The sequence below is a fragment of the Mobula hypostoma genome, chromosome 19, assembly GCF_963921235.1.
Source record: "Mobula hypostoma chromosome 19, sMobHyp1.1, whole genome shotgun sequence".
In the NCBI taxonomy this organism is placed as follows: Eukaryota; Metazoa; Chordata; class Chondrichthyes; order Myliobatiformes; family Myliobatidae; genus Mobula; species Mobula hypostoma.
Genome location: NC_086115.1, coordinates 20,661,662 through 20,733,444, shown reverse-complemented (window position 1 = coordinate 20,733,444; position 71,783 = coordinate 20,661,662). Strand labels below are relative to the sequence as shown.

Below are 71,783 nucleotides of genomic sequence, written 5' to 3'. Positions count from 1 at the left end.
CATGTATTGAGGTCACCGAGCAACCTTCTGGGATCTGCAATTCAGTATGTAGGAGGCAGAGGTTAGATTGAAATTGTGTGTCTGCAATTGGGCCTGCAGCATCAAAGAAGCAACCAAGCCAGACCAGAGCCCAGTCTTGCTGTCTCATATTCTAGAATCTGGTTCTAGAGTGTGGGATAAGAATTGGATAAAGTTAGAAATCATTAATTGGAATTTTAGAATTAAAACATCTTAACCTATTGCAGATCACATCAAACTAATGCTGAGACTGGCCTCTAACCAATGCCAAATGCATTGCTGCCAAGTATTTAATGTCATCTTGTGGGCAGGTCTGATGAAGATATCAAAAAATTCCTTCTGAAGTGAAAACAAAATGCTGGAAACATCCAGGAAGTCGAGCAGTGTTGGTGGAAGGAGATGTACAGTAGTGTTGTTTCCAATCTCAGGCGCTTCATTGGAGCCTTCACCTGACACCAGCTGCACTGCTTTCAGTCAGGTAATAAGACCAGTCTAGCATTCATTAGCCTATACCTGTCCAGCATCCTTTCACACTTATCACTACTTAAAGCTACTAACATTACAGGTATGCAAGGCGGAAATTCACTGACCTCTTATTTATTTTAGCGATACAGCGTAGAGTAGGTCCTTGCGGCTCTTTGAGCCACGCTCCCGCAGCAACCCCTGACAAATCTAATCCTGGGCCCATTTACAATGACCAGTTAAGCTACCTGGTACATCTTTGGACTGTGGGATAAACCTGCAAAGGAGATTTACAAGGATGTTGCCTGGATTGGAGAGTGTGCCTTATGAGAATAGGTTGCGTGAACTTGACCTTTGTAAACACAAAATAATCTGCAGATGCTGGGGTCAAAGCAACACTCACAACACGCTGGAGGAACTCAGCAGGTCAGGCAGCATCCGTGGAAAAGATCAGCCGATGTTTCGAGCCGGAACCCTTCGTGTGAACTTGACCTTTTCTCCTTGGATTGACGAAGGATTAGAGATGTGTAAAATGATGAGAGGTATTGATCTTGTGGATAGCCAGAGACTTTTTCCCAGGGCTGAAATGACTAGCACGGGAGCATAGTTTTAAGGTGCTTCGAAGTAGGTACAAGGGGGATGTCAGAGGTAAGTTTTTCCACACAGTGATGGGTGCATGGAATGCACAGCTGGCAATCGTGGTTGAGACGGATACAATAGGGTCTTTTTAAGAGATTCTTGGGTACATGGAGCTTAGAAAAATAGAGAGCTCTGTGGTAGGGAAATTCTAGGCAGTTTCTCGAGTAGGTTACATGGTTGGCACAATATTGTGGGCCGAAGTGCCTGTAATGTGCTGTAGATTTCTGTTTCTGTTAAACTGCAGTAGCTGGCGGAAACCCCATGCATTACATGAGGTGAGCAGACAGAAACTCCTACAGAATAGCACTGGAGTTGAACTCCAAATGCCAGAATGCCCCAAGTTTGAATAATGTTTTGCTAACTACTGCACTACTGTGGGCACCCCCCCCCCAAAAAAAAAACAGTATTTCATGGTGGGATCAAAAATCACCAACAGGTTCACACTTGTGAAATACCAAGCAAACTCCAAAGAAATTCTATGCTGCCAGTGTTTGTGGATGGTATTTTAACGCCTCTTTTTGGGATTTGACTTCCTGCTTTCTCATTCCATCGATATATTCCTCCGGCAACGATGTAATATCATTTATAGTTCCATGTTTTCATGCTGTCATTAAATGTTATATACTGTTCCTTGGTCACATTCCCAGCAAAGATGCATCTAAATAATGCAGTCAACATCCAACATCAAGATTCTGATGAAAGAACGAAGTGTAAGCATTAGATTCTGATGAAGGGTCAAAGCATAAACACAAGAGATGTTACAGATGCTGGAAATCTTGAAGAACAAGATTGTTGAAGAAGATGCCCACAGTAGCATCTTGTATGCAGATAGAGTACTGCTATGGCCAACAGAGTCCATAATCAATTGTGGTTTCCTCCTCCTCAAATTTATTAGCAGCTGATGTAACAAACACCCACTATCACTTCTCTTCATTGTCACTTGATTGAGTGCTTTTCATCTTTAACTTTCTACAAGCTGGGTAGGTGATGGCTGATGGAAAAGATAGGGAAACTTTGTCACTTGATCTTACACCAATAGCCACCAGCTCAGAAACCTGCACAAGATGTTCTGTTGGCTGTGTGTGTAAAGGTAAGAATAAGAGGCGATATGTGGTCCTTCTGCCAACACCCCATAATGAGGTCACACATAGGTACCAGCTTGGACAGAAATTGGCAGTAGAATAGGACGATAGTGAGGTGCCATCATTATAAAAACATTAGTCCAATAAGTCCAGCAAGTGGGTAAATACATATGAGAAGAATTCAAAGCTGAATTGCATCAATTTTAACGAAAGAAATCTTAACTAGTAAGGGAGGTGAATTGAAAAGAACTATGATGTTATACAATCACTGAGACCTGGTTGAAGGATGGGCAACTAAGTATGTTGGGGTATGGATTTTCAGGTGAGATGTAGAGGAGGAGGTGGCATTATATTATTTGTTAAGATGTTCATTACTAACTATTGAGTGAGGATAGGTCATTCCTCAAACAAGGGCAGATGGATAAAGATTAGGAGCAAACAGGGTGTTGTCACTTTGCTGGAGTGTACAGTGAATAAGTTTTAGTACTAGGAATTTTAATTTCCCAGTTGTTAATTAGGATTGCCTTACCATGAAAGGGTTAGTAGGGGTGGAATTTTTGAGGTCTGTCCAAGAGAGCTTTTTAAGACGAGGTAAATTGACCAATGAGGAAAGCAGCTTTGCTGGATCTTGGGGAATGTGGCCAAACAGATGGAATGGCAGTGAAAGAGCATTGTCAACAAAGTGGCCAGCTCAGTACTTTTCAAAACGATTATGATGAAAAGATAGGTATGGACCAGGAATAAAGGTCTTAAACTGGGGGGAGGCCAATAGTAAAATAAGGCAGAACTTGGCAAGGATGGACTGGGAGCATCTACGCCGTGAGAAACATTCAAAGGAGAAGTAGTAAAAGTCCAAGGCCAACATGTTCCTGTAAGGGTAAACAATCCAAATGCTGGCAAATGGGACTATCTTAGATGGGGCACCTTTGTCGGCATGGACCACTTGTGTAGAAGACTCTGTTCCCATGCTGTTTCACTTTATGAACTAGTTGGTCATATGGCCTGGAATGACAACTTAGAATCTGTACCTGTGATGTTAAATGACAATTAATTTAAAAGCGGAAGTTAGGAATAAGGCAACACACATAAAAATTGCTGGTGAACGCAGCAGGCCAGGCAGCATCTATAGGAAGAGGTACAGATGACATTTTGGGCCGAGACCCTTTGTGAGGACTAACTGAAAGAAGAGATGGTAAGTGATTTGAAAGTGGGAGGGGTAGGGATGAAGCTAAGAGCTGGAAAGTTGATTGGCAAAAGGGATATGAGAGGATCATGGTATGGGAGGCCTAGGGAGAAAGAAAGGGGGAGGGGGGAATCCCAGAGGATGAGCAAGGAGTATAGTGAGAGGGACAGAGAGAGAGAAAAATATGTACAAACGTTTGTATACATAATAATAAATAACGGATGGGGTACGAAGGGGAGCTGGGGCATTAGCGGAAGTTAGAGAAGTCAATATTCATGCCATCAGGTTGGAGGCTACCCAGACGGAATATAAGGTGTTGTTCCTCCAACCTGAGTGTGGCTTCATCTTGACAGAAAAGGAGGCCGTGGATAGACATGTCAGAATGGGAATGGGACCTGGAATTAAAGTGTGTGGCCACTAGGAGATCCTGCTTTCTCTAGCGGACAGAGCATAGGTGTTCAACGAAACGGTCTCCCAGTCTGCGTCCGGTCTCGCCAATATATAGAAGGCCACATTGGGAGCACCGGACGAAGTATATCACCCCAGCCAACCCACAGGTGAAGTGTCGCCTCACCTGGAAGGACTGTCTGGGGCCCTGAATGGTGGTGAGGGAGGAAGTGTAAGGGCATGTGTAGCACTTATTCTGCTTACAAGGATAAGTGCCGGCAGGGAGATCAGTGGGAAGGGATGGGAGGGACGAATGGACAAGGGAGTCGTGTAGGGAGCGATCCCTGCGGAAAGCAGAGGAGGGGAGGGAAAGATGTGCTTAGTGGTGGGATCCCAATGGAGGTGGCGGAAGTTACAGAGAATTATATGTTGGACCCGGAGGCTGGTGAGGTGATAGGTGAGGACAAGGGGAACCCTATTCCTAGTGGGGTGGCGGGAGGATGGGGTGAGAGTAGATGTGTGTGAATTGGGAGAGATGCGTTTGAGAGCAGAGTTGTTGGTGGAGGAAAGGAAGCCCCTTTCTTTAAAAAAGGACATCTCCTTCGTCCCGGAATGAAAAGCCTCATCCTGAGAGCAGATATTCCACGTCCCATTCCCATTCTGACATGTCTATCCACGGCCTCCTCTACTGTAAAGATGAAGCCACACTCAGGTTGGAGGAACAACACCTTATATTCTGTCTGGGTAGCCTCCAACCTGCTGGCATGAACATTGACTTCTCTAACTTCCATTGATGCTCCACCTCCCCTTCGTATCCCATCTGTTATTTATTTATTATTATTATATATTTTTATTTCTCTCTCTTTTTCTCCCTCTCCCTATACTCCTTGCCCACCCTCTGGCTTTCCCCCTCCTCCTTTCTCCCTAGGCCTCCCGTACCATGATCTTCTCATATCCCCTTTGCCAATCAACTTTCCAGCTCTTAGCTCCATCCCTCCCCTCCTGTCTTCTCCTATCATTTCGGATCTCCCCCTCCCACTTTCAAATCTCTTACTGGCCTTTCTTTCAGTTAGTCTTCACGAAGGGTCTCGGCCCAAAATGTCAACTGTACCTCTTCCTAGAGATGCTGCCTGGCCTGCTGCGTTCACCAGCAACTTTTATGTGTGTTGCTTGAAATTCCACTATCTGCAGATTTCCTCATGTTTGAGTTAGGAATAAGGATTTGTTTTGTTTCACACAAGTGATGTGGGCATCATTGGCAGGTTAACATTTAATGACCATTCTTAGTTGCTCCTGAAGATTGCTTTCTTAGCATCTGCATTCTACATGAAGGTATTTTAGTTCTGTTTGGTCGTGAGCTACAATATTGTAACCTCAAAAAAATGCTGCTGTATTTCCAAGCTGTTGCTTTCTTTTTGCCTCCTAAATTATGGATTTGACAGAATCCAATAGGATAGATAACTCCAAAGAGTTGGTGCACATTGTGTACTCGAGGTGTGAGGGTCCTTATCCAAAAGAGTTTGTGATGATTGCAAATTGGAACTGCACCCATCAAAGCCATTGGAACCAAATGTCAGGAAGTGAATACATTTGATAGATGGTATTCGAGTCTAGAGATGGTGCTGAAGTGCAGAGTTGAGTTTCTCCCAGTTTGTGGGATGCTGATAAACCATCCGTATACTCCACCTTTGCAATAACCTGGGAAGAAGATTGGCATTTTCAATACAAGACTGGCAGTGCCTGATTTAAAGTCCCAAACATCAAGGAGGTTCAACTTTATATTAGATTATTAGATTATGAGGACATGCAGTCCTCTTTTATTGTACAGCAATTTAGTAATGCATGCATTAAGAAATCATTAAGAAATGATACAATGTTTCTCCAGAACGATATCACAGAAACACATGACAAACCAACTGAAAAACTGATAAAAACCACACACTGATAACATAGTTACAACAGTGCAAAGCAATATTGTAATTTGATAAGAACAGACCATGCCACGGTAAAAGTCTCAAAGTCTCATCATCTCACGCAGACGGTGAACCTCCAGCGCTGCAAACTTGCCGATGCAGCATCCTGGAAGCATCCGACCACAGTCCGACTCAGAGTCCGTCCGAGAACTCCGAGCCTCCGACCAGCCCTCCGACACCGAGCACTTCGACCCCGGCCCCGGCAACAGGCAATAGGCAATAGGCAAAGCTGAGGATTTGGGGCCTTCCCCTCCGGAGATTCTCGATCGCACAGTAGCAGCGGCAGCGAAGCAGGCATTTCAGAAGTTTCTCCAGATTTTCCTTCGTGCTTCTCACAGCTGTCTCCATCAAATCCGGATTGTGCACGGCCCCTAGTTAACACATACGATAGCATTCGGAATGGCCACGCTCACTGTGTCGTGCCGCCATCTTCTCCTCCCTCCTCATATTTGCCATATGCATTTAATAACTTTAATTATAAAGAATTATATGAAAATAAAGTTGGAGGTTAAAATGCCAATATGAAATAAAATATGCATAAATATCAGCCATGTATTTACAATGTAAACATCATTACAAAAACTGATTTAAAGTGCAGTGTGGTGATGGGGGTAATACATGGGGTGGGGGCTAACTAGAATAATCCATTAACTGCCTGGCGGAAGAAACTTTTAAGATGGTGTGAAGTTTTTGTTGTAATAATTCTATTACGCTTTCCAGAAGGGAGCTTTTGGAAAAGGCAGCTTGCGGGATGGGTAGTGTCCACAATGATTTTTTTCTGCTCACTTCTTTATCCCAGGTCATGCAGAGATGGTATAGACAGTAGCCAGTGACCTTCTCTATGCTGACTTGTTTGCTGTAGTTTTGGTGTATTGAGAGGACGCTGCACCAAACCTGGCCAGTTAATAGCAGCAGCATGATGAAGAAAGCCAAGAGCCTTTCTCATGGTATATAATGATGATAATGAACACTTCCTAAATCCCTGTGGTCAGGGTTTAAAACCTCCTTGCCATGTAAAGTCATCAATAATTGGTCTGTTTTGAAACTGAAAAGGTGCTTATAAGTACCCAAAGAATATTCATGTTGGTATCAAATTTGTGCAGTAGCTCTGAAACACCGGGTTTGGAACCTTCAATTATTCCATTTCGAACATGTTGTGTTGTCGAGAAGGTCAATGTGATTATCCTGGGAAGCAGGTTTAGGCGCCGCGGTAGCCTAACACTTACTGCGACACTATTACAGCTCGGACTGTCAGCATTCGGAGTTCATTCTGGCGTCCTTCATAAGGACTCCTCCCCGTGGAATGTGTGTGTTTTCTCCGGGTCCTCTGGTTCCCTCCCACGGTCCAAAGACGTACCGGATGTTTCAAATAGTCATTGTAAATTGTCCCATAATTAGTAAATCGGATCTGTCGGGGGTTGCAGGGCGGTGCAGCTCAGAGGGCCGTGAAGCGGTTACTTTAAAATAAACCGAAACCGCTTAGACACTAAAGCAGCGGGGTTGACACTGCATGACGCGCTCCTCAAATAACAAAGTTCGAAATCAAAGAAAATACGTTCGATCCTTTATTAACAAATCAGCAAAACGAGCTGTCTTGTAACGATATAAAAAATAATGAAACTAAAACGAACAATATACCGAAATACGCAGTCTAAGCGTATTCAAACAACGTTAGCGAACTTGGCGTGTTTAAACGTTAGCAGTTTTAAACGTACAAAGCCAAGCGGGCAAAAAAAATTCCCGCAACCCCCACCTACTCCATGCTCTAACCAGACTATAACCAACTACAAACAAAACCATGAATACATACTGAAACTATACCATACACATCTAGCACGCCCCAACCCACGTGATAAGTTACCCACAGCAACGCGCATCACAAAATAAGATACAGACAGAAAATAGATACATGGTTCTTACAGGCCGAAAGGGCCATCCAGCGCTGTACCTCAACAAAATAAAAATAAATATTGATTATTGCTCTGTTTTCTATGCAAAGAACACACAAAACTCAAAAGTAATTTCACCATCCACCAAGTTGACCTGAACGCAAATGCAGGGGAATAAATTTTAAGAGCACTTAGCAGTTATTAAAGCCATCCCTGTAGCTCTTAAAAGTCCATATGCTTTGTAGCTGCCAACAGTCATAAAATCCATTCCATATAAGAATCTGATATGTTTTACAGCCTTTTTAGACAAAGTACAGAAGGAAGTTATACTCTCCATAGGGGTCTGAAAGTTCTCTGGGTGGATTGTGAAGTTGGAATAGGGGTGATCGTGGTGATCTGCACCAGGTGCACAGAGCTGCTGCTCCTCAGAGAACGTATAAAGGAACTAAAGCTACAGCTCCATGACCTTCGGGTCATATGGGAGAACAAGAAGGTGATAGATGGGAGCTACAGGGAGGGAGTCACCTCTAGATTGCAGGAGGCAGGTAACCAGGTGGCATAGAACATAGAAATTTCCAGCACATTACAGGCCCTTCGGCCCACAATGTTGTGCCGACCATGTAACCTACTCTAGAAACTGCCTAGAATTTCCCTAGCGCATAGCCCTCTACCTTTCTAAACTCCACGTACCTGTCTTAGAGGCTCTTAAAAGACCCAATTGTATCCGCCTCCCCCACTGCCACCAGCAGTGCATTCCACACACACACCACTTTCTGTGTGAGAAACTTAACCCTGACATCCCCTTGGTACCCATTTCCAAGCACCTTAAAACTATGCCCCCTTGTTAGCCATTTCAGCTCTGGGAAAAAGCCTCCGGCTATCCATATGATCAATGCCTCTCATCATCTTATACACCTCTGCCAGGTCACCTCTCATGCTCCGTTGCTCCAAGGAGAAAAGGCTAAGTTCACTCAACCTATTCTCATAAGGCACTCCCTCCAATCCAGGCAACATCCTTGTAAATCTCCTCTGCACTCTCTCTATAGTGTCCACATCCTTCCTGTAGTGAGGTGACCAGAACTGAACACAGTACTCCAAGTGAGGTCTGACCAAGGTCTTATATAGCCATAACATTACCTCATGGCTCTTGAACTCAGTCCCATGGTTGATGAATGCCAACACACCATACACCTTAACACTGTCAACCTGCACAGCAGCTTTGAGTGTCCTGTGTCCACCTCAAGCTCTCTCTGATCCTCCACACTGCCAAGGAACTTACTGTTAATACTACATTGTCTTCATATTTGACCTACCAAAATGAACCACTTCACACTTACCTGGGTTGAAGTCCATCTGCCATTAATCAGCCCAGTTCTGCATCCTATCGATGTCCCGCTATAACCTCTGACAACCCTCCAGACGATCCACAACACCCCCAACCTTTGAGTCATCAGTAAACTTACTAACCCAGCCTTCTACTTCTTCATCTAGGTCATTTATAAAAATCACGAAGAGTAGGGCTCCCAGACCAGAACCCTGCGGAACACCAGTGGTCACTGACCTCCATGTAGAATACCAACCATCTACAACCACCCTTTGCCTTCTGTGGTTAAGCCAATTCTAAATCCACAAAGCAAGGTCTCCTTGGATCCCATGCCTCCTTACTTTCTGAAGAAGCCTTGCAAGGGGAACCTTATCAAATGCCTTACTGACTGTCAGAAGGAAATGGGCAGCCGGTGCTGAGTTCCCCTGAGGCTGTTCCCCTCAATAATAGGTATACCCCTTTGGATATTGCTGAGTGAGACAACCTACCAAAGAGGAGCCGTAGTGACCAGGTCTCTGGCACTGAGTCTGGTGCTGGGGCTCAGAAGAGAAGAGCGGTGAAGAGGACTGCAGTGGTGATAGGAGATTCCATAGTCAGATGAACAGAGGCGAGGTTCTCTGGGAGTGATAGAGACATGTTGTGTCCCAGGTGCCAGGGTCAAGTATGTCTGGGATCAGGTCCACAAGAGGAAGGATGAGCAGCTAGAAGTCCTGATACATATTGGCACCAATAACATACAGTCCCTACAGAAAGTATTCACCTCCTCCCCCCCCCCAGAAGTTTTCATGTTTTATTGTTTTACAACATTGAAACACAGTGGATTTAATTTGGCTTTTATGACACTGATCAACAGAAAAGACTGTTTCATGTCGAAGTGAAAACAAATTTCTATAAATTGGTCCAAATTTATTACAATTATTAAACAAAATAATTGATTGCATAATTATTCTCCTCCTACAAGTCAGTATTTAGTAAATGCACCTTTGGCAGCAATTACAGCCTTTAGTCCATGTGGATAGGACTCTAGCAGCTTTGCACATCTGGACTCTGCAATTTTCCCCATTGTTCTTTACAAAACTACTCAAGCTCTGTCAGGTTGCACAGGGATCATGAGTGAACAGCCCTTTTCAAGTCCAGCCACAAATTCTCAATTGGATTGAGGTCTGGACTCTGACTTGGCCACTCCACAACATTAACTGTGTTTTTTAAGCCTTTCCTGTGTAGCTTTGGCTTTATGCTTGGGGTAATTGTCTTGCTAGAAAACAAATTTTTCCCAATTCGCAGTTCTCTTGCAGATTGCATCAGGTTTTCCTCCAGGATTTCCCTGTATTTTGCTGCATTCATTTTAACCTCCATCTTCACAAGCCTTCCAGGGCCTGCTGCAGTGAAGCATTCCCACAGTATGATAGGGATGGTGTGCTTTTGATGATGTGCATAGCATTTAATCTGACTCGGTTTTGGTTTCAACAGACCATAGAACCTTCTTCTAGCTAACATCAGAGTCTCCCAAATGCCTTTTGGCAAACTCTAGCCAAGATTTCATGTGAGTATTTTTCAACATTGGCTTTCTCTTTTCCACTCTCCCATAAAGCTGTGACTGATGAAGCACCTGGGCAATAGTTGTTGTGCATGCACTCTCCCCCATCTCAGAGATTGGGGGAAGGGGGAGACAGATTGGGGGAATCGGTAATGGACCCAAATACAAGATACAGACACTGAAGTACAAGGAACAGTACTTAACTAGAACAGGGACGTGATAGGATTCAGACCAGGAGCAGGGACAAGAATGCAGACTTGGGCTAGGGAAAGCAGGACCAGGACTAGAAAGAATGGACTAGGAGGCAAGGCTTCAACCCCGAGACTGGACAAGGACCCAGAACCTGGGTCTTGCCTTGGGCTCGGACCCCAGAACCAGGCAAGGACATGACATGGCTTCAGGACAGGACGTGGCTGGGGTCCAGAGGCCGGAGCTTGGAGACAAGACAAGGCTTGGACTCTGAGCCCAAGACTGGACAAGGACCCAGAACCTGGGTCTTGCCCTGGGCTCAGACCTCAGAACCAGGCAAGGACATGACATGGCTTCAGGCTGGGGTCTTGGGTCTTCAGCATGGCTGCAGGCTAGGGTCTTCAGGCCTGGGTTCATGGAGCTTGGCTTGGGATCCTCGAGGCCTGGAGCTTGGCTTGGGATCCTCATCTTGAAATGCAGAGGCTGATAACGCAGAAGCTGGAGCTGAGACACCGACTGGGAACTGAACATCAACATAGAGCCGGGACTTGTCCTTCGAAAAGCCGGGACTCATCATTAACACAACACCAACATGAGACGGGACAGTACATAGACATAGAGCCAGGACTTACACTTAGATAAGCCAGGACTCAACCTCTCCACACCAAGGTGGGACAGGTCCACCTGTTGAGTAACAGCAGAACAGCCTGACTTACCCCACAGAGGCAAGGACAAGACAAGACAAGACATGACATCCCCCCCCCCCCGGGCAACAGCAGAACAGCCTGACTTACCCTACAGAGGCAAGGACAAAAGACAAACACCAGAGAACAACAGACATTTCCATCTCTCCTCCAGGGTTGCTCCAAGTCACAGTTACAGCCAGCAACCTCTACTGGCTACAGAAACAGCCAGATCCCTACCCATCTCAGAGTGGCACAAAGACTACTCCAACAAGTGGCAACAAGGCTCCATGAAGCAGTGGTCCTCCAACCAGGCCTAGAGATCACAAATGGTTTCACTAGCCTTCCACAAGCAGGTTACTCCAAGGGGGGACTAACAAGACAAACCAGCAGCCCACACTCAACCCCAAGGCTACTTATATTCAAAGCCCCAAGATGGGAATCAGGTGCCTATAATTAACTCACCCAAATGAGGGACAGCTGGAAGACCCGGAGACCTGAGTCCATGGACCGGACCATGACATAGGGAGACAGATTGGGGAATGGGGAGACAGATTGGGGAAACAGGGAGATTGGTTGGGGAATGGGGAGACAGATCGGGGGAACAGGGAGATTGGTTGGGGAATGGAGAGACAGATTGGGGGATCAGGAAGATTGGTTGGGGAATGGGGAGACAGATTGGGGGAACAGGGAGATTGGTTGGGGAATGGGGAGACAGATTGGGGAATGGGTGAGATTGGGGGAACAGGGAGATTGGTTGTGGAATGGGGAGACAGATTGGGGAATGGGGAGTCAGATTGGGGGAACAGGGAGATTGGTTGGGGAATGGCAGACAGATTGGGGAATGGGGAGGCAGATTGGGGAATGGGTGACAGATTGTGGAAATAGGGAGACAGATTGGGGGAACAGGGAGATTGGTTGGGGAATGGGGAGACAGATTGGGGGAACAGGGAGATTGGTTGGGGAATGGGGAGACAGATTGGGGAATGAGGAGACAGATTGAAGAATGGGGAGACAGATTGGGGAAATGGTGCTGATGGGTTTCTCTGAAAGACAGTATGTGCCTGGTGGGCCAAATGGCCCCTTTAACGCAGTAAAGTAAAATATGAAAAACCAATGAATAGATGTGAACAGGCGAAAATGCTCCTTCACCCGCCCATCCCCTTATCTCCCCGCCCACCCTTGAGCATTTCCCATGCCCGAATCTCCCCATTTTCCGCCCCCAATCCCTTGTACTCCACCTGCTCGCCAGATCCCTCCTTCACTCTGTCATTTGCTCGTCAGTGCCCAGGGGCAGACTCTCCCTTTCCCTTCCCCTACACCGCACTCCCGCATCCCGCCTCTGCAAGCCTCCACACCCTCACCCGTCCTCCCGGCCACCATCCTGGTTGGCGTTGCCTCAGTAACGGGCGGGGCCAGGGAGGCAAAGCAGCTGATGGTGAGCACTGGTGCTGAGACAGGCCGGCCACACTTCCCCTCCCACCCCTTCCCTCGTCACCTCTCGCCCTCCCTTTCTTCTTTCTGCCGCCCTTTCACGCCTTCCCTCTTAAGATCTTTCCCTGGTTCTCTGCCCCCCCCCCACAATCTCCCCTCCCCAAATGTTAGCTGCAATTTAACCCAGACCGCCGAATCCAGAGTTATCCTCGGGCGGATTCCATTCGAGTCCGTCTGCTGTTCGTGCGCTGTCAGCGACTTCTCTGAATCCCAAGCGACTGAGGCAGATTCATTCCATGGGGCGTCTCACCCATCCGACATCTTATACTTCGAAAGGGGACTCTTTTGTGGAGACGAAGATTTGGCTCCGGTAGTAACAGACGCCGTCCTAAAAGAGGTGGAATGTTGTAACTAAGATGTTCGTGAGATTTTAGATGGCTAAGCTCAGAAAGAGTGGAGGTATTAAGGGGTTTGTTTTTTTGAATAAACCGTCATGTGTGAATGAGATATGTCCTAGTCTTTTAAAGGAAACTAACGAAGAGATGCCGTTTTAAGGATTACTTTGCAATCCTCCCTGACGTCACGAGTCTGACTCCTCTCCTGTAACACAGACTGACCTCTCTGATGACAGGAGACTGGCGATGTCGCAAGGGGAAGAAATGTAACAAATATTTTGTTAAACTTCGATGGTCGGCAAATTATTTGAGTCCATATAAATCTCTATTTAAACAGACTAATGAAGGGTTTATTGTGGGAAGTTTAACCAATCTCACCGGATGTGCGATGAGGGGTTGAGAGTTCACGGGGATTGAAGCAAAGGTAAACACGAGATTGATAAGAAAAGGGAAATCACAGCTCGGCGGAAAGAGCCCGCCACCACTGATTACCCACGCCACTTTAAAGTTCAAAGGAAATTTATTATCAAAGTCCACCAAATACTACCCTGAGGTTTATTTTCTTGCAGGAATTCACAGTAGAACAAAGAAGTGCAGTCGAATCAGTGAAAGACTTCACACAAATACTGGCCAACTGTGCAAATCAATAAGAAACAAACAATAAATAAATAAATAATCAAATAACACTGAGAACATGAGTTGTAGAGTCCTTAAACGTGAGTCCATGGATTGTGGAACCAGGTCGGTGTCGAGGTGAGTGAAGTTATGCACTCTGGTTCAGAATCTGGCGGTTGAAGAGTATCCTGAACCTGGTGGTGTGGAACCTAAGGCTCCTGTGGCCTTCCCGATGATAGCAGCGAGGAGAGAGCATGTCCTGGGTGGCGGGGGTCCTTGATAATAGATGCTGCTCACTTGTCGCAGAGCTCTTTGTGGATGTGTGCAATGGTGGAGTGATGAACTGGGTTCCATTCACCACTTCCTGTAGGCTTTTCCGTAGTCTTGGACACTGGTATATCCATACCAGGCCGTGATTCAACCAGTCAGGATACTCTCCACTGTGCATCTATCGAAGTTTGTCAAAGTTCTGGATGACACGCCAAATCCGCGCAAACTTCTAAGTAGGTAGAGATGCTGCCGTGCTTTCTTTGAAATGGTATTTGCCTGCTGATCCCAGGACGGATCCTCTGATATGATAGCACTCAGGAATTAAAATTACTGACCCTCTCCACACCCGTTTCCCCAATGATTATCCCCATCCTCACTCCGTCCCCCCATTCCCCCGTGTGTCTCCCCATTCCACCCATCGTTCTCCCCATTACCTCAATCTGTCTCATTCCCCCAATTTTCAGCCCCGTTCCCCTAATTTCTTCCTCCTTTAGTCTATAATCTGTTGTTTGGTTTTGCTGACATTTGAGTGAGAGATTGTTGTTGTGGCACCACTCAACCAGATTTTCAGTCTTCCTCCTACATACCGATTCGTCACATTCTTTGATTTGGCCAGCAACAGTGGTGTGGTCAGCAAACTTAAATATGGCGCTAGAGCTGTACTTAGCTTCATAAATTTAAAATACAATCTGCATTGTGTTTTGTAGGATTGCTTTTATGTGTATGTTTTTTTTTGTTGTGTTCTTTATGCTTATTGGGTTTTTATGCTGCATCGGATCCGGAGTAACAATCGATTCGTTCCCCTTTACACTCGTGTATTGAGGAATGACAATAAACCATCTTGAATCTTGACAGCTTGTTGACCGGGGGGGGGGGCGACAGTGCTTGATTGACAGGGTTTTTCCCGCCCAGCGGTTGCCTGGAGGCGGTTTGATTGATGGGTCTGGGCCGGTTGCCTGGCAGCAGCGTCCGGGAGCTCGCTGGCTCGTGCGCGCAGGTTGAGGAGCGGGTAGAGGTTGAGCACCATGTTGGTGGAGCTGACCCGCAGCTCGCTGGCGCTGGTGCTGGGCGCGGGAGACGCAGCCTCGGGCACGGAGCCGGATCTCAGCCGCGATGGGCAGCAGCTGTTTGCGGAGCTGAAGGCAGAAAACGGGCGCAGTGTGTGGAACGATCGGCTAGTGCACGCCGTGTCCGAGCTGCAACTGCTGGGCTGGCTGCATTGCGGCGTGCTGCTGCTGGGCGGCCGAGTCTCGCACTTGGAGGTGCTGAGGGAAGCCTGGATCCGGAGAGCGCTGAGACCACCCCGGGGATTCCGCATCAGAGCAGTCGGCAAGTGAGGGGGATCAAGCCGGGGGGAGAACACGGAGGAGGAATAGGATCAACTTTATTCGCCATTGTAAACTTTATTTACACGTATTCTGTGGTGGGTTGCCAACAAAAATAAGTTAGAAGTACGGATGTTGAATAGCTGTGCGTAAGTGGAGACTGTATGAGGGGAAGAGGGCAGGAGATTAAGGGTAAGAAGGGGGAGGGAGGCAGAGTTGATAAGAGGAGGAAGGGGAGAAAGCGACCGGAGGGTGAGGAGCAGATATATTATTGCCTGGCAGAACAGGGTGTAGTAGAACTAACAATTAAATAACCGTGTGTAATAGACCGGGGTTTGCAAGACGGGACAAATGTGATAGTGTATAAGGTTGGAGAATACGGAGGAGGAACGTACATTAGAAGTGATCTATCATGGAGCCAAATGGACGGGGGGGGGGGCTACAATTCATTATGGCGTGGCATCATTGAGTCTGCTGTTTCCGGTTCACACCCTCAGCCCCAAAGAATCCTTCTATTAGTTTTCCTTCCTCACAACTTTCCCAGTCATTCCCACCGGATATGTTGACTTCTCACCCCATCACCATTTCTTGGCTTTCTAAGTAGGGGAAGAGGTTGGGCATGGACGAGAAGTTCAATAGCAAGAGGATTGTTGAGTGACTTGTACAGGAGTACTCCGTAGGAAGTATCCAGAGCTCCTTTCTTGTAAAAAAAATCTATTGCAAGTGTAATTAGAATCAAGCTGCAGATGGGTTGGTTATCGAGCCGCAGACTGGTATTGGTTATCGAGCCGCAGATGGGTTGGTTATCGAGCAGCAGACTGGTATTGGTTATCGAGCAGCAGACTGGTATTGGTTATCGAGCCGCAGACTGGTATTGGTTATCGAGCCGCAGACTGGTATTGGTTATCGAGCCGCAGACTGGTATTGGTTATCGAGCCGCAGACTGGTATTGGTTATCGAGCCACAGACTGGTATTGGTTATCGAGCAGCAGACTGGTATTGGTTATCGAGCCACAGACTGGTATTGGTTATCGAGCCGCAAACTGGTATTGGTTATAAAAGAGGGGTTATAGAGGTGACTAGAGGTTATAGAGGTGACACTTTGTTCATTTCACTGCTCAGTTGAAAGGTTATCTTGTTGCAGAGTAAACCTGATGCTCACAAGCAGAGAGGTGTAATGGAAGCTGAGCAAAGACACAATAAAGCTGCTTAACCATGTAACTATGGAAAGAAGCCTTGCGAGATGAATGCTTTGTCACTGGTTGCACTTAAACAGATGAATGTATTTCTGGGTATTAGAAGAACAGGGATAGGGTGATCAAACTGGCTGAGATTGAACATTGCCATGGCTTTGTTAATTGACAGAGGAGGCTGAAGGTCTCCTGTTACTGAGCAATGCAGGGAGTGAACAGGTCCTGGCAGCATTCAGAAAGTTGGCATAATTTCTGCCTCAAAACAGACATGTATGATGTGTGTGGCTTTATCTCAGTACCTAAACAAGTTCACGATTCTTCCTCCCTCTCTTCTCTTCTGAAGATGTCACGTCCAAAGGCTCACCTGTTCTTCATTCAGGTAGGTCCTTTAAGCGTCTGTGTTGGGCGGCACGTTCAAAAAGCAGGATCTCCCAGTGGCCACCCATTTCAATTCTACTTCCCGTTCCCTTCCCAGCATGTCAGTCCATGGCCTCCTCTACTGCCCCAATGGGGCCACACTCAGGTTGGAGGAGCAACAGCTTGTATTCCGTCTGGGCAGCTTCTAACCTGATGGCATGAACATCAATTTCTCGAACTTCCGGTAATTGCCCCACCCCTCTTCACCATTCCCCATTCCTGTTTCCCTCTCTCACCGTATCTCCCTACCTGTCCATCACCTCTCTCTGGTGCTCCTCCTTCTGCCCTTCTTCCATGGTCTTCCATCCTCTCCTATCAGATTACTCCTCCTACAGCCCTTTATCTCTTTCACCAATCAATTTCCCAGCTGTTTACTTCTCCTCCTTCCCCCTCTTCGTTTCACCTACCACCTACCACCTTGTACTTCCATTTCCCTCACCTTCTTGCACTGATCCCTCCTCTTTCTTTCCAGTTCTGATGAAGGGTCTTGGCCCGAAACATCAACTGTTCACTGTTTTCCATCGATGCTGCCTGGCCTGCTGAGTTCCTCCAGTGTTTTGTGTGTTGCTTTAGGTACGAAGAGCAGTTTGGCCACATACCGGGCATCGTTTGAGTCCCCATATCTTGTCTAATTGCAGTGAGTGATTTGTAGAGTGTGATTAGAAGTGGTAGGATATTAAAAGGCATGAGGAGCGAATGAGAAGATGGTATTGAACTAAGTGAGCTATTGTGGGATGGGCAGGAATGAAAGAACTCAAGTCCCTGTGCAGTTGTTGCAAGACTTCCCCACTTTTGTTCTCTATAACCCCTGCAAAAACCATTCATTGTTCAACTGTCTTCCTAATTATTTGTTATACAAGAATGTTGATTGACTATTTTTTGTAATATCTCTCTACTTTCTGTATTTTATCTTCATTTAAGCATTATTTTCCTTTTTTTTAAATCTTTCAAAGAATAGTGTGGGGAAACATCGCATCTTTCCACGTTATACAACCTTGACAACTTGCTTTGGGAGGGTGGGATTAAACTGAAGAATAGTGAAGGATTATGGACTGAGATGGAAGTTTGAAACTAGGGCACCATTTGGTGCAATGCCTGTGGTCATCACGGTACAGACAGAGTGGCCTCTCTGTGCTGTGAATGTTGTCTGCTCTGTTATAAATATACCGACAGTGTCAAAACAAGGTTAGCTTTACCATCCAAGTTGAAGTAACTGAACCTAATGTGAACTGTTAGTATTCATAATAGATTGAAGAATAGTTTAGTTGTTGAGATGTTGGGAACACAACATGATATTTGAAAATAAAGCTTTTTGTGCAAGATCACCTTTTGTACCAGATCAGCTTTTGTACCAAGGATTATCTCATTGAATGTGTTTCCTTTACTACTGTATCAATTACTACTGACCCATTTTCATCACACAGATAGTGTGGACAGTGTTCCACACAGTTACACATTGTAAGCATATCCCTCAGAGATGTGAGATGCAAAGGGATGCTCTGTATCTAGCGTAGGGTCAGAAATTAGGTGGATAATTTACCCTCCAATAACACCGCAGCATTTCCTTTTCATAATGGAATTTCTACCTTACTCCATCCCCTTCTTGACTGAAGGTGTTGAGCCACTGGATTCAGTTCTCCAGAGACAAAATATTTGAGAACTGCTGGTGTGTGTGTTAATGTACAGCTTTTAAACATTTTAACTATCAGGACTGGCATGGTGTTGCTGAATGAGATGAAGGTTGCACCATTATAAATGGGAGGTGAGGTTGGGGTGTGGAATTCCAATGCACTCTTTAACAAAGGAGTTTGGAAAGAAGTGAGTAATACTTCTGTCCTAAATTAGCTATGGTTTATAATTACTGGCAGGTGCATAATAAATTTTGCCAGCTAAGTCTTTAAAAATAGTATAAAATCTTAAACAAAGATTGTCAGAAGAAATGGTAACATGGGTCTGTTCATTAGCCTGTATACATGCCATTTTTTTTCTCAGCTGGATTTTCTCAAACTTTAACTCAAAAGAAAACTTTGAAATTTGATCACTTGTTTTGAAATCATTTGGAAAAGTGAACTCCGCTGTCGCCTCTGAGAAGGCAAGCTTATAGCTGCACTGAGAATTAAACGCGTCCATGCTGGGAGATTGCCGGTGTAGATACAATTGGTAGCTAACTTCATATGATACTGACACCAGCACAGAGATTATGGAGAAAGTATAAAGATCTTACTCAAGTATGTATCTAATTCCTTTAAAACAAAAATGCTTTCCCACCAACCTTTTAGAGGAGGTTTCTGATGCTAAAGGCAACTTAAAACAAAGCATGTTTTGAAAAATTTATTATTTCAGTCGTGGAGGAATCCTTCAGATAATGAGAGTTTCTGAAGTTGAAAAATGGATGAAAAAAGCCAATTTATCATTTTTAGTGGTTGGTTCATTCTGTTTTTTGACTTGTACTAGTGTAAACACAAGAAATTTAAAAATATAAAATGTGAAAGCATATTGCTTGATTGGTGACAAAAACACATGGTGTTTTGAATATATTGAAAAGTAATGGATATTCTTTTGCATTATGAGAAAAACTGAGCAACTGGGCCAAACAACATTGTAGCACAGTACAGGTCTTCTGTTCTGTGTAATTCAGTTCCAGACTTTGAAATTCCAACCTTTTTGAAAAAACATCTGAAGTTGTAAAACAGTAATGTAGATTCAGATCTGCAATCATTTATGGGATGGTTGGGTAAAATTTCATATGTCACATGATATATTTACTTTGAGGTTTAATATTTCCTATAATTTAACGCAACTAATGAGATAAGCTAGACTCTTTCCCCTCCCTACCCCCCACAACTTTTTTATTCTGTCGTCGTCCTCCTTCCTTTCCAATCCTGAAGAAAAATCTCAGCCTGATACATTGAGTGTTTATTCATTTCCATAGATGCTGCCTGACCTGCTGAGTTCCTCCAGCAGTTTATGCGTTGCTAATGCGATAAGCTTTTTTTGCAATAAAAACATTATCTAGCATGTGTGTCTAAAATGAGAGTTAAAACAGATTGAATGTTATTTTTCCCAAGGGCATTGGGTAAATACTAAAAATATTTACAAGGCTCTGTGGCCTGGTTTTAGTTGGCTATCTCTTTCAAGGCATATAGACATTTAAAATATATCATTGGCTTCAGGGAAGGTGCTGCATAAAGGGAGAGCACCAGAGATATGCCAGGACTGTGAGTCAAAGGAAATCATAAGGATTTTAAATAGTGCATTTAGTGCTTCCCGGAATCTTCTCTGAGACAGCGAAGCGCTTGATCACTCGATCGATTTGCAAACTGTAAATCACAGGCTTTAACAGTTCCAGGAACACATTTAAGATGAAAAACAGATGTAAAAAAGAAGTGAAATAAACAGTGTTGTGGTCTATCCAGAAGATGTCGACTGAGGGAGCATTGTACACAGGCGCCATCATTGTGCAGGGGAAGTGGGGTGTGCTGTTTCTCTCTGAACTGACTTCCATGGTTTCTTTGTTTCATGGCTATCTGGAGAAGAAGAATCTCAGAGTTGTATACTGCATACATACTTTGATAGTAAACGAACCTTTGAATTAGAATCAGGTTGTTATCACTGACATGTCGTCAGATTTGTTTTGTGGCATAAAAGGTTACTGTAGGTTACAGTAAGAAATATATTAAAAATAAATAGTGCAAAATGAGAGCAAAATACTGAATTAGCGTTCATAGGTTCATCGACTGCTCAGAAATCTGTTGGTGGATGGAAATAGGCTGTTCCTAAAGCGCTGAATGGACGTAGAATACAGGATAGTGCAGTTCAAAATCATGTCCTCCTGCCCAAGATGTCTATGCCAAGTTAAACTCAATCTCTTCTGCCTGTTCCTGATCCATATCCCACCACTCCCTGCGTATACATGTGCCTAATTCAAAGCCTCTTAAGTGCCACTGTTATACCTGCTTCTAGCACACCCTTGGCGCGCGCGCGCACACACACACACACACACACACACACACACACACACACACACACACTTCCTCCTCGTTCTTTGTTCAGAACCAGCAAAACCTGCATTTTCTTCTGGGTTAAGCTGTTCAAAAGACTGTCTGAAGTTAGATTTTAATTAAGCTGTCAATGGTTGGATAGAAGAATTTCTACAAAGCTAAAAAGTAGGTCTGCTCTGTTTTAATCATGGCTCATTATAAAGGTTGAAACTTTTGGTCTTCAGAAAACAGGCTCTGCTGCTCATTTTTTTGATATTTTTTTTTCCCAGCAAGTTTGAAGAAAGATCAGATAAAATTCTTCTAACTTATCGGATCACAAGTTGAAGTAAGCACTGCTTCTATCTAGACATCCCCATCAAGAGTTTCTGCTACTTTTAAAACTATTTCCTTTCCTCGCTCAGGGATTTCATGACAAGTGTAGCCTTTTGTGTGTTTTATTATGAATCAGGTCTGTCAGAACACTGTATTTATCCCTTAACAATAGGTGCCTCAAAACCTTTTGAAAATAAATTCCCCAGTGTGAGTTTATTTATTTCAGTTCCAGCCAGGCTGACAGGACAAAACTAATTGAAATGAACTGGTAAGGAAGGAAAAACATGGGATTGTCCAAAGCAGTAGATTCATCTGAATTCAACTCTCTCTTCATCCCTGCAGAGCAACTGAATACACTAAAGTTGGCTCTTACAATTCTCCTGTGTTTGAGCAGTTCTCACTATTTATTTTGTTAGTCTTTGGCAGTGACCTCGCAGCCAATCTTTTCATCCACAGATGTCTCTTTTCATTATCTGTAGGCTTGCTTTTTGGGGCCACTGTAGGGTAATTTTGGGGCAGCTAGTAATTTTGGAGCATGCATAGACTATTAGTTTTTGGGATCCATCACAATGCAGCCAATTCCTAACTGGAGTCGTAAAGTTAGGACCAACTAATTCCAGTAGTACCGTTCATGTTCTTAGCATGTTCTAAACAGCTCTGAAGCAGAAGGCCTGTCTATTTAGAGTGGAGTAAAACAGGAAACGGGACAGCAACTTTATGAGGGAGAGTGAATGTGGCTAACTGCAGTGGATGTTCAGATGTGTATCTTAAATTTGTTTGGTGACAAAGATGATTGATAGAGCTATGGCAGTGACTGTTGTCTACATGGACTTTGGTAAAGCTGGCCCAGAAGATGAAGTGGGTCCACGGTGAGTTGGTAAAAATATATCAAAAATGCCTTGATTGTAGAAGACAAGATAGTGGTAGGTTGCCATCTTCTCTGACTGGAGGTCCTGTACCTTTGGTGGTGTGCTAGTATGGATGCTGGGATCCTTGTTGTCTTTAATACATGTGAATGGCATGGCTGGAGGTATGGTGGTCTAATGGAGTTTAAGTTTGCAGAGAACATGAAAGCTGGTGGACTTGTGGATAGTGAGGACTGTTGTTGAAGGATGTAGCAGGATGTATCATTAGGGTTGGAGAAATGGCAGATGGAGTTTAATCCAGACAAGTGCACGGTGTTGTATTTTTGGAGGTCACGTTTACTGTCATCAGTTGGGGCATGAGTACAAAGGTAGGAAAGTCACATTGTAATTGTGTAAAACTTTGCTTAGGCCACACTTGGAGTATTGTGTACAGTTCTAGCTGTCATTTTATAGGAAGGATGTGGAGGCTTTGGAGAAGATGCAGAAGAGGTTTACTGGGATATACCCTGAAATGTAGCTATAAGGAGATGTTGGACAGATTCCAATTGCTTCCTCTGGAGCATTGGAGGGTGAGGGGACATCTGATGGAAGTATATAAAATTGTGGGAGGTGCAGACAGGGCAGGTAGTTTATTTCAATAGACAATAGATGCAGGAGTAGGCCATTCGGCCCTTGGAGCCAGCACCGCCATTCACTGTGATCATGGCTGATCATCCACAATCAGTATCCAGTTCCTGCCTTATCCCCATAACCTTTGACTCCGCTATCTTTAAGAGTTCTATCCATCTCTTTCTTGAAAGCATCCAGAGACATGCCACAGCCTTCTGGGGCAGAGCATTCCAGATATCCACCACTCTCTGGGTGAAAATGTTTCCCAGGGTGGAAATGTCAAATACTAGCAGGTATAGCAGTACGATGAGCGAGATGAAGTTTAAAGGAGATTTGAGAGGCAAGGTTTTTATTTAACAGAGGTAACAAGAACATGCTGCTAGAGGAGATGTCATGCCTGTCTCAGATAGACACAGGGACAAACAGGCCATGTAGCGGCAGAGGGGATTGGCTTGATTTGACCTTATGGTCAGCATAGACATTGTGGGCTGAAGGGCCTGTTCCTGTGCTGCACTATGCTATGTTTTACGCCACAGTTTCCACAAATACGATGGTGCTTTTAGTTGCTGGGTAAATGTTGTCCTGGATACCAGGGAGCCCTCTTTCACTCTTTCAATAAAGGCTTGGAGTTTTATTACATCCTAGAGAACATCACATTTCATCTGAAAAACAACATCCTGACCCTGCAGTACTTCCTCAACACTGCACTAAAAATGTCAAGACAGATTTCTGCGGAGTCTCCAAAGTGAAACTTGAACGCATAACCTTTGGGCAGAGAAGATTGACCTTTAGACTGTAGAACCAAATATCTTGCCTTGCTTTGTGCGTTTGCACACAAAGTGTTGTAGAACTCGAGTTGGAAACATACCCGTTCTTGTAATCAGCCTTTGGCTTGGGATTAAACGTCTGAAAAGAAAGCTCTTGCATTCAAAAGGTGGAGCTGGTTTTAGTTCAAATTCTCAAATAACAGGCCCTAATGGCAAAGACAAAATATTGAACACAATGCTTCCTCTCTTGGTTCTGTGGAATTATCATCTATGAAAGACAGTCCTGAGTACTGCAGGTGAAGAACAATAGTTTGTCTGTTACCTTTGTGTATAAATTCCTTGAGTGATGAAATAGTTGCTTAGATTATCCATATCTGTAGTCATGGTCAGGATAAACTAAGTAGGGTTTTCTTTCTGTACCCTCAGTGTAACATTGGGATTGTGACTTAGCGTGTGTACAGACTAGACAGTTGAACTGCCCCCTCCCTTTGTTGTGGAACAGAGTTTATCCCGAACCCCAACAATGCTGGTACCAGTCACCTGAGTCCAGTTCTGTCGGTGTGGACTCTGGGACTGTGTGGGTTTCTTCCAAGTGCTCCAGTTTCCTCCCGCACTAGTTGACCACAGTAAATTACCCCAAGAATTAAAATGATGGATCCTGGGGAGGATGGGAGTGACAGGAGAATAAAATGGGCTTGGTGTAGGATTAACAAAAGTAGGTGCTTGATGATCAACATGGAATTTGTGGGTTGACAAGTCTCTTCTTATGCTGGAAGCGTCTCTGATTGAATTTCCATCTCTAGTCGCTAGCCTTTGATCCTCTATCTGGGGGGGGGTAATAATTATTCCTTGTGAATGACTGGGAAGGGTTGAACAGGTTTGGACTTTATTCCCTGGAGCACTGGAGAATGAGGGGAGATTTGATAGAGGTGTACACAGTTATGAGGGGTATAGATAAGGTAAGTGCAAGCAGGCCTTTTCCACTGAGGTTGGGTGAGACAGGTGAGACTAGAGATAGTCGTCATAAATTAAGTGTGAAATATTTAAGGAGACTTGAAGGGGGGACTACTTCACTCAGAGGGTGGCGAGAGTGTGGAACGAGCTGCCAGCGGAAGTGGTGCCTATGGGTTTGATTTCAACTTGTAAGAGAAATTTGGACAAGTACATGGATGGGAGGGGTGTAGAGGGGTATGGTCTGGGCACAGGTAGATGGGAATAGGCAGAGAAACAATTTGGCATGGACTAGATGGGCTGAAGGGCCTTTCCTGTGTTGTTGTGCTGTATGCCAAAATGATCAGCTACTTCAGTAGAGAAGATTGTTGGAACCTACCTTAGTGAGAGCCAAGCTCATTAACGGGTACCTTGGATCAGATGAACGTGCAAGTACGTAAATAGGAGTAGGCCACTCGGCCCACTAACCCTGCTGTGCACGCCATGCTGATCAGAATGAAATCTGAACTCATCAGCCCTGCCTTAGATTTTGTTCCATTGGTTACCAAATATTCGTCACTGTCAACCCTAGGAAAAACTTTCAGACTTGGTTTGCACCACCAAGACTCAATTACCTGAAGGGGAAAATATCACCTTTTATTTCTGTTTGAGGAGGGTGCACCAGGTTTTTAAACACAGACCTCTAGAGCTAGATTCTCTGACTGGAGAAAATACCTTCTCACATCCATCCTGTTGAAACCTCTTGGGAACCTATAAACCTAGTTGGTTATCTACTCTTATTGTTTATCAGACTTCAGCAGATACTAGTCTTTCCCTCTAAGATACCCTACTCATTCCTGATGTAAGTCCAGTAAATCTTCACTGAATCACGCCTAAAGCACAAACATCCTTCTGCATATACTGTAAGCGGACAGACATCAATGCACACTACTCTAAATGAGTTCTCTGCAGTGCTTGTATAATTGAAGCAGAATTTCTCTACATCTGTATCCAATCCTCCTTGTGATAACCAGTGACATTGTTACCTACCTACCTACTTGCCATTCCTACATGAATCATGCTTTTGAACACCAGATCCCGCTGCATGTGAGAACTCAGCAACTTCTCACCCTTTAGAAAATGGCCAATGTGGACAGTTCTTCATTTTCTCACATTATACTGCATTTGCCCACCCACATCCTATAAAATCCGTCTATAGCCTCCTTATGTGCTCCTCATAACGCACTTTCATATCTTTCTTTGTGTGCCTAGCAAATTTCACAACCATTCCTTTGGCGTGTTCATCCAAAATATTTATATGAACTGCGATTAACTGATCTGTTATCACTAATCCAGGTGCTGCACCACCTGTTACATTTTCACTCACAAAAGACCAATGGATACCAACTGTTTTCTATTAGCTGGACAATCCTCTCTGCAATAGATTACTCCCTCCACTTGATCTTTTATTTTCTGCAATAACCTAATTGGAAATGCAGTCATCTTAAGTGTAGTACTGTATAACCCTTATCCGCAACACACGTTACTTCTTTGAGGTTATTTCCCAAACAAAACTGGGTATCAGTGGAGTGGGAGCCCTGCCTGTATCCACCTATAATCTGGCATAAATCTTTGGCTCAGCACTATTCCACTCATATATTTTTTATTTTAAACTGCTACCGGTTTCTCAGTTCCCATAAATATACATGTAAAATGGAAAATTTATTTCTTACATACAAGAGATTCTGCAGATGCTGGAAATCCAGAGCAACACACACAAAATGCTGGAGAAACTCAGCAGGCCAGGCAGCATCCACAGAAACGAATAAGCAGTCGGCATTTCGGGCCGAGACCGTTCTTCAAGATTTATTTCTTACAATGACTTTCTCCTCTCTGCAGTACCTAATCCCCTCTCTTTCCCAGCCTGCAGTGAAGTTGTTGATGCTATGGCTTGAGCTAGACTCCAACTTTACAAAACCGGGTCTTGTTTTCAAATCCAGGACAAGCTGGTGGAATGTGTGTGTTGGCTAGCTGTGTGAATGCAATCAGGACTGGACATGCATCTTCCTAGTTCATATTTTGCCCAGAAGACACATGAGGACTGTAGATCAATGGTATGTAGTAACATTTTTCAGAGATAATCGACCCTCCAACATTAAGAATTTAACATTAGTGCCAAGCTAATTGCTTCAAACAAACCCATGAAAAATATCTTAGAAGCCCTAAAGCAATTGTAAGGCTTCTCTCCATTTATTCAAATATATTTGGCTATTTATTAAAAGAGTGAAGCTAGGAGATCAGATGCTAAAATCTCCAGGAACACATCCACTTAGAGTTGGCAGCCTGAGAGCTATGGGAGATTGTTCATCTGAGTGAGAATGTGGATTGCTTACTGTCTGATCTGCACTACATGTGGATCTAGGGCCAGAAATGGAAGGTATGATGATTGTGCTGTAGAACCACCAGCCCCACCACAGTGACTAAAACAAAAATGACTGCTGATGCTGTCCAGATCAGGGCTGAGGTTCCTCTGCTGTAGATGCTAGTTCATTAGTGTCACCACTCCTGCTTCACAGGAGACCTCAGGCCCTTTCTTAATTGCCATTTGGCTATTAACTTCAATCACAGCCCTGCGTAGGATACACACTGCTCACATTAACGTGGCTCCCCACAGGATGTGCTTGTTAATAGCAGTTACTAAAGCATTGCCTTATATCAGTTAGTGTTTCACCTTTGGTGTCACTGCTACTGAGGTGCCTCTTGGAGACTTTGTGCTATTCAGTGAATCTGAAGGTTCTCCCTCTGCAAGTATTTTCAGAGTTATTTGCCACTGAGGTCAGAATCAAATTATATTTCATCAGGAGTTTGAGGAGATCTGGTTTGTCACCTAAAACAGGCTGCATCAGCAACCAGTTTTTGGGGGGGTGGTGGGGGCCACCAGTTAGCGGTAGGGATTTGGGTACTAGCCTCCATAGTATCCAAGACATCTTCAGTGAGTGATACCTCAGAAAAGTGTCTTCCGTCATCAAGGATCCCCACCACCCAGGAGTTGCCCTCTTCTCATTGTTACCATCAGGAAGCCTGAAGGCACACACTGAGCGATTCCAGAACAGCTTCTTCCCCTCTGCCATCCAATTTCTGAACGGACATCCAACCTCACTACTTTTTTTAAAAATTTCTGTTTTTGCACTACATGTGTCAATTTAACTAATTAATATACATCTGTATACATACTGTAATTTATTTACTCATTCGTTGTATATTATCATGTATTTCATTGGCAGTGTGACATGTGATGAGGATGTTAGGAGAATTCAAGGTGACTTGGATAGGCTGGGTGAGTGGGCAGAAACTTGGCAGATGGCGTTTAATGTGAATAAGTGGGAGGTTATTCACTTTGGGAGCAAGAACAGGAAGGTAGATTATTATCTGAACGGTGTGGAGTTAGGTAAGGGAGAAATGCAAAGAGATCTAGGAGTACTTGTTCATCAGTCTCTGAAGGTGAATGAGCAAGTGCAGCAGGCAGCGAAGAAGGCTAATGGAATGTTGGCCTTTATTACAAAGGGAAATGAGTACAAGAGCAAGGAAATCCTCTTGCATTTGTACAGGGCCCTGGTGAGACCATACCTGGAGTATTGTGTGCAGTTTTGGTCTCCAGGGTTAAGGAAGGACATCCTGGCTGTGGAAGAGGTGCAGCGTAGGTTCACTAGGTTAATTCCTGGGATGTCCGGACTGTCTTACGCAGAGAGGTTAGAGAGACTGGGCTTGTACAATCTGGAATTAAGGAGATTGAGGGGGGATCTGATTGAGACATATAAGATTATTAAGGGATTGGACAAGGTAGAGGCAGGAAATATGTTCCAGATGCTGGGAGAGTTCAGTACCAGAGGGCATGGTTTAAGAATAAGGGGTAGGTCATTTAGGACAGAGTTGAGGAGGAACTTCTTATCCCAAAGAGTTGTGGAGGTGTGGAACGCGCTGCCTCAGAAGGCAGTGGAGGCCAATTCTCTGGATGCTTTAGGTAGGTATCTTATGGATAGGGGAATCAAGGGTTATGGGGACAAGACAGGAACCGGGTATTGATAGTAGATGATCAGCCATAATCTCAGAATGGCGGTGCAGGCTCGAAGGACCGAATGGTCTACTTCTGCACCTATTGTCTATTGTACTGCTGCTGTAAAATTAACAAATTTCATGACATATGCCAGTGGTATTAAATCTGATTCTGATCAGGTGTATTATCTCTGCCATACTGTTTGTTGTGAAATCTGTTTTGCGACAGCAGCACGGTACAATACATTAATACATTACTATCAGCAACAACAAGAAATAAGTAGTGCAAAATGTGACGTAGTCTTCATGATCTGTTCAGACATCTGCTGCTAAAACATTCAGTGGATACCTTCAGGCTCCTGTACCTCCTCCCTGATGGTAGCAATGAGAAGAGGGCATGTTCTGGATGGCGATGGTGAAGGCTGAGGTCCGTTCAGTCTTCGTGCCTGGTGTGTATCTACTCTTCACACTGTTGTTGAGCCCTGTGGCCTCTTGTGGTGTTGAAGTTCTGGCAGCTTTCTTTCCTAGACTGCATTTTCCCAGAAACAGCAATTTGATCCCAAAAGGCAGGAATTCCTGCCCGATTTCCCGAGCAGTAGCCAACTGCTGCCTGGCGTTCTAGCTCCATATGCCCGACCAGACAAGCAGCAGCTCTTTGAGGGGGCAAATATGAAGAGCTCTGTTTTGCAGAGTGCTTTGTTGCCTCCTCAATTGTGTTATTACTAAATAATGTTTTGGAAAATGATGATGTGTGCTTTACATTTCCCTGAATGTTGTTTGGTCAATTGTAAAAATGCTGAGGAAGTGATCTTAATAAAATCAGTTGCAGTCTCTTCAGGGGCCATCCTGTTTGCAGTGTTATACACTTTGATGGAATTTACAGTGAACTACTTGCATTCAATGAGTGGTTCTGTTTTCCTGCTGAACACTGGATGCAGGGAAATGTGGAACATATGTGAGGCTGAGGCCTCGTCTCCATCAGTTCTTTGAGAAATGCAATGGATTCCAGCAATATAAACGGGGAGCTTTGGGCTTCTGCTGAAGAGGTTGACTGCACACTTACAATATCGGAGACACAGGGCAGCTGTGCATTTGAATTGAACTGGAGTTGTCTCTGACCTGAACAAGCCGAGTTTGTTTGTGGTTGCCATGGTATTTGCTTTTATTTCTGACCTCGCATGACAAAGGTAACATTTTTCTCATGGAACATGGGTAAAACATTAAAAGCTTAAATTGAGGTCATGTCTTGTTTTGAATGAATGATTGTGGGTGAGCAAGTTGAGTATTCACTTGGGAGGATATATGTCTTTTCCTTCAGTTTTGTTACTGGGTCATAAAAGTGTATTTCCACGCCTTTGACAATTTGATAACACTGAAGGAATGGAAGAATTTCCCTGTCCTTCCATGTACATTGTCATCTGATTGTAGGACCTGTAATCTCATCTCAGAGTCAGAATCGGGGTCATTATCACTGTCTTACATAATATGAAATTTGTTTCCGAATCAGGTTTAATATCATGAGATTTGTTAACTTCACTGGAGCAGTGCAATGCAACACCTGATAAATAAATATAGAGAAAAACTGAATTACTGTAAGTATATATATATCTCTATTAAACAGTTATCTTAAAATAAGTACAGTAGTGCAAAAATAAACAAATAAAAAAGTAGTGAGGTAGTGCCCATGGGTTCAATCTCCATTCAGAAATTGGATTCCAGCAGCAGTACAAAGTCATAAAATGACTGTAAATTACAAAATAAATAATGCAAGAAATAGGAACAAAGAAACAGCATTCGAGAACATGGATCTATGTAATACGATGAGGGGAAGAAGGTGTTCCTGAATTAATGAGTGTGCACCTTCAGGCTCCTGTACCTCCTCTCCAATGGTAACAGCAAGATAAAGGCATCTTCTGGATGGCCAGAGTCTTTAATAATAGATGCTGCCTTCTCGGGGCATCATATCTTGAAGATATCCTCGAAGATGGGGAGTGTTGTGTCCGTGGCAGAGCTGGTTGAATCTAAAGCCCTCCACAGCTTCTTGCGATCCTGTGCATTGGAAGCTAAACACCAGGCTGTGATACAACCAGTCAGAATGCTCTTCACCACATATCTGAGGAAATTTGCAAGAGTTTTTTTTTGCAAGGATGGGTACATAGAGAGAGGTAAAATAAAAAGGTGATCCAGTCTCACAGATGGATGACTACAATAAAAAGGGTCATTACTGGTACAGAGAAAGTAAGTAAGCAGAGGATGGAGGATTTGATAGTGAGTCTGGAAGGCTGCAATGTGCCCAGATGATGAGATGTCACTGCTCAAGCTTGTATTGGATCTGTTATAACAATACTGGAGTGCATAGAATTAAAGAGCCATGCAACGGGACTCTCAGTTGCTTTTGCAGACTGAACACAAGTAGTTCAAACAGCGGTGCCAATCTGTAGCTAGCTCCGCTGTGTAGGGGAGACTATATTGTGAACACCAAATGCAACTGAAAGATATTTTGGTTCATAAAACACAGAACAGTACAGATAGGACCAGGCCCCACAATGTTGTGCTGAACTAATTAAGCTCGTAATTAAGTTAATCCCTTCTGTCTACATAATATCCATATCCCTCTATAGCCTGCATATTGAAGTGCCTGTCTAACATTTCTATCAGATCTCCCTCCACTAGCATCCTGGCAGTGAGGTGCATTCCAGGCACTTAACTCTCTCTGTGTTGAGAAAAGTCCATCTCCCACCCTCCATCCTCACCACATTCTACAGAGGTTGTATTGAGAGCATCCTGAGCAGCTGCATCACTGCCTGGTTCAGGAATTGCACCGTCTCACATTGCAAGACCCTGCAGCGGATAGTGAGGTTAGCTGAGAAGATCACCGGGGTCCCCCTTCCCGCCATTACAGACATTTACACCACACGCTGCACCCGTAAAGCAAACAGCATTATGAAGGACCCCACGCACCCCTCATACAAACTCTTCTCCCTCCTGCCATCTGGCAAGAGGTACCAAAACATTCGGGCTCTCATGACCAGACTGTGCAACAGTTTCTTCCCCCAAGCCATCAGACTCCTTAATACCCAGAGTGTAGACTGACACCCACATCATTTATTATATTGTGATTTGTCCTCTACTGTGCCTGTTGTCTTGTTTAGTATTTATTGTACTGCCCTGCGCTGTTTTGTGCACTTTATGTAGTCCTGTGTAGGTCTGTAGTCTAGTGTAGTTTTTTGTGTTGTCTTATGTAGTCTAGTGTAGCCTTGTGTTGTCTCACTTAGTCTAGTGTAGTTTTGTGTTGTTTCATGTAGCACCTGGAGTTCCTGGAGGAACATTTTTTTTTACTGCGTACTGTACCAGCAGTTTATGGTCAAAATGACAATAAAAAGCGACTTGACTTGTATACAAAAAAACCTTATCCTGCAAATCTCTCATGAACTCACGTCTCTCACCTTAAATGTATGCCTTCTGGTATTAGACATTTTGACCCTGAGAGAAACATACCAGTTGTCTATCTGCGCCTCTTGTAAATTTAAACTTCTATCAGCTCTCCCCTCAGCCTCTGCCACCCTAGAGAATACAAACCAAGTTTGTCCAACCTCTCCTTAACACACGTGCCCTCTAATCCAGGTAGCATCAGGGTAAACCTTCTCTTCCCTCTCTCCAAAGCCTCCACATCCTTCATAATGGGGCAACCAGAACTGATTGCAGTACTCTGGATGTTTTATAAAGCTGCAACATAACTTCATGCCTCAGTTCCTCGACTAATAAAGGCAAGCATGTCATGTGCTTTCTCTACCAACCTGTCAACCTGTGATAGCACTTTCAAGGAGCTATCAGCCCTTTTAAGGGTCTTTCCATTGACAATGTACTGTCTCTTTAAATATGATCTACCAGCAAGCAGCAAAGAATCGTAGAATAGAGTCATAGAACACTACAGCACAGTAACAGGACCTTTGGCCCATCTAGTCCATGCTGAAGTATTAATCTCCAGTCCCATTGACCAGGACTCGGACCATAGCCCTCCATACCGTTCCCATCCATGTATCTTTCCAAAACAGTCATGAACACTTCACATTTGGCCAGGTTATACCCCATCTGCCATTTCAATGGCCATACCTACAACTGATTTATATCCCACTGTGTCCTCCAGCAATATTCTATGCTATCCACAATGCTACCATTCTTTGTATCATCTGCAAATTACTGACCCACCTATCCACATTTTCATCCATTATTGTTGTACAACAGAAATCCCTGCAGGACTCCACTAGTCATGGACCTCCAGCTGGAATAAGACCCATCGGCCATTATCCTCTGTCTCTGATGGGCAAGCCAATTCCAAATAGCCAAGTCACCGTGGATCCCATGTATCATGATCCTTGTGAGGGATCCTGCTCCCTAGATATTTGGAAAGGCAGAGGTGAATGGAAAGGTGTTACGTTTGCTGTGGCTGCAAGGAAATTGCCAAAGATCAAGTCTGAACTGTGAAGGGTGGGTGTGAGCTGACACACAGTCTGGAGGTGTTCAGAAATTTCCTACACTGCAACACACACAAAATGCTAGAAGGACTCAACAGGCCAGGGAGCAACAATGGAAGAGAGTAAACAGTCAATGTTTTGGGCCGAGACCCTTCACTAACATCCCTCGTTGTGACACATGGTCGTGAAAAGTACGGCAGAAACATCTAGCACTGCATTCACGGGGTTGACTTGCTCCTTCACTTCTTTATCATGTTTGAATTTCAAGGGTTTGCAGGTTTTGAAAGGCTGTTGCTTCTTGCTTCAATAGAATATGCAACCTGATGGATGCAGACTGGATTGAAAACAAAAACGTAAAAATGGTTTGGCTTGGAAGAAACAGTCTCAATCCCCACCCAATATTTTTGTTGATTGGATCTCACCATTCCTATTAGTATTTGGTCAAAATGAAAGCACTTTGTCACATATTGCTGGGGTTTGGTGAAGTAAAAGCGAGACCTTTGAACAGACCCTGGGACTGAGCACTTGTAAAAGGTGCTCATTAAAGCACATTGGGGAATGCAGGCAGTCATTAAACCAAAGTCAAAAGGAGAGCAGAGATTATTAACTAATAGAAGCCAGATGCAGAAACTTGCAGGAGTTTGATCGATTAATCCTGCATCCCTTTATTGTGCTGTTTTTTTTCTCATGGGGGGTGGGGATGGGGTGTCTCTATCTGATGATACTGTAGGATCAGTTTATTTCTTTTCTGTGATCTGAGAAATAATATGTTGATTCAGTTGTAATTTAATGCACAATATAAAAACAACCGCATTGTCATCCTACTCTGTACGACAAAGAATGCTGGATGGATTCCAGTTTATCCATTTACCCATTCTGTCTACTTCCTGGATCCATGTGTATTCTAACAGTGCTCTGTGGCTGTTGAGCAATGACAACACTTCTTGAAAGGACTATCTTAAATTGAAGCTCTGTATCCTGGATCCACGCCCTCAAAGTGCAGACCTTGACACACTTTAATTCTATGCATCCCTCTCTTCTCACATAATGGTACTGACTCAGACATGTTAGTGGCTACCGATATGATGCTGGGAGATACCTTAGATGGTGCTATTGTTTTAAGGCAACAGATGAAACATCTGTGTAACAGGCAGCTTCATATTGATTATGAACAAATTATTGGGAACATTTCTGATAGACAACATAAATTATCATCGTTTGGAGAAGCACAGATTAAATATTGGCTGTGATTGTGGATTTTTTATGAGAACTTGTTAAAATACACAGGCACAGCATATATACAAACGTATATCCCAAAGAGGAAGAAGTTTTCTAAAAGAAAGATGACACAACTGTGGCTAACAAGAGAAGTCAAAGCCAACATAAAAGCTAAAGAGAAGGCAAAATGATAGAGCAAAAAATAGTGGGAATTTAGAGGATTGGGAAGCTTTTAAAAACCAATGGAAGGGAACTAAAAAAGTCATTAAGAAGGTGAAGGTGGAATAGAAAAGTAAACACAAAATACTCTGCAGATGCTGGGGTCAAAGCAACACTCACAACACGCTGGAAGAACTCAGCAGGTCGGGCAGCATCCGTGGAAATGATCAGTCCCCCGGTCCCGACAGCTTCATTTTCACTATGGATGTCCAATCCTTATACACCTCCATTCACCATCAAGAAGGCCTCAAAGCCCTCCACTACTTTCTGGATAATAGACCTCATCTGTTCCCCACCACCACTACCTTTCTCCGGTTGGCAGAACTGGTTCTCACACTCAATAACTTCTCTTTTGGCTCTTCCCACTTTCTTCAGACCAAGGGTGTAGCTATGGGCACTCGCATGGGCCCCAGCTATGCCTGCCTCTTTTTGTTTATGTGGAACAGTCTGTGCTCCAAACCTATACTGGAACTGCTCCCCAACTTTTCCTTTGCTACATTGGTGCTGCTTCCTGCACCCATGCTGAGCTCGTCAATTTCATCGACTTTACTTCAAACTTCCACCCAGCCCTCAAATTCACTTGGTCCACCTCGACACTTCTCTCCCCTTTCTCAATCTCTCGGTCTCCATCTCTAGAGACAGACTGTCCACTGACATCTTCTACAAGCCCACTGACTCTCATAACTACCTCGACTATACCTCTTCCCACCCTGCCACATGCAAAAATGCCATTCCCTATTCCCAGTTCCTCTTTCTCCGCCGAATCTGCTCCCAGGATGAGGCTTTCCATTCCAGGACATCTCAAATGTCCTCTTTCTTTAAGGATCATGGTTTCCCTTCTGCCGTTATCAATGATGCCCTCACCCGCATCTCCTCCATTTCCCGCACTTCGGCTCTCACCCCATCCTCCCGCCACCACAACAGGGACAGAGTCCCCCTTGTCCTCACCTACCACCCCACCAGCCTCCGGATCCAGCACATTATCCTCCACAACTTCCGCTACCTTCAACAGGACCCCACCACTAAGCACATCTTTCCCTCTCTGCTTTCCGCAGGGATCGGTCTCTCCGCGACTCCCTTATCCGCACGTCCATCCCCATGGATCTCCCACCCGGCACTTATCCCTGTCCCTACACCTCCTCTCTTGCCACCATTCAGGACCCCAAACAGTTCTTCCAGGTGAGGCAACACTTCACTTGTGAGTCTGTTGGGGTCATCTATTGCATCCGGTGCTCCTGGTGTGGCCTCCTTTACATTGGTGAAACCCGACGCAGATTGGGGGACCACTTCGTCGAGCACCTCCGCTCCGTCCGCCAAAACGGACAGGATCTCCCAGTAGCCACCCACTTCAACTCTGCTTCACATTCCCATTCGGATATGTCCATACATGGCCTCCTCTACTGCCATAATGAGGCTAAACTCAGGTTGGAGGAGCAACACCTCATATACCGTCTGGGTAGTCTCCAGCCCCTTGGTATGAACACTGAATTCTCCAACTTCCGGTAATTCCCTCCCCCTCCCTGCCCCTATCCCAGTTTCACTCTAACCCCTCCCCAGCTGCCTACTACCTCCCTCATGGTTCCGCCTCCTTCTACTACCCATTGTGCTTTCCCCATTCTTTCTTCACCATTCCTGCCTATCCCCTCCCCCACCCCTTTATCTTTCCCCTTACTGGTTTTTCACCTGGAACCTACCAGCCTTCTCCTTCCCATCCTCCCCTCACCTTCTTTATAGGGCCTCGGCCCCTTCCCTCTTCAGTCCTGACGGAGGGTTCCGGCCTGAAACGTTGACTGATCATTTCCACGGATGCTGCCCGACCTGCTGAGTACCTCCAGCGTGTTGTGAGTGTTGAATAGAAAAGTAAGCTATTAAAGAGGATACCAAAAGTTTCTTCAGATACATAAGGTGTAAAAGAGAGGCAAGAGTGGATATTGGACCACAGGAAAAGATGCTAGAAAGGTTGTAATGGGGACAAAGAAATAGCAGATGAGCTGAATAAGTATTTTGCATCAGTCTTCATTGTGGAAGACACTTCATTGTGGTGGAAGTTCCAGGTGTTAGGGGGCATGCAGTGTGTGAAGGTACCATTACTAGAAAGAAAATTCTTGGGAAACTGAAAGGTCTGAAGGTAGATAAGTCACCTAGACCGGATAGTGTACACCCCAGAATTCTGAAAGGGATGGCTGAAGAGATTGTGAAGGCATTCGTAATGATCTTTCAAGAATCACTAGACTCTGAAATGGTTGCAAAAGACTGGAAAATTGCAAATGTCACTCCACTCTTCAAGAAGGGAGAGAAGCAGAAGAAAGGAAACTATAGGCCAGTTAGTCTGACCTCAGTGATTGGGAAGATGTTGGTAAGATATGCCGTAATCAGCATGGTTTCCTCAAGAGAAAATCTCGCCTGACAAATCTGTTGGAATTCTTTGTAGAAATAACAAGCAGGATAGACAAAGGAAAATTGGTTAATGTTGTGTACTTATATATTCAGAATGCCTTGGACAAGGTGCCACAGATGAGGCTGCTTAGCAAACTACGAGTCCATCGTATTACAGGAAATATTCTAGCATGGATAAAGGAGTGGCTGATTGGCAGGAGGCAAAGAGTTGGAATAAAGGGAATCTTTTCTGGCCGGCTGCTGTTGACTAGTGGTGTTCTACAGGGGTCTGTGTTGGGACTAACTCCTTTTACATTATATATCAATGATTTGGATGATGGAATTGATGGCTTTGTTGCAAAGTTTGCAGATGATATGAAGATAAGTGGAGGGGCAGGTAGTTTTGAGGAAGTAGAGAGATTACAGGAGGACTTAAACAGATTAAGAGAACAGGCAAAGAAATGGCATATGGAATACAGTGTTGGGAAGTGTATGGTCATGCACTTTAGTAGAAGAAATGAAAGGGTTGACTATTTTCTAAATGGAGAGAAAATACAACAAACTGAGGTGCAAAGGGACTTGGGAGTCCTTGTGCAGGATTCCCTTAAGGTTAATTTGCAGGTCGAGTCTGTAATGAGGAAGGCAAATGCAAATTTAGCATTTATTTCAAGAGGACTAGAGTATAAAAGCAAGGATATAATGTTGAAACTTTATAAAGCACTGTGAGGTCTCATCTGGAGTATTGTAAGCAGTTCTGGGCCTCTTATATTAGAAAGGATATGCTGAAACTGGAGAGGGTTCAAAGCAGGTTCAAGAAAATGATTCCAGGATTGAATGGCTTTCATATGAAGTGTGTTTGATGGCTCTGGGCCTCTATTCACTAAAATTCGGAAGAATGAGGGGTGATCTCACTGAAACCTTTCAGATGGTGAAAGGCTTTGACAGAGTAGATGTGGAGAAGGTGTTTCCTATGGTGGGAGTTTGCTCAGAGGACACAACCTCAGAATAGAATTGAGTCCTTTGAGAATGGAGATGAGAAGGAATTTCTTTAGCCAGACAGTGGTAAATCTATGGAATTCTTTGCCACAAGCAGCTGTGGAGGCTGTGTCTTTATGTATGTTTAAGGCAGAGGTTGATAAATTCTTGATTGATCAGGGCATGAAGGGACTGGGGCTGAGAGGAAAATTGGATCAGCCCTGATGAGATGGCAGAGCAGACTTGATAGGCCAAATGGTCTAATTCTGCTCCTATATCATGGTCTTAATACCTGTCTCACTGGGACACAGTTCCATTAGTACTTCTCTATGAAAGTGATGACTCTGACAGGGTTCAGTACATTCACACCTCCCATCTAAAGGTACGGCTGTCACTGAGATACAACCTGTCACCTCTCCTGAATCTGTTAACTCCAGGGGTACAATTCTATGGACCCCTCGCCCTCCACACAAAGATTCTGATTCAGTCTGAAGTACGGTTCCACCAACACCTCTCCCCTTTATGGTGGTTCCTAACTCACTAGGTTGCCGTTCCATGGTACTTGCTCGTCTCCTGAGGTGCTGACTCTCAATGGCCATCTTCAGCTCTTTGCCTGGTCCTGAAGTTGCTGGATTCTGATTCTGAATGAATTACTAATGTATGGACCCCTCTGCCTGCAGGTGCTGACTTGAGTATAGGCTACTGATTCGACTTGGCTGTCCTGAGGACGATGAGTTCAGCTTCAAGTTTAGTTGTCATTTAACCTTACACACAAATACAGTTAAATGAAACAGTGTTCCTTCAGCATCAAGGTGCAAAACAAAGTACCAACAGTCACACATAGTGCACGCTCAGATAGTTAGGATAGCAGGAAAACACACTGTCACACAAAAAAAAAGTATAGACCAAGTCCCTGAGTGTCGTGGGCTGTAGACTGATTGTGCATGGGAAGTTGTCCTGGAGCCACGTTTCTGCAAGAAACGTTCAATGGATCTTCTTCCAGACAACCCCACCCCTCACCATACATTGCCACCTGTTATAGTTTGAGGGAGAACCCCTCCTTTCCTGGAAATGCTGACTTTCATTTGGGGTAAGTTGCAAATTACCTCTCCGTTCTCTCTACTAAGACTTTTACAGAGTACAGTTCCAGTGACTCTCTCTCTCATCGTATAGAATGCTCGCAGTCACTGGGGTGCATTTCCATTGGCCCCTTTTCCCTAGTGTGCTGAAATCAGTTGGAGTTCCTGATGTGTTACTGATCTCCCCTCTGCACAGGATGCTAGCTTTCACTGGGGTCCGATTGCATTGGCCCTTTTCCCCAGGGTGCTGAAATCAGTTCGAGTTCCTGATGTGTTACTGATCTCCCCTCTGCACAGGATGTTAGTTTTCACTGGGGTCTGATTCTATTGGCCCCTTTTCCCTACTCTGCTGAAATCAGTTCAAGCTTTTGAGAGCAGGCGGATATGCCCATGCAGAGTTTCTATTAATGTTTGATGCTGTACATCAGTGTACTGTGTTGGAGTGTGGGGTATGGATTGTGTTCAAGCACACCATTTATCAGCCTATTTCAAGGTGTGAAGATGACTCTGCCATTGTCAAGTTCATTGTAATTTAATTTTACATATATGTAAAATGTATATAATCATATAATGTATATGGAAATGAAACAACTTTACTCTGAACCAGTAGTACACATAACACACACAACATACGAGAACTTATGAAGATAAGGATAAACCCTACAGATGAATCACACATAAATAACAAACTAAAGTACATTAATATTAAATATTGTAAGGTACGGAATGGATTAACCAATGACACTTCAAATACGATGCAGCAGGGAGTTCTGAAGCCTGATGGCTTGGGGGAAGAAACCGTTTCTCATCCTGACCGTTCTTGTTTTTATGCTTCGTAGTCTCCTGCCTGCTGGTTGAAAGTCAAAGAGGATGCTGGATGGATGGGAGGGATCCTTAATAATACTCAGGGCCCTGCATATAGAGCGCTCCTGATAAATGTCCCCAGGGGATGGTAGGGAGACCCCTATGATCGTCTCTGCTGTTCTCACTGTCTTTTGTCCGATGCTCGACTGCTTCCAGACCAGCTGGAGATGCAACTTGTCAGGGTGCTCTCAATGTGCTCCTGCAAAACTCTTATTTAAATATAGATAGATACACACACACCTTTCACGACATATGTCAGTGATATTCAACCTGATTCTGATACATTAGGGACAACTAAGAAACTCGTATATAGACATATGGAAGATGGAGAGCTAAGTAGGAGGAAAGGGTTAGATTGATCTTAGAGTGGGTTCTAAGGTCAGCACAACATCATGGACCGAAGGGTCTGTACTGTACTGTAGAGTTCTATGTAGATTTTAAATACTTACATGTTCTGTCAATTACATTTTCAATTAATGTCTTCAGAAAACCCAAGGCTTCATTGGCAAAGGCAAAAGAAAAACAACAGGAACAATAGGCTTGGAATGTGGTTCAGGAAAATCTTTCAGAGTTGTTTATTGAGTCCAACCTCTCCTTGCTTTTCAAACACAGATTCTGAGCTCATTCTGTTTATAAGCCAACATTTCAAAAGCAGGTGACTATTGATTCCAAACAATACCTGAACAGGTACCAGTCTAGAAATCAGCCTTTCCCACACTACAGCCTTGAATGGAGGAATCAGGCAACATGTTCTCAGATTTCACGTATTTTGACGGAGACATTCTGTGTAATAAATGGTTCATGTAGAGACAGTGGATCCTTGCTTGAAGATGGTGTGTGGCATTTTCAAATTTGCTGTTTTTGCAATATGAGTTTTAGTTTATTAAATCATAACTGAGTACTTTAAACCATTAACACCAAATAAAAACAACATTAACAAACGAGAACATCTGCAGATGCTGGCAATCCAAGCAACACACACACACAAAGTCTGTCAAAGGGTCTTGAAAAGTCGACCGTACTCTTTTCCTAGATGCTGCCTGCCTGCTGAGTTCCTCCAGCATCCTGTGTGTGTTGCTCGGATTTCCAGCATCTGCAGATTTTCTTTTGGTTGTGATTGGATTACTACTCTGCAAAGTCTCTTCCAGGGATGCCTACCCTGAAGAAGCTTAAATTTTCCCTTCCAGTCCTACTGAAGGGTCTCGGCCCGAAACATCAGCTGTACTCTTCTCCTAGATGCTGCCTGACCTGCTGAGTTCCTTCAGCACTTTGTGTGTGTTGCATAAAAGCAACATTCACTCTTTAGCACTTAAAACATGCTAATCTATGTAAGAAATCACTTTTATTGGGTGCTCCTTTACTGCTTTAAAATGGGATCACAATTCATAAACACAAGAGTTTCTGCGGCTGCTGGAAACCCAGGGCAACACAAAATGCTGGAGGAACTCAGCAGATCAGGCAGTATCTATAGAAAAGAATTAACAGTCGACATTTTGGGCCGAGACCCTGATCTGCTGAGTTCCACCAGTGTTTTGTGTGTGTTCCTCATAATTTAAAAATGCTTGATTTTAACCATTGTGCATTAAAGTAGCCACCTCACCCATGTCCAGCTCTGATTCTGTTCAGAACTGCCCATATCCTCTGTGGAGGTTAAACTAGGTAGCTTTGCTGTTGTGTTTACAATGAGTCCCCTACTTTGGATATGGCTTCTGGTCTTAGCACTGCACCATTAGTTGTCACTGTTTTAAATCAGTGAGGTGAAGATGATGGGCCAAAATCAGGCAGTGAGTTGGTGGTTCAGCAAGACTTGCTATTTAAAACATTTAGGGCAGGTGCTATTTTTTCATCAGAATGTTGTAAGTCTTTGGAACTCTGGTGAAAGCAGAGTCTTTGCAAATGTTTTAAGTGACTACAATACAAGACAAAAAACAACAGTGGATCAGACATTCCCTCAGAGTTTTTCTGCAACATGCTGATCCCATCTGGACTTCATCAGCACATTTCTGCCCTGTCTGCTCACCCCTGTCCATCATTTGTAGTCCAAATATTCAACAGTCTCCACTCTGAACATATTCAATGACTTCACCTCTGCAGTTTCCCAAGGCAGAGTATTCAACTCTCCAAGGCAAGAAATTCCACCTTATCTCCATTAAATGAAAAAGCCCTTGTTCTTGATAATCCTCCACGACCACCACTACAGGAAGCATCTGCGGCATTATCAAACCATCAAGTACTCATTTACACTAATCCCTTTTACTAGCTCTTGCTTCATAGCCTACCATGTCTTTCTGATTCAAGTGCTACGCCAGATTCTTAAATCATTTGGGACCGGCCTTTCATGTGAGATCTTATTATGAACCTATGGAAGTCCATGCGGACTATGTGAATTGTACTGTCCTCATTGATATATTTTATTACTTTAAATAAACTCAAATTAATCGGACAGGCTCTCCCACCAACAAACCTCTGCTGACTTTCCATGGTAAGTCCCTGCCTTTCTAAGTATGGATTAATCCTGTCCACAGAATAGTGTCCAACAGCTTCCCTAATACTGATATTAGCCTCATGACTTATAAGAACCCTACTGCTCTGTAGTTACCCTGCTAACCTTCTGAATAAAGATACCGCATTTACCAGTGAAGTTTTAAAAATCATCAGTGCCCCAGGAATTTTGTCTCTTACATTCCATTGCAGCTTGGGATGCATCTCGTCACCTTTAAGCCCAATAATAAGCAAGAAAACAATATTTCCTCGAACTTAATTAGAGCATCCTCTAGAATATCACTGTTTCTCCCCTCCCCGTGCCCCCCCCCATGTAATTTGCAACTACAATGTTTTTCTCCTTGGTAAATACAGATCAAAGGCCTCATTCATATCCTCTTGATCCATACACAGCTTCCTGTTAAGTCCCTAACAGGCCCTTCTCCTTCCCTATTACCATATTGAGCTTACTATACTTAGAAAATGCCTTGCAATTTTCATTAAGATCCTCCGAGCATTCATCCAATCAGTCCCATTCGGAATCTTGTATGTTTCAATAGAATTTTCCTCCACAGTTGCAGACCCAACCCGTTAAGACTTTCTTACGTCAACCCCTTCATTTCAGGGATCCAACCGGTGAACTTTCTCTCTTGCACTTGCAGTGAAAGGATATTCTCAGCTATGAAGACCAAAACCTGCATACAGCACTCCAAGGTGCCTCGTAACTTTTCATCAAATCTTTCCTGCTTTTATAGTCCGTAGTCTTTGCAACAAATGTCAGCATTACATTAGCCTTCCTTGTATGCAGGCAGGGCAGTGCTATTACAGCTCCAGCCATAAGAGTGGGGTTCAATTCTGACTGCTGTAAGGATTTTGTACCTTCTCCCCGTGACCACATGGGTTTCCTCCTGGTGCTCCGGTTTCCTCCCACATTCCACAGACATACAGCGAGGAAAGGTGAGTTGCGGGCATGCTTTGTCGGCCCCAGAAACGCAGCGACGCTTGCGGGCTGCCTAGCACAATCCTCGCAGATTTGACTTGATCCAAACAACGCATTTCACTGTATGTCTCTGTGTACATGTGACAAATAAAACATCTATTTATTTACTTGATGTATCTGCATGCCAGCCCTTTGTGTTTCATTCACTAGGCCCCCCAGACACTAGAATATTTTGAAGCCTCATTCCATTTAATTTTGCTTTTACATTACTCTGTTCAACTTGCATTTCTCCACATTGTACTCCTTCCACTAACTTCTTGCCTATCTGCTGTATTGCTTCACAGGCTCTTTGTGTCCCCCTCACAAGTCACATATCTATGTGTTGTCAGCAAATTTCATTACACCAAGTGTGCTCACTTCATCTTTGTCAGTAATATTGAGTTGAAGCCCCTACGGCACTCCACCGTTACTAAAGTTAAAAGAAGCCATTTATCCTAACTGTTCTCTGTGAGGTAGCCAAACCTCTATCCATACCATTATCCCTAACCTTCTGTCCACGTATATTTGTGCAGTTATCTTTCTTTGGCAGCTCATTGATTGCTTCCTGGAAATTCAAATATACCACATATATATTAAGTGTCCTTTATTCACCCTATTTCCCTCAATGTAACAAGTTAATCGGATATCATGTCTCTTAATTCCTTTATGATTTTATAAGTATCCTATTATCTCCACCTTAATAGTGGAATCCAGTCTTTTCTCAATGGCAGATGTTCAGACCCCCACTTTCCATCTCTTTGCTTCCTTGAATAGTGTATTACATCTGTGGTTTTCCAATCTTCTGGAATCTCTCCAGAATCTTCAAGTTCAGATTTATTGTCATTCAATCATATGCATGTGTACCACTAAATGAAACAACATTCCTCTGGACCAAGGTGCAAACATGGTACGTATAACTAACTCACACACAATGGATAAAGTAATATTATTATAACTAAATTAGCCAATAATAAAATATATTACAGAAGGCTAACGTTTTCCCAGAGTCAAAATGTCAAATACTAGGGGGCTTGGGTGACGGGGTGGAGATACGTCTCTACCAACGGAGGTGTAAGGCGCTCCTTCCCTCTCCTAGCCTAAAAGTCATCACCCCTGGGCAAGGTGGAGCAGTTTGTAGTGGAGTGGGGAGGGATTAAGGTTATGTGAAGCTATGGGAGCAGTTGGAGGATTGTTGTTTGAGCAGCCGGTGCATATCACAAGCCCTGGTTATACAAACACTGACGCCAGGCAAACATTCTCTGAAGAGTTTTGATAATGGCTGGGGTCACCTGTCTTGTAAAGACATTGCCTAGAAGAAGGCAATGGCAAACCACTTCTGTGGAAAAATTTGCCAAGAACATCATGGTCAAAGACTATGATCGCCCACGTCATACAACACGGCACAAAATGTAAAATAATGAGGGGCTAGATATAGCAGATAGGAAGGACCCATTTCTCTCAGATATAGAATTGAAGAAACAGCAGGCATTTAAGATAATTGGTAGAAGTATTAGAAAGGAGACAAAGAAAAAATATTTAAACTGGAACTCACTCCTTGAAAGGGCAAAGGTAGCAGAAGCCTTGTCACATTGAAACTTAATTTGGATATGGTTGGGGGTAGATGTGACCCGTTGGACTGTGAATCACGTTCTGGAAGGTGTGATTCAGCTGGCTGGCTCCTGTTCAACCAACACAACTACAATGGCCTCCTTTTATGTTGTGAATTGGGGTGGTGCGCTGTGTAGGGGTCAGTGTAAAGTTTACAGCGTCAGCGACCTGGGTTCAATTCCAGCTGCTGTCTGTAAGAAGTTTGCATGTTCTCCCCTTGAATGCGTGGGTTTCCCTCTGAGTGCTCTGATTTCCTCCCACGTTCTCTCTTTCTGTCGCGCTCTCACTCATATATAAGCCTTAGTTTGGGGAGGAAGAATCTTGTCTTTTTTAAATAACTTTAAACTTTAACCTTTTGTTGCAGGTGATGTATCTCCAATACCAATGATGCCGATTGCTCAGTCACAGTTTGTACCCCTGACAGAAGTTCTTTGCTGCGTTATCTCTGAGATGAACGAGAGTCATGTTACAGTGACCCAGGAAGCCTTGATGGATTATTTGGTCAAATGCTATCCAGGTAACTTTAAGCCATGCTACTTAGTATCTGACATCTCAAATTTCACACACTTTGATTAACCTTTCACCTTCCAAGCTGGACTTCTACCGCTCTTTTCCAACCATTATTCTGCAGGATAACCTTATGCATTTCAAGGAGCCTCGTCTCCCTTCACTGCTGTTTGGACCTCCTTCACACACTGTGTTAATTGTCTGACGGATAGCATCACCTTTCCAGGAAATCTAGCTGTGCTCCCTTCCCTTTGACACTTGTCTGATGAGTACCGTGAAAGCCATCCAGGTTGTTGGGGATTCACAGATCTATGACTTACAGTGATGAACGTCGCTAGGAAACCCCTAGAGCTAGAGCTCTGATGTCCCCTGTTGAACTCCTGGCCTTCTTTCTCTCCTCTAGTCTTTTTTCCAGATCCCTCCTCTGCCCACTTCTTCACCCTTTCCGCAAGTTCTCACAGCTCCTTCTCAGCTACCTACTCTCCCGTCTCCTCTCAGCGGTTGTCCTATGAACCAAGCAAATGAATACGTTCATTTTCCTTGTAGGTATAGCATCGCCTTCCCAGGAAATCCTTCATAATGCTCTGGGCAGCCTGATCCGGGACAGGAAGGTTTATCACACTGAGGAAGGGTACTTCATCGTCACCTCACACACATACTTCATTACTGGGAACGCGGGGAAGCAGAACCGCTCCTGGATGCTGAGTGGGGACCAGGTGCCCCCGCTGCCTCCTGTCACCTACCTGGTGAGTGTGGAGAGCTGCGAGGACACACTGAGGGGGAAAGCCCTCCCTGGAGTAGCTCTCTGCGAATCCTGCTGCTGCTTCAATGCACAGAAGCTGGACGCCCAAGACAGGGGGAGCTGCAGGGAGCCCAAGCCCTCCGTCCAGCACCGGGCTACCTCCACGGCAGGTCCCCAGGGTGCCGAGCTAAGCAGGTCCAAAGAGAAAGGAAACCCCATCCGAAAGTTTGGACTTGGCCTGTTCCGCCGAAACACAAAGAAGGAAAGTTCTAAGAGAGAGTATGGGACCTTCTCGGCCCAATTCCCTCCAGAGGAGTGGCCTGTTATCGATGAGAACAGCCTGGGGGACATTCCTCGAGACGTCGAGCTCCAAATCATCAAACGCATCAACCCCGGGCTCACAGTGGACAACCTCATCAGGCACACTCTGCTGATGAAGAAGCTGGCGAGGGAGAACCCCGCGGCATGTCGCGGCAGCTCGGCTGAGTTGTTGGCCCGTAAGCGGAGGCATCGCTCGAGGGGCAGCCCGCGTAAGGTGCCGGCCGGAGCACAGCAGCATCAGCAGCGGGTCAGGTCGGCTCGGCTGAAGCGCAGGGGATCGCTTCAGACCCATTCCGCGGAGGGTCTGCCCAGGCTGGCAGGGGGGCCCAGCGCAAAGGAAGCTCTGAAGGCCAGAAGGAGCAAGAGGGAGCAGTCCTGGGAGCAAACAGCACAGGTCGACACCCCGACTGCGCATGTCCACAAGAGAAGAATTGACAATCCTTTCTCCAGGTTGCCTCCCAGAGACCTCTCCTCAGTCAAGCAACACGGCTCTCAGAACCCCCGGCTCAAGACCCTGAGGATGGAGAGGCACAGCAGGGCAGCACAGGTGTCACAGTGTCTCAATCCAACCGGAGCCAAGGGTGCTGACCCGCTGGGGGAGGGTTCTCAGGGGAGCATCAAACCCAGTGGGAGCTGCTGTCTCCCTTCAGCAGAGGAGAACTCGATGGGCCGTCCAGAGAGTTGTACTGGAGGGAAGGAGCACAGGCAGCTGGGTTACACACGCCCTGGGCTCCGAGCAGACTGCCGACCCCAGGATCGCCCGAGGAAGGTCAAGATACCTGCGGTGCCCGAGGTGAATCACCAGTCGAAACACTGCCATCCTGCCCAGTATTCAGGATCGACCCACCAAGAGCAGGAGCAAGCCCGGCAGGAGGTGAACCACGACCACCTCGATGGCCCTCTCCCTTGTAGCTGGCAGGAAAGCCCTACAGCCTCTGCCCTCCGTGCAGCAGGGAGCTCAGGGAGTGTGGAGAGAGCCCTGCCTCACCGATCGAGCACACAAGGGCAAGTCAAAGAGGAGGACGCCGGGGCAGCCATCGTGCCGGAGGTTGGTGGGGAGCAGAGTGAGACCTTTACTGATAACGATGAGACTCTGTACCAGGGGGAGCTGGATGAAGATGATGCCTGCAGTTCACTTTACCTCAATGACGATGATGACGAAATCACACAGCTGTCCAGCCCTCCCCTTGCCCTCAGCTTTGTTAGTCAAACAGACTGGCAGCAGCCTGACCTGGAAGGTTCATCAGCCGGGCTGTCCAGTGAGGACTGGGCTCTGACCAGGATCCTGCTGGACGAACCGCAAACTGCAAACTCTAAGTTTTGCACACAGCAACCAACGGGCTGGCTGGAAGGGAGTAATGGAAGCCTCGGACCATCCAAGCCCTGGTCTGAGAACGAGCCCTATGCACAAATGCACAACCATCGGTTAACGTCACAGCTGGGGTATGACCACCTGGAGGAAGCAGAGCATCCGGGCGGGCATAGAGGCCTGACAAGCAGTGTGTTTAATTACTGTGACGCGGCAGGTGCTGACTCTGAACCAGAAACGCTCCCTAACCCTCCCCGTGAAGGTGATGGAAACCCAGATGGCCACAAGCTCTGGGCAGTGCATCGAGGGATAAAAACCCAGCTGAGGGCCGTGGACCCTGACGTGGAGTTTGTTCCCCATTCACACAATGTTGCATTATCACAGACAAGTCAAGAGGAGCACAGTCACCTGGAGATGCTGGAGAATAAAAGCATTACCGGAGACAGTGGCATCGATTCACCTCGGTCAGTATCCTAGAACTTCTCACTGGGCTTGGGGTTGAAGGGTCAAGTCAGGTTCAGAAAGATCTTACCAGGGTCGGAGATGGAGAGATCGATTTAGCTCTAAGCTGCTTGTCAGGGACTCTGCTTGGAAACACTATCCAGGGCTGGGGGAGGGATCCCAGTGGTGCCAAAGAGTTTTCATGTGTGTTTAAAATTACATTTTATTTGAGACATTGAAACACTTAATTGAACACATCAAAATGTTTACATTGGCCAAATAATTACTGAGAATTTAAAGATATGGATTTGATTGTCTCAAATTGGTGTTGCCTGCTGCTCTCTAAAGTGGTGGCTATTAGTGTGAAGCGCGATCTTGCCTGGGAGACTGGATTACCCCTGGGCTATGGATTTACTGCCCGACTCACTAACAGCCAATCTCAGGCCACCAGGCACCAAGTATGAGTCGTGAGTACGTCCAAAACTCAAGGTGGTTTGTCTTTGTACTCACAGAATGAAATGAAATAGGAAGTCAAGCTGCTAAAATTCTTTAGATATACAGTCCAGCACAGGCGATCAAGTAGGAGGGAGAAGATAGAGGAGAAATGCTGCAATCCAGCTGCAGAAAGATGCAAGGTCTTTAATAAAATTGGGGACATTAAGTTACTCTAATGGAATAAGAGATGTGTATGGATTGAAGAGTGGGTGGAATTATTGAAGTGTGCCACAGAACCCTTGTGGCCAGTGTGTTTCCTGCCCAAATGGTGCAAGATCCAGATCCGGTACGAAATGTTGTGGGATGTGTCAGAGGCAGAGCATTTGGGAAATGGTAATTGGGGGATCTTTAGGTTTAGAGTGGCTGCTTTTCAATATTACCATAGTGACTGCACTTCCAAAATTCTTCACTGGCTGGAAAGTAGTTTAGGACATCCTGATGTTAGGAAAAGTGCTATGTAAATGCAAGTTCAATGTCATTGTGTGGAGGAAACCTTGAGCCGAAAGGAGTTCTGAACCATAGTTCCTGGAGTCAAAGACTAGCAGGTAAAATATTAAACAGGAATTTCTTCAAAAATGTAATGGATTTGGTACAGATGATCTGACGAGAGAAGGGCAGAACCTGCCTGGATTATCAGAAGATAAACCAAAATAAAGCATTAAATTGGTCAGGCAAAATTCATAATTTAGCAAAAAAAAAACAAAGGGACGAACTAATACAGTTCATCTCGTTAGGGGCAAAGATGGACAATGAGTCCTTGGAAGCGAGGACCAAAATAAACATGAATTGCACTGCAATTGGTATTTATTTTAATTAAGAGCAGAGCAACTCATGTTTATTTTAGATTCAAGATGGTGTCTGAACAGATTTATTAGCAAAATTGGTAATTGGGTTAATAAGTTATTGACTGGGTAGTTACATAATTCAGCCAGAGAGAGCAGACAATAGTTTTCTCAAGAAGTAAAATACTGTTCTGTCACCATCCAGGTCAGTGTTATAATCTTGGCCTTTTCTGATATATTAACGTGTGACCCTCATGTTTGACCGGCAGCGTTAGTCCAGGGGAAGACAGTCTCCGGCCCCACCAAACTTGTGAAATCTCATTTGTGTGGAAGCTGCGTGATGTGTTACCCTGTTACAAATCAGTACCACGAAATATCAGACGGTACACCATATGCAATTAAACAATTGAGCTTTATAATTCTTAATTTGACTACAGTCGGCCCTCCTTATCCGCGAGTTCCTCATGCGCGAATTCAACCAACTGCAAATCGAGAAAACCCGGAAGTGCTCTTGCAGCACTTGTTGTTCGAACATGTACAGACTTTTTTTTCTTGTCATTATTCCCTAAACAATGCAGTATTGCAACTATTTTACATAGCATGTACATTGTATTAGGTATTATAAGTAATCTAGAGATGATTTAAAGTATATGGGAGGATGTGCGTAGGTTATCGTGGATCGGGATCGAAAAAGAGCTGGAAGTAAGTCGGAACAGGTACATCCGATATTATTTAGTGTCAGTTAGTCAAACGTTTGTCTTAGTGTATAGTATATAGTTTACCTTTCTATGTATATAAAACACTTAAGAAACATATGTTTCAGTGCGGGGCTCGGAAACGGAAATTCCCAAGTTCAATCCAGTGACAGATCGTTCCCCAGTTCGATCTAGTGACAGACCACTCCCGAGCGCTCTCCATCCCTGCTGGGTTGATGTGGAGGATCAAAAACCCAAAACCCCAAAACCCAATAATTAAAACACTGCGTTGCTTAGTAATAATTATAGCTTTAATCAGGGCAGGACTTTTCTCACTTTATCCTTTTAAATTGTTCTGATAGTTGACCAACTGTAGCCTAACGCTTTTCCAATGACCGATGGCATTTCACCTCTTTCAGATCGCTTTATTATTCCCACTTTATTTTAAATCGCGATCGTGTTTATTTTCGTGAACAGAAACACTGCGGATTCAGAGCTCCGCTGCTGGGTCCTAATGTCCACCTCACTGAGACAGGTTAAATAAGGTCCGGGGTTCCACTGGGTCCTAAGGTCCACTGAATTTAGACAGGTTGAGTAAGGGACTTGAGCATCTGCGATTTTTGGTATCCGCAAGGGGTCCCGGAACCAATCCCTTGCGGATAAGGAGGGCCGACTGTATAGGGTTAGTAAAGAAAACAAAAAGAAAAAAGAGCCCATTTTAAAGAAACAGTCATGTTGGAGCTCATGGTTTTCCCATCCGCTAGTTCTCCATCAATCCCCCCCCCCCCCCGGGTGTTGTCAACTCCCAACCCCATTCCAAATCCACTCCGTCTTGCAGTCTATGACCTCTCTGATCTGACATCTTCCACCGAACAAAAGCCCGCGAATCACATGCTCTCAAGCACACAAAAAAGAAAACACTCCCCTCATTGGACAGCGCACATTCCAAAGCCTCTGTTATCTCTAGCCATAACCCAAACACTGCTGCTACAGAGAAACATTACACTAGCAGTGAAACCTTTCCCAGGGCGTCACAAATGTTTTCTGTGCATGGTGCAGGATTTTATTATGTAAAAACTGAAAACTCGGGAATCTGGTAAACAAGGAAGGGGAACAGTAGCAAGTATCTACCATTGAAATATTGTAAACTGATGCATTTTGAGAGAATGTATAGGGCTTAGAAGGGAGGTATATAAATGGATTCAATGCTAACCTTTGTGGAACTGAATAAACACCAAAAAGGTAATGCTTTACAGAGCCACAGTAATGAGCAGAAGATTGAACCAATCATCAGATGGTATAAACTGACTGCCTTCCTTGCATCACCCTATGATATTTCTTAAGTTGCAGACTATAGAAATGATAACTCTTTAACTGGAATTTCTTTTCCAGGACCAGGGTGAGTTTGGCATCAAACAATTCCATTGTCCTCAGCAACCTGAAGAGGCAGAGCTTGATGCTGAATTTCGGGACCCTCAGCAACAGTGGGCGAAGCGGGGTTTTGTCTCAGCATCCTCTGCTACAGCTCACACCAGTAATGAACGTTTGATTGACAGACACACTCTCCAGCCAATGAACGCAAAGTATGAGATGAATCTCTTGCCCGGTCTGTGTATTAAGCTGTCTGCACTGGGAATCAGTTCTGTATTACACAGCTTTTATTAATCAACTCTTTTACACGTGGCCTTTTAATCATTTCTACTTGAGACTTATTTGTTTTAGTGGGGAAAAAACTACAGTTACTACTTATTATGGGTTACTACTATTAAGAAGTGTTGGTATGAAAATACTTTTAAAGCAATTGAAAATAAATGCTTTCCTTAAAAAAAACGAGACCAGTCATTTAAACAAGTCTTGAAACTGGATTTTTCTGATTGCATGCAAGGTTGAGAAGCTCTTAACTGAGATCTCCCAGTTTTCAGAATCACAAAGAATTGTTGCAGCAGGAATTAAGTCAGTTTTGCCCATTCAGTCTGTACTGGCTGTATACTGGAGTAATCCAGTGAACCCCCTCTCACAGCCTCTCCCAAGAGCAGGGCAATTCTTTTCTTTCTGGATCCCCTCTCAAAGCAACAGTTGAATCTGCCCCTCTATTAATCTTGGCCGTGCAATCCACTCTCTGCATAAATAAGATTTTCCACTTGTTTGTTTTTAGTGGTCAATGATCTTCATTCCATGCCCCCTAGTTCTTAACCCCTCTATCAGTGGGAACGGTTTTTCTACCTACTCTGCCCATACCCCCCAAGACCTTCTATCTCTATCAGATCTTCCTGTGACCTTCCCTGTTCTGTAGGGAATAGCCCGAAGCTTCTATAATCTAGTCAAAGTTCAAAGTATGTTCATTATTGAAATATGTATACATTATACAACCTTGAGATTCGTCTCCTAACAGGCAGCCGCAAAACAAGGAAACCCAAAGGAACCCATATAAAAAAAGACCGTTGTGCACCCAATGTGCAAAAATCATGCCCGTGAAAAGGAACCCTTAAAAAATAAAAGAACCCATACTTTTAAAAAAAGACCATCAAGCACCCAATATGCAGAGGAAAAAAGCGCAAACAAATAGTGTTCTGAACTGAAGTTCAGCGCCGAGCCGAGCAAACCTCATGGAGCAGTGAGCTGAACCGGTCTGTCGCTTGCCTCGGGCCCCGACACCCTGACCCTTTCAATCTGGCCCAGCACTTAAATCAATGTCCAAACATCGGGTTCAATCGCCTCGATATGCTCAGGTGCCCAGACCTCGCCACCTCAATTCGGCCTGTAACTGACCTTTCCAATTCAGCATGGCGCTTAAATCTCCAAGTACAGTGCTCAGCCAAATCAATGCGGTGGGGTGGGGCCTGGATCTATTCATCTAACCACAAAGATTCACCTAACTAAAAAACTTCAAGGATTCATTTTAGTCGGTCTTTTCTGTTCTCTCTCTAAGCCTGCCACATTTTTCTCCCTTCATTTACCGAGCAGTTGTAAATGGGATTGAGCATTGTACTTTGATCAGTGAACATCCACACATCTGACCTTCTGATAGACGCAAAGTCAAGGCAAAAGTCAAAGTAAATTTATTATCAGAGAACATGTATATTTACATAAGCTACCTTATAATCCATTTTCTGGCAGGCATTTACAGGAAAATAAAGAAATACAATAGTATTTATGAAATTCATACACAAAGACAAACAACCAGTGTGCAAAAAAGATAAATTGTGCAAGTAAAACATAAATAATTCTGAAAACCTAAGTTATAGAGTCCTTGAAAGCAAATCTGTGATGAGTGAAGTTATCCACGCTGGTTCAGGAGCCTGATGGTTGCAGGGTCATAACTATTCCTGAACCTGGTGATGTGAGACCCAAAGCTCAGAATCAGAATCAGGTTTATTATCAACGGCATGTGTCGTGAAATGTGTTAACTTAGCAGCAGCAGTTCAATGCAGTACATAGTAGAAAAGGAAAACAAAAATAATAAATTAATTAATTACAGTATACATATATTCAGTAGATTAAAAATCGAACAAAAACAGAAATACTATATATTTTAAAAGTGATGTAGTGTTCAAGGGTTCAATATCCATTTAGGAATTGGATGGCAGAGGGGAGGAAGCTGTTCTTGAATCGCTGAGTGTGTGCCTTCAGGCTTCGTTTCTCCTGCCTGATGGTAACAAAGAGAAAAGGGCATGCCCTGGGCGCTGGTGGTCCTCAATAATGGACGCTGCCTTTATGAGACACCGCTCCTTGAAGATGTCCTGGGTACTTTGTAGGCTAGTACCCAAGATGGAGCCGACTAAATTTACAACCCTCAGCAGCTTCTTTCAGTTCTGTGCAGTAGCCCCCTTCCCATACCAGACAGTGATGCAGCCTGTCAGAATGCTCTCTACGGTACATCTGTGCAAGTTTTTGAGTGTATTTATCTTCAAACCCCCAATGAAGTACAGTCACTGTTTTGTCTTCTTTATAACTGTTGGGACCAGGATAGGTCCTCAGAGATCTTGACTCCCAGGAACTTGAAACTGTCCACTCTCTCCACTTCTGATCCCTCTATGAGCGTGGATTGGGACAGGTTGTTCTCTGGCAAAGATGTGATCGGTAGGTGGGAAGCCTTCAAAGGAGAAATTTTGAGAGTGCAGAATTTGTATGTTCCTGTCAGAATTAAAGGCAAAGTGAATAGGAATAAGGAACCTTGGTTCTCAAGGGATATTACAACTCTGATAAAGAAGAAGAGGGAGTTGTATGACATGTATAGGAAGCAGGGAGTAAATAAAGTGCTTGAGGAGTATAAGAAGTCAAGAAAATACTTAAGAAAGAAATCAGGAGGGCTAAAAGAAGACATGAGGTTGCCTTGGCAGTCAAAGTGAAGGATAATCCAAAGAGCTTTTACAGGTATATTAGGAGCAAAAGGATTGTAAGGGATAAAATTGGTCCTCTTGAAGATCAGAGTGGTCGGCTATGTGCGGAACCAAAGGAAATGGGGGAGATCTTAAATAGGTTTTTTGCGTCTGTATTTACTAAGGAAACTGGCATGAAGTCTATGGAATTAAGGGAAACAAGTAGTGAGATCATGGAAACTGTACAGATCGAAAAGGAGAAGGTCCTTGCTGTCTTGAGGAAAATTAAAGTGGATAAATCCCCAGGACCTGACAGGGTGTTCCCTCGGACCTTGAAGGAGACTAGTGTTGAAATTGCAGGGGCCCTGGCAGAAATATTTAAAATGTCGCTGTCTACAGGTGAGGTGCCGGAGGATTGGAGAGTGGCTCATGTTGTTCCGTTGTTTAAAAAGGATTGAAAAGTAATCTGGGAAATTATAGGCCAGTAAGTTTAACGTCGGTAGTAGGTAAGTTATTGGAGGGAGTACTAAGAGACAGAATCTACAAGCATTTGGATAGACTGGGACTTATTAGGGAGAGTCAACATGGCTTTGTGCGTGGTAGGTCATGTTTGACCAATCTATTGGAGTTTTTCGAGGAAGTTACCAGGAAAGTGGATGAAGAGAAGGCAGTGGATATTATCTACATGGACTTCAGTAAGGCCTTTGACAAGGTCCTGCGTGGGAGGTTAGTTAGAAAAATTCAGTCGCTAGGTATACATGGAGAGGTGGTAAATTGGATTAGACATTGGCTCAATGGAAGAAGCCAAAGAGTGGTAGTAGAGAATTGCTTCTCCGAGTGGAGGCCTGTGACTAGTGGTGTGCCACAGGGATCAGTGCTGGGTCCATTGTTATTTGTCATCTATATCAATGATCTGGATGATAATGTGGTAAATAGGATCAGCAAATTTGCTGATGATACAAAGATTGGAGGTGTAGTAGACAGTGAGGAAGGTTTTCAGAGCCTGCAGAGGGACTTGGACCAGCTGGAAAAATAGGCTGAAAAATGGCAGATGGAGTTTAATACAGACAAGTGTGAAGTATTGCACGTTGGAAGGACAAACCAAGGTAGAACATACAGGGTTAATGGTAAGGCACTGAGGAGTGCAGTGGAACAGAGGGATCTGGGAATACAGATACAAAATTCCCTAAAAGTGGTGTCACAGGTAGATAGGGTCGTAAAGAGAGCTTTTGGTATATTGGCCTTTATTAATCAAAGTATTGAGTATAAGAGCTGGAATGTTATGATGAGGTTGTATAAGGCATTGGTGAGGCTGAATCTGGAGTACTGTGTTCAGTTTTGGTCACCAAATTACAGGAAGGATATAAATAAGGTTGAAAGAGTGCAGAGAAGGTTTACAAGGATGTTGCCAGGACTTGAGAAACTCAGTTACAGAGAAAGGTTGAATAGGTTAGGACTTTATTCCCTGGAGCGTAGAAGAATGAAGGGAGATTTGATAGAGGTATATAAAATTATGATGGGTATAGATAGAGTGAATGCAAGCAGGCTTTTTCCACTGAGGCTAGGGGAGAAAAAAAACCAGAGGACATGGGTTAAGGGTGAGGGGGGAAAAGTTTAAAGGGAACATTAGGGGGGGCTTCTTCACACAGAGTGGTGGGAGTATGGAATGAGCTGCCAGACGAGGTGGTAAATGCGGGTTCTTTTTTAACATTTAAGAATAAATTGAACAGATACACGGATGGGAGGTGTACGGAGGGATATGGTCCGCGTGCAGGTCAGTGGGACTAGGCAGAAAATGGTTCAGCACAGCCAAGAAGGGCCAAAGGCCTGTTTCTGTGCTGTAGTTTCTATGGTTTCTATGAAGATTGGTATGTGTTCCTTCGTCTTACCCTTCCTGAAGTCCACAATCAGCTTTCGTCTTACTGACATTGAGTGCCAGGTTGTTGCTGTGGCACCACTCCACTAGTTGGTATATCTCGCTCCTGTACACCCTCTCGTCACCATCTGAGATTCTACCAACAATGGTTGTATCATCAGCAAATTTATAGATGGTATTTGAGCTATGCCTAGCCACACAGTCATGGGCATATGGGTATAGAGAGAGTAGAGCAGTGGGCTAAGCACACAGCCTTGTGTACCAGTGTTGATCGTCAGTGAGGAGGGTATGTTATCACCAATCCACACAGATTGTGGTCTTCCAGTTAGGAAGCTGAGGGAGGTACAGAGGCCCAGGTTCTGTAACTTCTCAATCAGGATTGTAGGAATGATGGTATTAAGTGCTGAGCTATAGTCGATGAACAAAGTGGGCATAGAAGGCGTTCATTTGGTAGTGAAGCATTGCTGCCATTCATGCTATTGGGTTTCGCTTTGTAGGAAGCAATGTCCTGCAAACCCTGCCAGAATTGTCGTACATCAGATATCGCCTCCAACCTCGTCCTAAATTGTCTCTTCGCCCTTGAAATAGCCTTCTGCAAATCATACCTGGTTTTCTGGTACAGGCCCGGGTTGCCGGACTTGAATGCCACATATCTAGCCTTCAGCAGACGACGTACCCCCTGGTTCATCCATGGCTTTTGGTTTGGGAACGTACAGTAAGTCTTTGTCAGCACACACTCATCCACGCAGGTTTTAATGAAGTCGGTAACAACTGCAGCATACTCATCCAGGTTTGAAGATGAATTCCTGAATACAGTCCAGTCCACCAATTCAAAGCAGTCCTGTAGGCACTCCTGAGCTTCCATTGTCCAAACTTTCTTAGTCCTCACTGCTGGTGCTGCAGTCTTCAGTCTCTGCCTATACTCGGGGAGTAGAAGTACAGCCAGGTGATCAGACTTCCCGAAGTGAGGGTGTGTATCAGCCTCAACCACTTCCTCTGGAAGTTGATTCCATACTGTATAAAAAAAAAAGTTGCCCCTCAATTTCCTCTTAAATCCTTTCCCTCTAATCTTAAATATGTGCCCTCAGCCTAACTCTTGGGGGAAAGTGACTAATTGCAACCACATGACTTTATACTGCACACTTATATAAGAATATAGAGGAGGATTACAAATACCTGAGGATACGAATTGACAATAAATTGGACTGGTCAAAGAACACTGAGGCTGTCTACAAGGAGGGTCAGAGTCGTCTCTATTTCCTGAGGAGACTGAGGTCCTTTAACATCTGTCAGATGATGCTGAGGATGTTCTACGAGTCTGTGGTGGCCAGTGCGATCATGTTTGCTGTTGTGTGCTGGGGCAGCAGGCTGAGGGTAGCAGACACCAACAGAATCAACAAACTCATTCGTTAGGCCAGTGATGTTGTGGGGATGGAACTGGACTCTCTGACGGTGGTGTCTGAAAAGATGCTGTCCAAGTTGCATGCCATCTTGGACAATGTCTCCCATCCACTACATAATGTGGTGGTTGGGCACAGGAGTACATTCAGCCAAAGACTCATTCCACCGAGATACAACACTGAGCGTCATAGGAAGTCATTCCTGCCTGTGGCCATCAAACTGTACAACTCCTCCCTTGGAGGGTCAGACACCCTGAGCCAATAGGCTGGTCCTGGACTTATTTCCTGGCATAATTTACATATTACTATTTAACTATTTATGGTTTTATTACTATTTAATTATTTATGGTGCAACTGTAACAAAAACCAATTTCCCCGGGATCACTAAAGTATGACTATGACTATTACAGCACAGTACAGGCCCTTTGGCTCATGATATTATGATAAACTATTAGCCTACCCTAAGATCTATCTAACCCTTCTCTCCTACATAACCTTCCATTTTTCTGTCATCTATGTGCCTATCTAAGAGTTTCTTAAATGCCCCTGTGTGTCTGTCTCTACCACCATCCCCAGCAGGGTGTTCCACACATCCACCACTCTCTGTGTAAAGAACTTGCCTCTGACTTCCCCTGGTTCTTTCCTCCAAACAGCTTAAAGTTGTGCCCCTTTGTACTACCTATTTCCATCCTGGCTATCTAGTCCATCATCTTGTACAACTTTATGAGGTCACTTTGCCTTCTCCTTCACTCCAAAGGCAAAAAACCTAGCTTGCTCAACATTTCTTCATAAGACATACCCTCCAGTCCAGGCAGCATCTTGGTAAATCAACTCTGCACCCTCTCTAAAGCTTTCACATCATTCCTATACCGAGGTGACCAAAACTTAACACAATGTTCCAAATGTGGTCTAAACAAAGTTTTACAGAGCTGTAACATGACTTCACAGCTCTCGAACTAAATCCCCCAACTAATGATGCACCATTCACTTGACAACCCTATCAACTTGCATGGTAACTTTTGAGGGATCTCTGGACCTGATCTCTCTGATTGCCCACACTGCCAAGAATCCTGAATTGTATTCTGCCTTCAAATTCGTTCTTGCAAAAATGAATCACTTCATGCTTTTTCTGGGTTCAACTCCATCTGTTCTTTCTCAGCCCAGCTCTGCATCCCGTCAATGTCCCATGATAACCTACAACAACCCTTAATACTATCCACAACTCCACCAACCTTCATGTAATCTGCAAATTTACCAAACCACCTTTCCACCTTCTCATCTAAGTCATCTGTAAAAATCACAAAGAGCTTGGGTCCCAGAACAGATCCCTGTGGAACACCACTGGTCATCGACCTCCAGGCAGATTAATCTCCATCTACTACCACTCTCTGTCTTCTATAGGCAAGCCAATTCTGAATCTACACAACCAACTTTCCTTGAATCCCATGCCTCCTGGCTTTCTGAATGAGCCTACCATGGGGAACCTTAACAAATACCTCACTAAATTCCACATATACCACTGCTCTACTTTCATCAATGCACTTTGTCACATCCAGCTCCTGAGTCATGACCTGCCCTCACAGAGTCATGTTGACTATCCCTCAGCAGACTATGATTGTCTAAATGCTCATTAATCCTGTCTCTAAGAATCCCCTCCAATACTTTGCCCACCACTGAAGTAAGACTCATTGATCTACAGTATAATTCTCAGGAACCCAACTTCCTTTCTCGAACTAAGGAATAACATTTGCCACCTTCCAATCATCTGGTACGATTCCCTGTGGTCAATGAGTACACAAAGGTTGTCCCCAAAACTGCAGTAATCTCTTCCCTCACTTCCTGTAGTAACCTGACGCATATTCCGTCTGGCCCCAAGGACTTAACCATACTAATGTTTTTTAAAAGTTCTAGCACATCCACTTGCTTAATATCAACATGTTCCAGCATATCAGCTTGTTCTACACTATCTTCACAAATGTCAAGGTCCCCCTCATTAGTGAATACTGAAGCAAAGTATTCATTAAAGATCTCTCCTATCATCTCTGACTCCAGGCACATGTTTCCTCCTCTATCTCTGATCAATCCTACCTTCACTCTTGCCATCCTCTGTTCTTCACATACATGTAGAACGCCTTGGGGTTTTCCTTAATCTTACCTGCCAGAGCATTATCATGCCCCTTCTGGCTCTCCTAAGTCCATTCTTCAGCTCTTTCCTGGCGACCTTGTAATTCTCTAACAGCCTGTCTGATCCTTGCTTCCTAAACCTTAAGTAAGCTTCCTTCTTCCTTTTGAGTAAATGTTCCACATCTCTTGTCAACCATGGTTCCTATACCCTGCCATCACTTTAAGATCATCCCTGCCTCCTGCACTCGAAGAAATAAAGTCCTGGCCTGTCCAACCTCTCCCTATTACTCAGACCCTCAAGTCTTGTCAACATCCTTGCAAATCTTTTCTGTACTCTTTCATATTTAGTAATATTTTTCCTTGGTGACCAAAACTAAACGCAATATTACAAGTGCAGATTCACCAGCATCCTGTACAACAACACCATGACCTCACACAATGCTCGGGGAACTTAACAGGCCAGGTAGCATCTATGGAAAGAGTACAGTCAATGTTTTTGGCTGAGACCCTTCATCAGGACTGTACTCTTTTTTCATAAATGTTGCTTGGCCTGCTGAGTTCCTCCAGCATTGTGTGTGTATTGTTTGGATTTCCAGCATCTGCAGATTTTCTTTTGTTTGTGAACACCATGACCTCTTAATTTTTATATTCATTGCCCAGACTTATGAAAACCAGCATATTAAAAGCCTTGTTCAGCATGCTATCCACTTGTAACTCCACTTTTCAAAAGGCAACACTCACAATTACCTGAATTAAACAACATTTATCATTCCTTGGATCAATTACTCAGCTGATCAAGATTTCCCTGTAAACTTCGATAATCTTCTTCATTGTCCACTATCGCACCTATTTTGCTGTCATCTTCAAACTTACTGACCATGCCTTGTACGTTCTGATCCAGATCATTGATATAGATGTATATCTTTTCTTTTGTATTTGCATAGTTTCTGGTCTTTTGCATATTGGTTGTTGGTCCATCTCTGTCATGTGCGGTTTTTCATTGACTCTTCCATGCTTCTTTCTATTTACTGTGAATGCCCACAAGAAAATGGATCTCATGTTAGTATTGGTAATAAATTTACTTTGAACTTTGATGACAAACAGTACAGCCCAACACAGAACTCCAAGGCACAGGCCTTCAGTCTGAGAAACAACCTTCGACAATGACCCTCTACTTTCCACCATCAAGGCAGTTTTGTATTCATTTAGCTAGCTTTCCCTAGATTCCATGTGAGCAGCATACAGTGTGAACTTTATCACAGACCTTACTGAACTCCATATAAATCACATCTGCTGCCCTGAACTTATCAACGTTCTTGGTCACCTTATCAAAAAAAACTCAATCAAGTTCGTAAAACATGATCTCCCATGCACAAAGCCCTGCTGACTACTGTTATGTTTTGTAAGCATTAAACCAATTGAAAGGAAAACAAGGGAGCTGGGAATGAGAGTCTAACTTTGTTTTTACTTTTAAGTGAGACATGCACATATGCATGGCGTGATGATGTACACATGTAATTCACTTTTTTTACATATAACCCATACGGAGTTATTTAAATGAACAAAAATGTTTAATCAAACAAAATATTTATGATGACACAAAGGTTGGGGGTGTTGTGGATAGTCTGGAGAGTTGTCAGAGGTTATAGTAGGACATCGATAGAATGCAGAACTGGGCTGAGAAGTGGCAGATGGGACTTCAACCCAGGTAAGTGTGAAGTGGTTCATTTTGGTAGGTCAAATTTGAAGACAGAATATAGTATTAACGATAAGACTCTTGGCAGTGTGGAGGATCAGCGAGATCTTAGGGTCCGTGTCCACAGGACACTCAAAGCTGCTGTGCAGGTTGACAGTGTTGTTAAGATGGAGTATGGCGTGTTAGCATTCATCAACCGTGGGATTGAGCTCAAGAGCCGTGAGGTAATGTTACAGCTATATAAGACTTTGGTCAGACCACACTTGAAGTAATGTTTTCCTTCAGTTAGTCCTGACAAAGGGTCTCGGCCTGAAACGTCGACTGTACCTCTTCCTAGAGATGCTGCCTGGCCTGCTGCGTTCACCAGCAACTTTTATTTGTGTTGCTTGAAGTAATGTGTTCATTTCTAGTCACCTCACTACAGGAAGGATGAGGAAACTATAGAAAGGGTGCTGAAGAGATTTACAAGGATGTTGCCTGGATTGGGGAGCATGCCTTATGAGAATAGGTTGAGTGAACTTGGCTTTTTCTCTTTGGAGCGACGGAGGATGAGAAATGACCTGATAGAGGTGTACAAGATGAGAGGCATTGATTGTGTGGATAGCTAGAGGCTTTTTCCCCAGGAGTGAAGTCGCTAACATGAGGGGGCATAGTTTTAAGGTGCTTGGAAGTAGGTACAAGGGGGATATCAGAGGTAAGTTTTTCCACACACAGGGAGTGGCGGGTGCATGGAATGCACTGCCAGTGACAGTGATAGAGGTGGATACAGTAGGGTCATTTAAGAGACTCCTAGATAAGTACATGGAGCTTAGAAAAATAGAGGGCTATGTGGTTGGGAAATTCTGGGCAGTTTCGAGAGTAGGTTACATTCGGCCTGTAATGTGCTGTAGATTTCTGCGTTTCTATTTACAGTATTAATCAAATACTACTGAAGTATTAACTATACAAACCTCCGCGCTGCTTAGCAATAAACTCTAACTCATTATAGAATGCATTTCAACTATATATATAGTATACTATATAATACAACTACCACACAGACATCCACAGCATAGTCAATTTTAAACTGTCTGATTCAGGCCTAAAGATTTAATCGCTGTGGAGGCTTGTGTGGGATATTGTTTTTCCTGACAAGGTGATTCACTTTGCTTGTCAGGAGAGACTTGTGGCTGTGAAACAATCGCAGGTTCTGGGGCCCCCTCCCTGGTGGTTGTAGGAGTTGACTTTGGGACTGCAAGAAGTGTTTCTGAGAGCTTTGGACACTTTTCTTCTGGAGCTGTTGACTTCCCAAACAGTGCATGGCAAGCTTCAGTGAAGGGTGTGAGTTATAATCTGTGAGTACAGTGTCTGACATCATTTCCTTTTCATTTTGGAAAGCCACCTCACACGGTTTTGTCCATTGCCACTTCTTCCTGATTTGTAGTAATGAGTTCAAGGGGTGGAGCACAGTAGCCAGGTTTAGCAGGACTGTCTTCAGATTTTGGAAAAGTTCCTTGTCATCCTTATTACTGGTAATATGATGTCATCCAGGTAACCTGGACAACCTTGCAGCACCTGGACCATAGCTTTCTGCCAGAGCGCAGGTGCAGATGCTACTCCAAAAATAAGCCTATTATAACAATAAAACCCTTTGTGAACATTTATGGGGAGAAACATTTTGGACTCTTCTTCCATCTCCATATATAAGTAAGCCTCAGCTAAGTCCACTTTGCAAAGATAACCTCTGTCCTGGGCAGAGGGTATTGATCTACTTTCAATACTGGGTTGATGCTGACCCTAAAATCACCACAGATCCTGACAGACCCATTCTCCTTAGCTACCAGGACCATTGGCATTTTCCATGGGCTCCACTCCAACTTGGAGAGAAGTCCTTCAGCCTCCCTGTGATCTAGCTCACTGACTACTTTATTACGGATGGTAAAAAACTAGACATTATTTTACCCTTGATATGTTTGAGTTTTTCAACACCATCCTTGAACACTGCTATGGCATCATACAGTAACTGTCTTAATTTGCTTTCAGTTGACTTTTGCAGAGGATGAGTTATGCAAACTGTGGATGGATCTCCAATCAAGTTGTAGTTGTCGCAGCCAGTCACGTCTCCACAATGCTGGACCTCCTGTTTTTACCATTTAGAAGCCCAATATGGCTTGTTGGTTGTTATATTTCACTGTTACAAATGTCATTCCCACGGGAGTTATCTTTCTCCAGTACAAGTTCTTAGTTGGATATCAGCAGGCAATAGTTCAGTATCGTTGAAATGCTATTCAAACTCATTTTGTGGAATGACTGAAACAGCAAGTCCAATTCCATTTCAATTAAGTTGCTGTTCACTTTTGATGTAAGCTATATTGTTTGTCTACTGTTGTTAAATCTCAAGGCTACTCAGTGCAGTGTCACTCTCATCATTACTAGATTTTTCATCAACAGCATGCAGACCAATGCTCTTTTGAAAACTGCAACTTGACTTTTTAATCCTTTACTCTTTGCTGTGCCATCCAATATTTTTTGTCTGCCTGACAGGCTCTTTATATGTGTTGTACTTTGTTGTACATATTTTCTGCATGTTTCACCTTTAAACCTGCATCAGTCTGGTGTATGTGACCCTCTGCTACAGCAATAACACAGTTGTTTCAGCCAGGAAGATTTCTGTTTAGATGTTACAATTTTGTTCACACTCAGTTTTCATTCATGACTGCAACTTAATTGTGTCTCTGGCTGCTGTTTCTATGGCCACAGCTGTTTCAACTGCTCTTTCAAATGTAAGTTGTGCTTCAGTTAGAAGTCATTTTTGAATGCTTTCCTGTAAGATTCTACAAGCTAAACGATCTCTCAGTACGTCATTAAGCTCATTACTTAACAGATGATGCTCAGACAGTCTCTCCAATTCAGCCATGGTCGCTGAAATGGACTCTCCTTTTTGATTCTGTTTATTTCATCTGGGTGGCCTCCAACCTGATAGCATAAATATCAGAATGAGAATCAGGTTTAATATCACTAGCATACATCATATCATAAAATTTGTTGTCTTTGCTGCAATACCGAGAGAAAAATACTGAATATATATTTACTGTAATTCACAGTATTTTTATATACACATAAATACATATATAAAAAGTATTCAACCCCCCCCCCCTTGGAAATTTTCATGTTTTACAACACCAAATCACAGTGGATCTAAATTTGCCTTTTTTTGACACTGATCAACAGAAAAGACTTATTCATGTCAAAGTGAAAACAGTTCTCTACAAACTGATCTAAAATACTTACAAAGATAAAACACAAAATAATTTCCCTGCCTGTTATGCTTTTCAGATTCAGATTTATCTATCACATGCACTTTGAAACATTCAGTGAAATTCAATCAACACACCCAAGGATGCGTTGGGGACAACCTGTAAGCATTGCCACACATTTCTGGCACCAACAATGTTCAGTAGAGCAACACAAAGCACAATAAAACAGCTCATACCAAATGGCAATACAACAACAGTAAATCGATCTCCATTCCTAACTCCCCCCACCCCCGCAATACACATACACTGTTCTCTACCCCCAGGACAAAACAGAACTATGGAATTCAATAATGTCCAGAATATGTCAGGACACTGGAGCAGGGATCCAATTACAGATCCAGTACTGTGCACACAGTGATATTAGTTGAGTAACAAATCCTGAGGTACAAACTAAGTCAGCATCAAAGTTCAGGCAGAGATTAAAACATCCAGAGAAATCCACAAACCAGAATTGGGAAACAGGCAGGGTTAATAGTTAGTCAGTCAGACAGACAGACAGAGTACTGATACAAATGCTGCACAAGCTCAGGAAAATTCACTGGCACAAACTGGCAACAAACAGGTGAAAACACGGGACTGAAATACACTGAGCAATAAACAGAGAGGCAGATGATAGGTGGAGCACAATGAAACAGCAATGGTGGCAGCAAAACAGGTAATAATGAGAAACAGGTGAGAGACGGAGTACTCAGTAATACAGGGACCGGAGTAGAGCAGGAGTGGGGACAGGAGCACATGGCAAAACAAAACCACAGACTGACAGCTCTGGCGTTACAGCCAAGTAGAGCTGGGTGCTGGCGATGAAAGTTCCTGACGCGTGGAGTCCAGGATGTTACGGGTGGAGACCCAGCACCTCTCCTCAGGACCGTAGCCCTCCCAGTCCACAAGGTACTGGAGGCCACGGCCCTGGCGATGAACGTCCAACAGTGGACGCACTGTGAAGGCTTCTGACCCATTGATGAGCCATGGGGGAGGGGGTTTGGGGACAGGACACGGGGTGGCTCATGAAAGGCTTGATGCGGGACACATGGAAGGTGGGATGAATGTGGCAGAGAGTGGAGGGGAGCTTGAGACGGACGGCAGCAGGGCTGATGACTTTAGCAATGGGAAAGGGGCCGATGAAGCCAGGGGTGAGCTTGCAGGAATCCATCTTGAGGGGCAGGTCTTGGTTGAAAACCACACACGCTGTCCCTGGCAGTAATGTGGGGTGTTGGGGCTATGGTAGGCAGCTTGATGCTTGATCCTAGTGGAGGCACAGAGAAGGGCAGAGCGAGTGTGCCTCCACGCAGAGGGGTTCTGGGAGGCCAGACACCGCAATACGGTCTCTAGCTGTTGGTTGGCCCGCTCGGTCTGGCCATTGGTCTGTGGGTGGAATCTTGATGACAGACTCCGAGGCACCCAGAAGATTACAGAATGCCCTCCACAAGTTGGATGTGAATTGAGAGCCCCTGTCTGACACAACATCTACAGGTAAACAATGTAATTTAAAGACATGCAGTACTAGTAATTTGGCTGTTTCTTTGGCCAAGGGGAATTTAGGTAAAGGAATGAAGTGTACAGACTTGGAGAAACGATCAACTACTGTGAGAATGGTGGTGTTACCATCTGATGGGGGAAGACCGGTGACAAAATCCAGGGCAATGTGGGACCAGGGTCTGTTGGGGATCGACAGGGGTTGTAACAGACCTGCAGGTGACCGGTTAGATTTCTTGCCTTGAACACAGATGGAGGAGGCTGAGACAAAGTTACGGATGTCATCTCCCATGGAGGGCCACCAGAACCGCCGACTTATGAAGGCCTGAGTACGCTTGGTTCCAGGGTGACAGGATAACCGGGAAGAATGACCCCACTGCAATACCTGTGAGTGGACAGAGCTGGGAACATAAACACAGTTAGTGGGGCATTGACTAGGGCCTGCCTCGCTCTGTCGAGCAGCTTGCACGATGGCTTCAATGTCCCATTGTGCTGCACCCACGAGACAGTGAGCAGGGAGGATGACATCAGGGACATCAGGTACCTCAGGGGTCTCAGAGGAAGGAAATCTTTGGGAGAGGGCATCAGGTTTTCCATTCTTGGAACCAGGGTGGAAGGACAGAGTAAAGTTGAATCTTGAGAAAAACAGGGACAAATGAGCTTGACGGGAGTTGAGACACTTGGTCGTACGGATATATTCCAGATTCTTGTGATCAGTCCAGACTAAGAATGGCACCTTGGCTCCCTCCAGCCAATGCCTCTACTCCTCCAGAGCTAGCTTCACAGCCAGCAGCTCCCAGTCTCTGACATTGTAATTCCGCTCCGTAGGAGTGAGGCAGCGAGAGAAGGGGGCACAGGGGTATACCTTCTCATCCTTGGCCGAGCGCTGAGAGAGAACAGCTTCTACACCAATGTCGGACGCATCCACCTCCGCAATGAACTGCCGATCGGTGTCGGGTTGAATCAGGATTTGGGGAGAGGTGAAACGTTCCATCAGGTCAGAGAATGCTTTTTCAGCAGCAGGGGACCAGGAGAATCTGACAGCAGATGAGGTAAGAGCGGTGAGTGATGCAGCCAGTGTACCGTTATTTCTGATGAAGCGGCGATAGAAGTTAGTGAAGCCCAAAGGAGCGTTTCAACTCCTGATGGGTCAAAGGTTGGGGCCATTCGACACCGCCTTGACCTTCTGCCGGTCCATCTGAATGGAACCACCTGAAATTACATACCACAGGAAGGAGACGGTATTGCGATGAAACTCACATTTCTCAGCCTTCACAAAGAGCTGGTTCTCCAGAAGGTGCTGGAGAACTCTGTGGACATGACCTGTGTGTTGAGCAAGGGACTTAGAGAAAAAAAATTAAAATGTCGTCGAGATACACAAAAGCAAATTGGTTCAGCATGTTCCTGAGAATGTCATTTACCAGGGTTTGGAAGATGCCGGGGACATTGGTGAGACCAAATATGGCATGACCAGATACTCGTAATGGCCTGAGGTGGTGTTGAAGGCTGTCTTCCACTGGGGAAAACACACAAAAAGACAGATTTCAACCAGAGGTAGGGACAGAATGCTACAATGTGCCTGGACATGGAGCATTGTTCTTCATGCTTGCACTAGCCCTTCTGGTAACAGAACATGAAGCCACAGTCAATAAAGGAGCCACCATAGTTCAGAAGGAGATTTGGTATGTCAGCATAGATTTGAGCAAACTTCTACAGGTGTACCACTGAGACCATGCTAACTCTGCATCACCATCTGGTAAGGAGGCTCCGACGCACAGGATGGGAAAAAGCTGCAGAAGGCTGTAAACTCTGCCAGTTCCAAAATGTGCCTGAGCCTCCTCAGCATCCGGACATCTTCAATAGGTAGCATCCATCATTATGATCACTCATCATCCTGAACATCCCCTCTTCTCATGGCTACCATCAGCCTGAAGACACACACTCAGTGTTTTAGGAACAGCTTCCTCCCCTCTGCCAGCAGATTACTGAACTGACCAGGAACCCATGAATATTACCTCATTTTTGTGCTTTTTGTACTACTTATATTCTTAAATATTTGGTATTGTAACTTATAGTATTTATATGTATTCCACTGTATTGCTGTCGCAAAATATCACATTTCACGACAAATGCCAGTGATAATAAACCTGATTCTGAGTGGGATGGAAAATTTAAGTGCAGGGCAAAAGAAACATAGAAACAGAAAACCTACAGCACAATACAGGCCCTTCGGCCCACAATGCCATGCCGAACATGTACTTACTTTAGAAATTACCCAGGGTTACCCATAGCCCTCTATTTTTCTAATGTACCTGTCCAGGAGTCTCTTAAAAGACCCTATTGTATCTGCCTCCACCACTGTTGCCGGCAGTCCATCTCACGCACTCACCACTCTGCGTAAAAAAACTTACCCCTGTCATCTCCTCTGTACCTGCTTCCAAGCAGCTTACATCTGTGGCCTCTTGTGTTAGCTATTTCAGCCCTGGGGAAAAAGCCTCTGACTATCCACACGATCAATGCCTCTCATCTTATACCCTTCTGTCAGGTCACCTGTCATCTTCCAGGGCTCCAAGGAGAAAGGCCAAGATCACTCAACCTATTCTCATAGGGCATGCTCCCCAATCCAGGCAACATCCAAGGCTCCCCGCAGACCGAATCCAGATGCTCTGCAGCCTGTCACGCCAGTGTAGTGAAGACCACCGGATCCCACCACTAAGCACATCTTTCCCTCCCCTCCTCTCTCTGCTTTCTGCAGGGATCGCTCCCTATGCGACTCCCTTGTCCATTCGTCCCCCCCATCCCTCCCCACTGATCTCCCTCCTGGCACTTATCCTTGTAAGCGGAGCAAGTGCTACACATGCCCTTACACTTCCTCCCTTACCACCATTCAGGGCCCCAGACAGTCCTTCCAGCTGAGGCGACACTTCACCTGTGAGTCGGCTGGGGTGATATACTGCATCCGGTGCTCTCGATGTGGCCTTCTATATATTGGCGAGACCCAACGCAGACTGGGAGACCGCTTTGCTGAACACCTACGCTCTGTCTGCCAGAGAAAGCAGGATCTCCCAGTGGCCACACATTTTAATTCCGCGTCCCATTCCCATTCTGACATGTCTATCCACGGCTTCCTCTACTGTAAAGATGAAGCCACACTCAGGTTGGAGGAACAACACCTTATATTCCGTCTGGGTAGCCTCCAACCTGATGGCATGAACATCGACTTCTCTAACTTCCACTAATGCCCCACCTCCCCCCATACCCCATCTGTTATTTATTTTTATACACACATTCTTTCTCTCACTCCCCTTTTTCTCCCTCTGTCCCTCTGAATATACCCCTTCCCATCCTCTGGGTTCCCCCCTCTTTGTCTTTCTCCCTGGGCCTCCTGTCCCACGATCCTCTCGTATCCCTTTTGCCTATCACCTGTCCAGCTCTTGGCTCCATCCCTCCCCCTCCTGTCTTCTCCTATCATTTTGGATCTCCCCCTCCCCCTCCCCCTCCCACTTTCAAATCTCTTACTCACTCTTCCTTCAGTTAGTCCTGACGAAGGGTCTCGGCCTGAAACGTCGACTGTACCTCTTCCTAGAGATGCTGCCTGGCCTGCTGCGTTCACCAGCAACTTTGATGTGTGTTGCTTGAATTTCCAGCATCTGCAGAATTCCTGTTGTTTACAGTATACTACCTTACACTAACTAGAATTGTCGGCTGTGCAGTTGTAGGCACACTGATCACGGTTCTAGGGAATGACTTGGAAAACGCACAATAAAACTGGAGGACATCATGGTTCAGGTAGCATCTATTGAGAAGAAATGAACTGTTGACGTTTCTGGTTAGGACCCTATTGTCTGCGGTACCAGCGCCGACCAGGGTGTCTCAGCGTTAAGCCTACCCGGAGTGAGCTGCAGTACCAGCTCTGACCCAGGCGGCTCACTAGAATGGGGAATTACTGTACACGGAGCAAGCTGCAGTACAACCAACCGCCAACCCGAATGGCTCAGTGTAACGAGAAATGACCCGGAGTGAGCTCAGTACTGAATCAGAGCAAACCCGGACGACGCCGTGTTCGGGTGTAATGGGGAATTACCCGGAGTGAGCTGCAGTACCACCGCCGACCAGGGCGGCGCACGTCCGGGAGGGCGTGCGGACGGGGCCCGCTTCCTCTTCCCCCGCGGCCCCGCATTGCTCGGCTGTGTCGAGCTTCGTTCCCCGGTGTTTTGGAGAGAAATGCCGGTTCGACTCAGCTGCCAGCCCGAGGACCCGGAACCCGGTATGGAGGCAGAACCCGCGAAGTCGAAGGAGCACAAGAAACACAAGGTGAGCGCGGCCGGGGGCGTCGGGCCTCTGGCGCCAAGTGGTGGTGAAGGGGCCGCTCGTCGGGCGGGAGCGGAGAGGCGCTTTACCGAGCTCGGCTCTGGCACCACCCGTTGTATCCCGATGGCTCAGGGCGCACACTTTATCGCACAGCACATCTGTGTGGAAAGAATCTGTCAGACAGCTCGACCGAAGAGGTAAAGGGGGAAACGCTGGAGATGCTCAGGACGGCAGCGTCCGTGGAGAGAGAGAGAGAGAGAGAGAGAGGGGCAAAGCCAGCATTTCACGCCGATAACCCTTCGTCTATTTCTGAGCATTTCCAGCATTTTCTGTTCTTATTTCTGATGTCCAGGATGCACTTCCTTCACTTCTCAAGCGAAAAGAGGGACTGGCAGATGGCGAGAAATGTGAAGAACTATATTTTGGAGGAAGAATGAGAAGATGTGAGGGCACGATTTAGTGGTGAAATAACAACAGATACATCGTTTGTTAACGTAAAGGGGAAGATAAGATAAAACTCGGGATATATGGAGGGATAGTGTAAGGGAGCTAGCGCAGTTCTGGTTCAACCGCGACAGGAGTTCTGTCGAGTTTTTAGTATCTCATTTTAGGAAAGATATGAAGACTGTGCAGAAGATTTGGCCGAAATGATCCAGTGTGAATAAGAAGGGTAGTATAGCCTCTTTCCAGTGTTTAATAATTGTATGATTCTCTATGTGGGCAGAAGTCACGGACATGTATTATACTCAATTTGTCCGTTTCAGGCTGACGCCATCCTAAGGAAACACAGTTCTCTGCATAAGAGGGCAAATAGTATGGAAGGAGTGAAGAGTTTGAGGGGAGCATGGGCTGTGGAGGGCAGTTGTTGGCCTTTTGTTGAGGCCCCCTGGAAAGGGGAGGATATTTAACAGTTGTTGGGGCCCTGGGGAGGGAAGGAGGGTTCACAGTTGTTGGGGCCCATGGGGAGGAAAGGATATTTAACATTTGGGATTCCTGGGAGGGAAGGAGATTTCACAGTTGTTGGGGCCCTGAGGAGGAGAGGTGATTTTACACCTGGGGTCTTGGGGCAAAGATCTCACAGTTGCTGGGCCCCTGAGGAGGAGAGGCGATTTTACAGTTGGGGTCCTGGAGTGGAGATTTCACAGTTGCTGGGGCCCTGAGGAGGGAGG

The 71,783-nt window shown here is 44.7% G+C and overlaps 1 protein-coding gene across 5 annotated transcripts; it reads left to right on the top strand.

Annotated features, from left to right (window-relative positions):
• Nucleotides 1-12,929: 12,929 nt before the first annotated feature.
• stox1 (storkhead box 1) lies at nt 12,930-51,911 on the top strand. 5 transcript variants are annotated; one of them, XM_063071503.1, is made up of 5 exons: nt 12,930-13,170; nt 13,765-13,948; nt 45,192-45,344; nt 45,881-48,170; nt 51,512-51,911. In XM_063071503.1, the coding sequence occupies exons 3-5, from the start codon at nt 45,212-45,214 to the stop codon at nt 51,666-51,668; spliced, it is 2,580 nt and encodes an 859-aa protein (XP_062927573.1). In that variant the 5' UTR covers nt 12,930-13,170; nt 13,765-13,948; nt 45,192-45,211; the 3' UTR covers nt 51,669-51,911. The 5 variants fall into 5 exon arrangements, with proteins under 5 accessions (XP_062927573.1, XP_062927571.1, XP_062927570.1 ...); XM_063071501.1 differs by having other exon boundaries at nt 12,930-13,197; XM_063071500.1 differs by having other exon boundaries at nt 12,930-13,259.
• Nucleotides 51,912-71,783: the final 19,872 nt, after the last annotated feature.

Coding starts and splice junctions, on each gene's coding strand:
- stox1 (XM_063071499.1), top strand. CDS start 15,106: ATGTTGGTGGAGCTGACCCGCAGCTCGCTGGCGCTGGTGCTGGGCGCG. Junction 15,410..45,191: donor ATTCCGCATCAGAGCAGTCG/GCAAGTGAGGGG, acceptor CTTTTGTTGCAG/GTGATGTATCTCCAATACCA. Junction 45,345..45,880: donor TTTGGTCAAATGCTATCCAG/GTAACTTTAAGC, acceptor TTTTCCTTGTAG/GTATAGCATCGCCTTCCCAG.